Source organism: Hippocampus zosterae, chromosome 4 (genome assembly GCF_025434085.1).
Source record: "Hippocampus zosterae strain Florida chromosome 4, ASM2543408v3, whole genome shotgun sequence".
In the NCBI taxonomy this organism is placed as follows: domain Eukaryota; kingdom Metazoa; phylum Chordata; class Actinopteri; order Syngnathiformes; family Syngnathidae; genus Hippocampus; species Hippocampus zosterae.
Window position 1 is genome coordinate 12,157,588 of NC_067454.1, and position 61,071 is coordinate 12,218,658.

Sequence of the window (61,071 nt, forward strand, 5' to 3'; positions counted from 1 at the left end):
TAATTGGTTCGTATTTTTTCTGCAAAGTATCGCAATCAGCATTGTGCTAAAAAAAAAAAAAGGTCAGACCTTAGTCATGATCAATAACTTGATGTGACCTTCTCTTACACTTTCTATACATTTTGATGAATGACTTTCAGGGTCAAACACTCTACACCGGTGTTCTCTACTTATGTGATGCTCGGAGCGATGTAAAATAGTTGAAAGCCTTCCTACGTTTTGCCTTTTCAGACTTCATGATGTGTCCCCCCCCCCCCTCTCCATCTAATAGTATCATGTTGATGTACATAATGTGTGCAATGATAATAAATAATACATACACGAATCACGGGGCTTTTCTGATGGAGATCTTATGAACCCCTCCATTTTCTGTACCACTTATCCTATCCAGCTGACTTGAGCCGAATGACAACTCTTTGTACATGTGGAGACAGAAACTTCCATGTACACTGTGAATGAGTGGTGAACTTATCTTGCCTGCACTGAAGTTAGGTGAGTCAACCACCACATCGTCCTCGACTCTCTTTAACTGAGATTTTCCAAATTTCATTTTGCCATGCTTCAGATTTCAGGCCGCTATACTGTATATAGTTTCTTGCTTGTCAGCGGAATAGATTGCAAAAGAGTCGAGATGCATGAACAGGACTCATCTGACCGCAAGGCCTATGACCAAATTCGTAGTGCTTCCTCTTTAAGATTAAGTTGAGAAATTGTGATTTCTGTATTGATGACATTGGTGATAAAATGGCCACCTATGCAACATTTATCAACCATATAAATTCAACTAAATTAACTACAGTAAAAGTACAAGTAAAAGACTTCTGAGGAACACCAGACTGGTTAAAGTGTCCTTGCGATGTTTTCATCGTGTTGATGTGGGGGGGTGGGGGGGGACTCAACCTGTCACATAAAATGATGAGCGAGTGGGAGTAAAGGCTTTCAAAAAGTGACAAAAACATGACTATTACAACATCCGCCTGTCAGGCAACTGATAGCTATTTTTAAACTTTTTGAGTATTATGAAGGAAGATAACAGCAGCTGCAAGTGCTTTAGTGCTCTGAATGTCTGTATTTGGTCCAATGGGTCTCAGAAATGTGTCACTTTCCAGTTAACACTGAGCGTTAAGAGGAAAGCCATTTGTTGTTCATGCTTAACATATCAGCAGTTAATGGGTGTTATATGGGTGGCCGTTCAGTCCCCGTAAAAATGTGATATGAGTAAATGTGTGTGACTGATAAGAGATCAGGTGTCATTTTCTGAAGAAGAGTGATGATTGGACTTCCTGTGACTTGGTGTTGGTGTGTCAGATGAGACCGCGTGCCTGACTGACTGACGGAAAGGTAAGATTTATGGACAGGTGGACAGAAGGGGAAAGAATAATCCATTTTGCCTGTCTCTGTTGAGTTAATGCATTTTTTAGAACATCCAAGAACAGTGATTGTTGCCAAAGCACAAGTGCATGAAAGAATCACAGGTTAAAAGGGAAGCATTTGTAATTTTTTTGTGTGTGTGTTGTATTTGTTTTGCGCTTTTCGAACATGTCAACATATTCAGTGCATATTCTTGATGTCCACTTCCTCCTCCTTTACAGCATAGCCACAATCAGTCCACCTAAGCCTTAATTGAAACTAGTTAGCCAAATTCTGTCTTGTGGTATTTCCGTTCATGCAGTGAGATAAAGATGAGATTTTCTTGATTTGAGAAAGTAAAATTTCCCCTGAGGATCCTCAGGGGGCTCTTTTTTTAACACAAGAATACTTCAGGAAACCATGACGCAGTCGGAGGGCTGAACTCAATCTAGGGCGTGTGTGTATGTGACTGTGTGTGTGTCAGACATTTAAACTCCGTACGGCTTCAGGGGTGGAAATAAGTGTTTTTGTTCTCTTTTATTGGTGTGGCCTGAAACCTAGAATGGCTTGGACAATCTTCCTCGCGGCCTGCTGCCTCATCGCCTTACACGCAGAAGGTAATTTGGAAGTTCTCCTGATATTGATAGGACAGTGGCGGCTTTTATTTTTGACAGAAGATCTAAATTGATTGGCAGTTGGCTGTTCGAGGTCGGGGTCCTCTTGTGAGCATCTGTCGTTGGCATGTTAACATGAGCAATTGTCACTCAAACACACACACACACACACACAAAATATTTTTTTTGTTTTAAGTTTAATAGTGAACACGAATGCACTTTTTTTTTTTGCTTTGAAAAGTACAATAGTAGTCAATTTCTGTCTATAAAGGCACAATACAAAATGTACCCAATTAGATAATTTGAATCTGGGTTACAAAAAAAAGAAAAGCAGTGTTCCGGTAAACAGCCTTTGTAGCCCTAGAAGTAGGGCAATGCGCTTTTTGAGAGTGTAAAGATAAAAACTTGGGATAGAAGAAAAGTGGATTGGGCTTTTAAAAGAAACAAACCAAAAAAAAATTCCAAAATAATCTTGATCTTTGAATTTGATTCTCCCTTTATACGGGGTGGGCCATATTTTTGAATATGGAGGATGTTTTGAAAAGGTCAAATAAAACTTTTTAAAGTTATCAAACTAGTTCTTTTTCAGACAGACTAAAAAGATTTGACAGATGTATTATTTTTCCGATGTACAGAAATTCATATTCCACAATTTATACAGTGACATCGTATATTCATCAGATCGCTTTTTTTTAAGACAGCTCGCAAAATCCTTTTCATATATTAATGATGATTTCTATAATGTTTTCGTATTTGTGTTTAGTTATTTATATAGTTAACTCTAGAAAACATAAATCAATGAATATATAGCAATCTAAAAAGTTTGTACGGTAGGCTACCTGTGGTGTTTTTGTCAGGTTAGTGTTGCCTTGTCATGCCAAACACATAGTTCCCATATCATTTTTTTATTGGTCACTTTACACTTTTTGATTCATGTTCATTGTAATTCATGTCTGTTGTCTTCTTCATTATTAATTTTATTATATGGAACTGGAACTACCGCATACATTTACTAAACTTTGCTAAGCTGAATGTTTGTGAAGGCCTGCACTAAAAAGATAAATCGCTTTCCTGCTTCATTGTGGGTGATTTTTTTTACATAGCCCGACATGTGACATTGAACCCTCATTAGATACATGATCATGACATCATGTTATGTTTTTCATTTCAACTCTCAATGAACAAAAGGCATTCCTTCAAACACCAACAGCCACATTTTCCAGAGAATACAGACAGAAAGTTAGGTAATCTCACAGTTTTTACATGATTGTGATGCTTATTTTCCTGAATAAATAAACTGGCGCATTTGCTCAATTCTTATTGTACATACAAGACAAGCTCCAATGTTGAGAAAACACCATGTCGCCATGACTTCCTGTTGCAGAGTGATGTAATCTGAAAAACTCCACCTGTTGCATTAAATAAGTGAATTACAAAAATCTATATCTATATATATATGTACATATATTTTTAGGAGCGCCCAGAACTGCTGTGTATAAATTTGTCAAGTGTCGGCCTGAGGGCAACCATGCCAACTGCGTGACTCAACGAAGTCCACAGATGGAGTGGAGTCCAGACCTGCCGACCAAATTGCCTCCTTCTAGTGCACACTACCTGTAAGTATTTTCATAGAACTGCACTTCATCGCAGTGAGACTTTACTAATATTTTGTTAATCTACATGAGAGTGAAAAAAAAAATTCTGCATCATTGCAGAAGGAATTATTGAGGTTGATGTAGGCAGTGCATACGGGCTCTTCGAAGCCATACACATGAGACAGCTTGTGTTGGATCTCATTAGATTGTACATGTGCACTTCTAGTTGGGTGTCCGGTGAGCGCACATCTTGGACACTTGCAGAGTTGCGCTAGCTGTATCCTAGGTTAATGTTTACACAATGCAAAACGCCATAATGACTAGCATCGGAAGTTATAAACTTTTAAGCAACACAGTTCTGAATACAAACCGGACATCAAAACATGTAGACAGATAATACAGTTTAACTTCTTGAAACCTCTGTGAAAACTAATATTGCAGTTTACTGAGTCACTTAAATAGTTGTGAAAGTCTTCTTTTTGGCTGGCAACCGGTTCACGGTGTTTCATGGTGCATTTCTGCAAAATCCTGAGGTTTCGGTGTGTGTGAGGGTGTGTGTGTGCGCGTGCGTGTTTATTGGGTCTGCGTTCTTATTTCTCTCATTTCCTCTTTGGGTTCCTCTGAAATGACACAGATAGCATCAGTTTATCACCTCAAAGGAAACAATTACATGAATGAATACATCAAATCTTATTTCATCTACAACATAGCTGCTTTGGGGTTGAAATCAGTGAAAAGCGTACATTCTCAAAACTGTCATGGAAAATATATTTTCCAATTGTGGGCCTACAAGGTCTATTTAGACGTCAGCTATTGGATGAAGACGGTGACGTGTCTTATCGAGGTTTCAATAGATTTCAGTGGAATGTCCTATTTGTCATCCGGCGCCCCCGTATGATGGGGCCTTTTTCTCAACACAAAGCAGCAGAGCTCACGTTTGTCAGCTCGCCTTGAACAGGAAATCAAAGGGAAGTGTTGGCAGGAAGTGGATTGTGACGTACGGTGGCTTGCCGATTCTGGTCTATTGTTAAGTATGAGTGAGTGTGGCACATTCAAGCAAATGAAGTTTGATTAAATTGGAAACAGCCAGTAAAGAACAAGAGAGTGGATCGGCGGAGTGGCAGTTAAAAGTCCCATGCGTGAGGAATTATGAATATCAATTATAACCACTTACTGAATAAATAGTTGTCTTGAAAACAACTAGAACAAGGAACACAGAGCTCTTCCAAGGTTCAACAATCAATCATATGAGATATTTGCAGCCCCTGCATCTATAGTTTATCCCAACCGAGGAAAAATATATTATGTTGAACTTATATTGAACTTCTTTCTACTTGCTTATGTCTCGGAGCGTTACCGAAATAATCGAAACATGCTCCATTATGATTATGATGCTCCATTATGAGGAGGACATGTAAACTCCACACAGGAATGCCAAAGCCCGGAATCGAACCGGTGACCTCTGTACTTTGAGGCAGACGTACTAACCAGTCAATCGCTGGGGGGATATTTTGAGGCTGTCATAATGACAAATAATGGCTGAGAATTCCAATTCAATTATTGTTACTTCCGCATAGTTAATCAAGCACACTAAAAAGACCATAAACGTCTCTTATGTCTGACATTTGACATTGTTGATGGTCCCAGTGATGCACAGCCAGTGGAGCAAGAAGGTTCAGGAAGTATGAGCGAGTTCGACGATGTACAGCCTGAGGACGGTTCCGGTTATGAGGGTTCTGCTGGTTCATTCTGGATAGACTCTTCGTTTGACACGAATACCGAACAGGAGATGGGCTCCGGCGAGTCTTTGACAGACCAATATGGTGAGTTTCAAGTGCATGAATCTTCTCCATCTGTGCATTTGAATATAGCTGATTTCTGACTTGTCTACTTCTAGCTGGACGAACAACCTCAGAGGCCTTCAGAAAATTCCTTGACAGTTCTTGGCGGGGCCAAGACAAAGGAGCTGAGCGGGAGATGCAAGAGGAACACTTCCTGCAGTTGTAGAGTTGACAAGTTGCTCTTCTTTCCACACTGTAACCACAAACTAAAAATCTACTGCATTACCACCTGGCGACCACAATTTTATTGATGCTGCTCCTGGCTACAGCTGTGCTTTATGGGAGGGGGGGGGGGGGGGTATAATAAAAAAAAAATCTATATATAAATGGGATGTAATGTTGAAGTTAACATTTTTCATGAATTTATTCGACCTGTAACATACTAGTTCCAGTCCCAGACTGCAATCTCCTTTAAGGCCTGAGTCACTTTTACATTGACACCCAGAAAGAATTGCTGTGCAAGACTTAACATGAGACTCTTGCCCAACACAACAAATCCCCCCTGGAAATGATGGGAGGTGAGTAATATTCAAAGTATGTATTTTGTGCATCTGTGTTTTTAAACAAGATTAAATCCAAACAAGACTTTGTATCATTGAGAGTCCCCCACCCACCCCCCGCACTCTATTTTCTATACATTTTCAACATTGCTTATATATCTTCATAAGGCATAAAGCAAAAAAAAACATTTTTTTCTCAAAAGAATGAAAAAAAACTGAACCAAACACCATATTACATTTATTAATATTTTTAGAGGTAGACTGAATGATTTGTTTAATTAACAAGGATTTATCTGATTTAAGCAGAGATAGATGACACCATTGTGCCAAAATATGATCTAGGGCATTATTTTAAGAAGGTGACAATATCAAACCATCTGAAAAACGTCCAATATTCTGCATGTCACATAGTCCGCAGAAAGCGGCATCATTCCGATCCTCTACAGGCCATGGAAAGACCAAAGCAAAATTCACCTCTTTGTCTATGCATTCAAAAATACAATAAAGAACTTAATCCAGAGCATAATCCTGTTACTTAAATTATTTTTGGAACTATTTAATTATTTTCAAAACACAATTAATGTAAACATGCTATTAGCATAAATGCTATATTTCATGTATTTCCTAATTTTATGCTAAATTCTCACTCTATCTTACCCAAATGAGGAACTTCAGTACAATAAAACAATGACATTAAAAAGTTGCTTCAGATGAGCATTCATTAGTAGCTCAATATGTATAATATCAAGAGTTAGGAAAAAAAATGCAGCAATTTATTTCAAGAGCGTTACCACAAATTTCACAGATTTGGTGAAATAGTGCTTGGGCCAGATTGGGTCACCAACCTGTTTGAAACTCAGTTTTCACTACTTCTTGGTTAATGATTAATGTGATCTTCTGAAAGTTCTGAAATATAAAATAATTATCACAACATTTATTGGTAATGAATTAAGGTAGAAAGTACTTAATGTCAATGTGCAACACTTTATTTCTATTAATCACTGCAATTTCCATTTAAAAATGCTAACTACTCCAACATTCATAAGAAATCACAATGTTCCAATACTTGTGAGCTATTTTGTGGAATAAGTCCCATTTGTGTGGTCCTTGGAAGCTATCTATTGCCAGAGGACAACATGTTGGTGCTCCCTGGTCTAGAATAATAAATATAAAACACATATGTGCGTCTGTAAAATACAAAATACAGCGAGCGCTCAGAAGTTGACAGGACTGGCCGGTTCTGGTCAAGGATCACGTGAGCGTCACTACCCAGCTCAGAGCCAGCTGACCTGCGTCACGTGACCACCAGTCTCCAGCATGCGATGCCTGGTCCGCGCGCACGCGCACGAGATAGAATTTAGCGAGGCTAAGCTGTTAGCTTCAACTGCCTACTTGACGGCCGAGATGGTGAGTGGGAAGACGACCACTGGGACTTGGGGTTCTCACCATATAAAGGAAAAAATGGGGCGTCTTGTATCGATAAAAGTGCATAGTGGAAAACTGCTTCCGGTGTGGTTTATTTATTTATTTGCTTTTTCTTTTTTGTTTGAAACTGACAGGAGCTAGCAGCTTGGTCGAGTTAGCAAAGTACGAGGCCGCCCGTGGTTGATTCTTGCTTTGAAGTAAATCACGACTATTGGTTTACAAGTTAAGGGGGCTTGAATTGTTCACCACGTGTCACATATCGTAATGCTGTCTATAACTTGCGTCAAATGTCACAACGACAGATGGTTCACTGAATTGTAGACGCCGTTTACGCGGTACAAACTTAGATGAAGTGGGTTAATGTTCATCCTAAACCAATCCCTACTGACTTTGTTGGAGCGTTCTTTTTTGGGGTGTCATTTTTGTATTTTTCTACACTGCAAACTCATTAATGGATTGTTGTTAGCTGTAGGAATAACCACGCCCCCTCCAACTCCACCCAGACACTAGATTGTAGACTCCTGACATCCTGGTGACACATTGCATCGTTTTTGTGCATTAGGGTTGTTGCTGCTAGTGTGTTGGTATGTATTTTGGGGGGTTTGGACAGGATGTTGCAAGTTGATGGGAGAAGTGTAACTGTACACGCCCTGTGAGCTCATATGGTGTTAGCATTCAGAGACCTACTGTGAAATGCTATTCATCAGTTCAAGAGTATTTCATGTTTGTCGTGAGTGCATGTTGACTTTTAATTGTGGTTAAGTAAGTTCTTTTCAAATGTAACATTTATTTAAAGTTAGATGCAGTAGTTAAATTCACTGTAAAGTGAAAATCAATGAGTACTTAATTTGATACAGCACAGAGAAGAGAGTTGTTAACAACCTTGACTAATATGATTACAAAAATCGGTAAGTACACAAATGTGGGTTAAAACTCATAAAGCTCTTGCTTTGTTAGCTTTCAAGTTGGACTTAAAAATAAATAAACAACCAAATGAAAAAAAATCCCAAGTTCTCGAACTTTTGCTTTTTCTGCATGCCATGTGTGCACTTGCAGCCAACAATGAGGCTCTCAAAATTAGCAGGCTATCTGAAAGGAAGATGCGTTTTCAGAGTGCCAGCTAACGACATTTTGAAATGTCTCCAGATAACCTCAAATGAAAACAAAAGTGCTCATTTAAAAAAAAGGAAAGCTGGAATGCTGAAAAACAAATTATTTCTACAATTGAGTACGACACAGTTTTCAGCTACGTAGGTTGTTAGTTACATGTGTGAACATCCTACGAATAAACGAATGGGTATGAATGTACATATTTTCTGTTACAAAAATTATATTGTTATCAGCTTGTAAACCTCCAGCTCATATATCCTTGTCCCAACAGCTGAGTCAATTGTTTTGCCATTATTGTGTCACCGCTAACGTTGTGTGCCGCACTTGCAGAGTTTCCTGGGGGGTTTGTTTGGGCCTGTGTGTGAGATTGATGTGCTGCTCAACGATGCTGAGAGCCGGAAGATGGCTGAACTCAAGACAGAAGATGGAAAGATGGAGAAACATTATATGTTCTATGATGGAGAATCTGTGTCTGGCAAGGTAAACTGAACTGTCGCCTGACTTTTGATTATTATTTTATAAATTATCGATCACTATCTATACATCCAGTTACATCCTGAATGACTTAATTTATTGTCTTTTAAATCCTTCAATTATTCCTTGCATTATTGTAGTGAATGCAAACTGACTTATTTGAATTTGGCCACTGCCGAATTGCCATCCATGGCAAATGTCATATGTCTTATTTTCTTCATAAGTTAATGACAGTCAGTGTATTCGAGACATTAAATTAACTTGTAATCAGATGAAGGGTACAGGTATTTATTTCTTCACCTTTTTGCACACATAAATGTTGTCAGTAACAGTTTTGTCCCAACAGGCATAATTGAATCATATAAAACATGTTTGTCCCACAGGTGAATCTAAATGTGAAGCAGGGAGGAAAACGACTGGAGCATCAGGGCATCCGCATTGAGTTTGTTGGACAGATCGGTGAGCATGATATAGTAATTTACTTGGTCGCGCCGCTCACGCTTAAAAAACAATGGTAGGGTCTTGTCATATGACCAGAGAATGTGGCCTGTGTAAATAGATAAACAAATATATCGCTTTTGTCTTTCGACCTCCTAGTTCTCGATTCTTTACAAAACATCTAGGTCTGTAAATGAAAAGCATTTGATCGCTACTTGCTCGAGCTTGACGATATGACAATGTAAACTATATCGTCAGGACGATAGAAAAGTTTCTATCATGCCCCACTGCCCCATTGTCTCTCATGCTCTTTTAGGTGAATATTTACATTTCTTATGACGCAAACGGCCAATAATAAGACCATCAGAAGTTGCTTTATGTGATGGAGGCAGATTTCACCTGCTGTGCTTGTTCCGGACAGCCGCCTCCAGGTGGCAGACTGAGCAACATTCCAGAGAAATACTAATCATAGTAGTCATGTACTGTATATGGCAAACTTAGGGTGCAAAATTTAAATCGAACTACACAGAACTTGAAATAAGCGCCTTCACATAGCAATTTACGTATCTAAATTAGTATTTTGTGCCTCATCAAAACTAGGCATTGATGGATTTGCAAGTTTCCTGATAATTGAACAGTGGGGTCCCCTGGGCCGAACACGTGCTCCTCTTTTGATTTCAGAACTGTTCTCGGACAAAAGCAACACCCATGAGTTTGTGGATCTGGTGAAAGAGTTAGCATTGCCGGGAGAGCTCACGCAGAACCGAAGCTACGACTTTGAGTTCATGCAGGTGGAGAAGCCCTATGAGTCGTACACGGGCGCTAACGTCAGACTAAGGTCATGTCATGGCACCATTAAGAGAATTGTTTTTTTCCTCAGCTGTCATATAAAAGTCATCAAACAAAGCAGATGATTAATGGAGCTTTTCCTTTGCGTTCCTGTAGGTATTTTCTCAGGGTGACAATAGTTCGTCGACTGTCAGATCTAGTGAAGGAGTACGAGCTGATTGTTCACCAGCTGGCCACCTACCCAGACGTCAACAACTCTATTAAGATGGAAGTCGGCATCGAAGACTGCCTTCACATCGAGTTTGAATACAATAAATCCAAGTAAGACGAGCGCCACTGTAACCACTTTTAATATTTTTTATATTATATTATATATTATATTTATTAACCATTTTTTAATATCTCCATTCGAATGCGTTTTATTGCTAGGTACCACTTAAAGGATGTCATTGTCGGGAAGATTTACTTTTTGCTGGTCAGGATCAAGATCCAGCACATGGAGCTGCAGCTCATTAAGAAGGAGATAACAGGCATAGGTGAGCATTCAACGTTCATATGAAAGCAAAGCATTTTTTTTTTTGCGTGTTCCAGTTTCTTTGTTAATGAAAAGTCGAACAACAAAGTGACATGGAGACCTCCATGTCAATGCTGATATTCTTTCATTTTGCTATCTCCTGTCCAAGTGTGCATAATGTTCTTGTTTACCCTTGTATAGGACCCAGTACGACCACGGAGACGGATACAGTTGCAAAGTATGAGATCATGGATGGGGCACCAGTTAAAGGAGAATCGATTCCTATCAGACTCTTTCTGGCAGGTAACTTCACTTTTCCCTTTGCTCATTTCTTGATCCACGGGAGATGGAAGGGGGTGAAAAAAAAGCAAAATTCAACCTCCAGCCTCCATTATATGCCCAACAGCTGAAAATGTTGTTCAACATGACTTAATATTTTAATTAATATATAATCTGTTTGTAAACATAATTACAATTCAGATTGGAGAAGGAATACACGTCTGAGTGACTAGTGAGTATTGATTGAGCACGTGGAAAATTAATAATACTTTCCTTTGGATGATTTTTACACTTTAAAAAATAAGGTACGAAAACTAGATGGCAGAAAATTAAAATGTTTTGTCCACAAGAATATTTTCCTGATCATTGCCTTGACACTTAAAAGAAAAAGCTGGATGATGGAACATATACTGCAAGAAACAAGCATACAGATTTGCTTTTTAAAATGTTTGTTTATTTATTTTAATATGCGATGAATGGGGTCTGATGAGTTAATGTATTACAGATCCCGCAACCTGCCTTAGACACAGAAACGTGAGATGAGATATGAGGAGGGTACATGGCTACACATTATCCACACGAATCTCTGCTTTGCAAAGCAGATTTCTGCCTATTTGATTTCGACCATCTGAGCTGTCCCTATTTAGCCACCCTGAATCAACAGCGCCATCGTCTGGCTGCAATCACTTTTGTCTCCAATACGAGATACCAACATAGCCTTTGTAGTGAAGGCTACCAAGTGATTTCTCACATTTGCAGGAGTACGAAATGGATAGTGCGGTCTCATTGTCAGCCATGAGGGCACAGCTGTCGATGGCAAAAGAAAGAGGTAAACAGAAATTTAAAAAATGGATGTGACAGTCACCGTGTGGAGATGGACTTTGCGTTAGCTTGTCGTTGAGTGGAAAAAACGGAATACTGACCCGATATATTCCAGCCAACAGAGGCTTTTCATGTTAATATATTTTCACAACCCATAGTTATGTGGAGACATAAGAAAGATATTCCCTTTCCCAGGTTTTAGAAGTTGTATTTGATTGACAATTGACAGTTAGGTGTGCGTGGTTTCCGGATATTCAGGATTTGTCACCATTTTCAAGCTTTGTTTTATATTCTTGCTGATTTTTTCCCCCTCCCCCATTCAAACATTCCAATTTGACTGGGTAGTTATCAACACTCTTTTCTACATTCTCTCTCTCTACATATTTTATATGGGTCTTAATAATGTACACTATGAGCTTTTGCCTTTCATTTGACCAGGGTACGACTTGACAGCCACCATGCGGGACGTCAACAAGAAGTTCTCTGTACGTTACTTCCTGAATCTAGTGTTGGTGGATGAAGAAGATAGAAGATACTTTAAGCAGCAGGTAAATCATCTGCACACAGCTTTTTCATCTGTTCTCAGTTCTCGCTCATAGCAATGCATTTGTCCGCATCCTTAGGAGATCGTTTTGTGGAGGAAAGCCCCAGAGAAGATGAGAAAACGAAACTTCCTCCAGCGCTATGAGTCTCCTGATTCCCAAACTCAGCCTGTTGATGCGGAGCAGCCCGAGATGTGAGGGCGAGTGAGGCTATGAACTGAAAATACGCACACGCACGCACACACACACACACACACACAACCGGACTTCACTGCTGAGCAGTCAGACATGTGATAGCTGCCCCACTGTCTGCTTGAACCTGACATGAACACACACTCAATGACATCTCTGTCACCTCAGCGACACACATGAGCTGTCCTTCTGCTAGCATGCAGTACCATCACACTCTTATTTGGACGCACGAGCACATGTTCTGCCGAATGCCTGACAACACGCAGACATGACAAGGACAAAGAAGACAGCAACCGCTTACGCCTTCTTTGCTAACAGGATTTCATTCGCTTGCATCATCTGGTGTGGAACCAGCCACTACTACGCAATGCTGTTTTTCCAGTCTGATGGACACACACATATACTGTGCTTTATTACAATTTGTCACCCACCATGGACACTACGGCACTCTTGGTGAGCCATCTTGTAGGGTGACACTGTCACCAGTAAGCATATCTTGTAAAAAAGTTGCTCTTACTTTGGAACTGAGAATCAAATGCCCATCATTGGTTTTTAATTATGTAATTTGTTTCCAGTTTCATCAAGAATTTTCAGCTTGTAATCCTGAATGTTCTTTCTGATGACGCTACTTTATAGATACAATACATTTCAAGGTTTAAAGGTATTTCACGCGGTTTACACAGTTTTGGGTCGCTGTCAGGAATTACGTCAAGAGTTTTACGGCAGAGTATCCACTGATTCTAAGGTCTCTGAGTAATTTGTTGGACTTCTTTGGTCTGCATCTGCTCTCACCTAGACATACCTGGCAGTTTTTATTTGCGTGTGCGCCTAATGTTTTCGGTTAATACCATTCAATGTAATCTGCTCACGTCTGTTGTTGCAGTCCTCAAAATTCAGCACTGTATTTCACTGTGATACTTTCATTTAAACGGTTGTACGATGTCAGCAAACCCATTTGATGGGGAATTAGCACATAAGCTCGGTGTTGCACAAAGGTGCTAAATGTCCACTTTATCTGCAACCGTAAACTCAGTTGCCATTTATATACTGTATTGCATAATGATTTAATTGGAATTTTGTGTTTGTCGCATGTGCAAAGTCACGACTCCATGAGTTTCATAAACGTATTTGTCTCTCCACTCACCAGTTGAATATGGCTCTTATTCTCAACTTTTGGGAACCATTTATTTCAGATTTATTTTCTTGCTGCCATACTCCCATTTATTTATTTCTAATCAGGTGATATGTTTATCCTTTAAATACCTGCATAGATAAAGAAAACACCGTCCTCCCCTATTTGCATGGTGTCTTACAACAACAAACCACAAGAACAGTATGTGCGTATGTACAGAATTAATCCCTTAAAAACTGAAATAAATAAAGCAAATTTATATTGACAGTTACATGGTGTCATTTATTGTAGGTAAACAGAAAATTGTTAGTATCAAAAGTATACACTGATTATTTGGATCAATAATCCAATCCATGTAATTCTATTTGGAATCATGAGCTACATACGTTTTAAGAAACATAGGGTGACTGAAATATACACATTGAAAACACAAAAATTCACCCGCTTGAAAATAATATGGTGTTTTAAAATTCGTACTTGCTACACAACCAGCTCGTTTGCGTCAAGTCCCGCCTTCTTTTGGAGAGTCGTAATAGTAATCCGATTGGCTGTGCTGAAATATACATAAACTACTTTACGGGATGTGTCCAGATATGCCTGTTTATAAATCACTACTTATTTGTAATGTGTACAATATACAGCCATTTATTAATATGCACACATTCCAAATAAATATGGTGTAAACATTAAGTAATGTTTCTTAGAAAATATTACGGTAAATTCAATTAATTATCTGCTTTTGACACAGGCATATATGTGGACATATACGCGTAGACCGGTCCTGTCCCACGATGGTGCATAGTAGGAAGAGAAATGTGTCCTCTAGTCAAGTTACTGTTGTGTTTTCATTCTTTTAGACCTATGGCGTCAGGTATACGTCGTGTTTTTGTACTATAAACTAGAGGGGGAAAACGATGTCGATAAACCGATGTTTGCTTGTTTTTTCTCGGCTTCGGCGCCATGTTAATACTCGAACAGCCCACCTGGCTAGAAGTAGCTGTCATGCGTATTTGGGGTCTGTTTCGTCGCATAGAGAGCACCCGATGTGTGCCGTGGTTAGCAGCAGGAATTCTTCATCATCATCCAAACCTCCGGACACGTCGCTCTTTGTCCCTCTTACCCTGAAGACTGACCTGTCTGATGAAGGGAGTGTGGGAGCCGAGCTGACCCAGCCTCTGGATAAAAGTCAGTAAACCCAGGCTGAACTCGATTAATGCTGCTCTTGTCGCCCAGGAGTGGGCAAACTTTTGAACTCAAGTTCCACAATTAAGTTTTAAAATGACAATTGATGTAAAATAGTAACAACGTTTCCTAAAGTAGTCATTCATTCTCATGTGTTTATTTTAATTATCAATGCATTAATTCAACTTAAATGACTAATCATTTAATCAAATAAAATGTCTTAATGTACATTTTTTGTTTAACAAATATTTTTATTTTATTTTTTACAATAAATAGACCAATTATTTTGTAATAGAAGCCTGCATGATTTGTTTATACTATTTTTAAAAAGGGTCAAATAATTGTGCTTGTTTTCATTTATATCACTGATTATTAGTACAGTATTGCAGTTATATCTAGTTTTTATTTATTGTATTACAGTATTTACAATGGGCCAATAAACCAATATTTATTAAATGAATACAGAAAAAATATATTTTAATTAACCATATTTAGGGAAAAATAGGCAAAAAAGATTGTGTGACTCCTGTTAATATTAAGGCTCGGTGCGCCATACCTAGCTTTGGCATGGGGACTGTATTAGCCGTAGAATGCATTGCCTCAAATATTTAAAAAAGCATATTTATTCTCTGTGTTCTCCTTTTTAGATGAACTTTTGAAAATTGCGAACCGATTTTACAAGAGGAAAGAGATGCAGAAGCTGGCTGCAGATAACGGACTGGATGGTGAGAATAATAATTTAAAAAAGACCCATTTATCGGATTGGACTTCAGCTTTTCTGGCAAATTTCAAGTTGCATCCTCGATTGTTTCTTTGTCTAGTTGCCGCAGCAACAACCTCCCCACTTCGGGGACCACCTTTACATGGTGTCGGGCAAATCGGAAATTTCTCCCACCCCAGACCACTACTGTTGTTTGTGTGCACACTTTGCTGTCTGAAATGTGTCTCTGTGCTCATGCAGCAAGGCTCTTCCACCAGGCCTTTATCAACTTCAGGAAATATATCCTGGAGGTGACATCACTACCTGCCGATCTGCACATCATTCTCAGCGACATTTGCTGCGGAGCAGGTTTGTCCCAAAATGTGTACATCTCGGAAATGGAAGGAAGAAATGGGAAAAGTTCTACTGGGTTCATTATTTTTCCTTTTGAAATTAAGGTCACATCGATGACATCTACCCATACTTTATGCGACACGCCAAGCAGATCTTTCCCATGCTTGACTGTATGGACGACCTGAGGAAGATCTCTGACCTCAGAGTTCCTGCCAACTGGTAAACATACACCATACACACGGTGAAAAAAAAATATCAAAAGTTTCGCTATTTTTAATTGATCTTCTAAATTACCTTTTCCTCTCTTAAAATGCATTTCGCTGTATGTGTGTGTGCGCGCTCTTTAGGTATCCTGAGGCCCGTGCCATCCAGAGGAAGGTGATCTTCCACGCCGGCCCCACCAACAGCGGCAAAACCTACCACGCCATCCAACGCTACCTGGCTGCAAAGTCAGGGGTCTACTGTGGGCCCCTCAAACTTCTCGCCCACGAAATCTTTGAGAAAAGCAACCAGGCCGTACGTACTGTAACTTCCTCTGTCCCTCATATCCGTGTATTGTATGCCCGCTCTCTATGATTGTTAATGGTCTATTTTCAGGGTGTCCCATGCGACCTGGTGACCGGCGAGGAGAGGACGATTGTGGACACTGAAGGACGAGTGTCTGGTCATGTGGCCTGCACCATCGAGATGTGCAGTGTCACAACGCCATGTGAGTGTGTAACCTTTGTGTGCAGTACCACATGACACGCAGTTCTGGATGAACAGTTAATTGAATTGCTGGAGACCGCATCTGGGCTCATTTAAAATAGAATAGAATTGCTGGTCATTAAGACAACCATTTCCACTCAAAATGGGATTTGTATTTCCTAAACAAAATTCTCCTGACCATATCACGTAATCTAAAGTTGTGCTTTCTTATACCAATCTTTTATAGACGAAGTGGCTGTGATCGATGAAATTCAAATGATCAGAGATTCTTCACGGGGCTGGGCTTGGACCAGAGCTCTGCTGGGTTTGTCTCACTCGCAGGCACACATGAATAAAACCACACTAGAGAGCATGAATTCACATACACAAAAGCGCACACAAGCACAAAAAGAAAACATGCATGAAAACCTGACCCAGCTTGTGCATTCTGCATTCATTCACTTAACAAAATCTCAAAGGTACTCTCAGACACGTGAGGCACATGTGCACAAAAAAATACAAGCATTAAAAAACATGCACACAAAAAACACACACAAGCACAAAACTTACATTAGTAACCCTGGACTACCCTGCGTTTTATTTCAGTGAACAATATGTCAATGTTACTCAGGCACGCGCACAAAAATACCCTTACATGAAAACACAGCCTTGAAACCACCCTGTGCATAATTTAGTTCACAAAATATTAAAGATTACTCACATACGCACGCAAAAGCTCTCATGCGTGAAAACACCCACACACCCAATGTTATTATTGTGTTTTTACAATATTCTGTGCTACTGGAATTGTTTACCCCAAGCCCCCACATTTAGTTAAAAAGTGATGTGTGTCTGCGCGTGCGTGTCTATCACGCGTGCACAGGTCTCTGCGCGGAGGAGATTCATGTGTGTGGGGAACCTGCAGCCATTGACTTTGTCAGAGAACTGATGTACACCACCGGAGAGGAGGTGGAGGTTAGTTACATTATTCTCCATGGATGACGCGTGGCATGCATTCACTGGACATCTTCAAAAATCTAACAAGAGCCAATAAAAGGTGTATCAAAATTCAGGAAAAAAAATAATGTATGTCTTTGAACACATCTTTTGCGAACATATTTTGCATTAGTTTTCTTTGGACACAGCAGTTCTACCTAATCAAGTGTCTCTGACTCTGTCCAGGTCCACACCTACCAGCGTCTAACGCCATTCTCTATCCTGGACAGCGCTGTGGAGTCTCTGGACAACCTAAGAGCAGGGGACTGCATCGTGTGCTTCAGTAAAAATGACATCTACTCCATAAGCAGACAGATTGAAGCCAGAGGGCTGGAATGTGCTGTCATTTATGGAAGTTTACCGCCAGGTAATCACACCTGTGTGAGTGAGAGTTTGCTTTATCCCACAATGCGCAGACAAGAAAATGTTTTTCATGTAAAGTTAGAACACAGTTTTGCGAAGATTAAGCCCATTTTGTTTTCAGGTACCAAACTGTCCCAGGCCAAGAAGTTCAACGACCCCGATGACCCCTGCAAAATTTTGGTTGCAACAGATGCGATTGGGATGGGCCTTAATTTGTAAGTGCTAGCGTATACACACACACACACACACACACACACACACACACTTTTCTCAGTTTTTTAACCTTCTAAAATTGCTTAATGAAGAAGGATTTATTTGTTATGGATTTTTAAAATTGTTTATCTCGTCAAATAATTGATTGGCAAATTTATTAAAATAATGTAAACAATTCATTCATTCAACATTCATATTACGTGATTGATTGATTGATCAAATTTAGTTTATTGCAAATATCTATCAATTCTGTCAATATTTAATTTTAAAAAAAGATCTTTAACTCATATTACCCTCACCATCCGTGTTTTTGTTGGAAGTGAAGCCTGGTTTCATGGGCGTAGCCCATTGGAAATGAGACCCGGGGCCCAGTTATTGCACTGAATCAGGGAAAGTGCCGAGTGCAATAATGGATGGGCCCTTATGTCAACATTGGAAATAAAGCTTTATTGAGACGTGTATTCATCTGAAGAATATTCTCTCTGTTCATTTCTGCGCACAACTTAAAAATAAACCGCAGTTCTCAACGGCTCAATTGTTTTCTTCCCTTCAGGAGCATCAAACGCATTATCTTCAACAGTCTCGTGAAGCCTAACGTCAATGAAAAAGGGGAGAAGCAGATGGAGACCATCAGCACGTCACAGGCTCTCCAGATCGCTGGGCGAGCCGGAAGGTCTCTCATTTATTTATTTTTTGTTCTTTCTTTTTCTTTTTTCTTGTATGCATCTGTCAGATTATACCTACAGTACGTTTTCTGCATCGCCATCTCCTCCAGGTTCTCCTCCAAGTTCAAAGAGGGAGAGGTTACCACCATGTACAGAGATGATCTTCCAGTGCTTAAGAATATACTTAGTCACGCGGTGGAGCCCATAGAGGTGCTCAATGCTTCTGTTGTTGTATGCCGTCGAGAGAGATGATCAGTTGTTTTATTTTAGTCCTCGCAATAAAATGGCCATAAAATGTGTTTGTGTTTCTTCTTAGACTGCGGGTCTTCATCCCACTGCAGAGCAGATTGAGATGTTTGCTTATCATCTACCTGATGCGACTCTCTCTAACCTTATTGTGAGTAAGCCCAATTGGAGTATGTTTTTTTTTATGATCAGATTTTTTGGGGGGAAATTGTATCTTTTTTTTCTTCTTCTTTCCCCAGGACATTTTTGTGAGCCTCTCCCAGGTGGACGGCCTCTATTTTGTCTGTAACATTGACGACTTTAAATTCCTGGCTGACATGATTCAACACATCCCGCTCAACCTGAGGTCACGCTACGTTTTCTGCACGGCTCCCATCAACAAAAAGCAGCCTTTCGTGTGCACGTCTTTCTTAAAGGTTAGCGGGGACGATGGACTTCTGGTTTATGGGAATTTGCCGGTTTGAGGCTGACTACGGAAACGCAATCGCCTCGTAAAACAAAAATTTGTGATGCTCATGAACTCCTGAAACATGATATGTTCACCAAAATATATTCAATAACATGGTTACACACACATTCATTTTAATCCCCTAATGAGTTATTGTGAAACATCCTTAGCTCTGTCTGAATGCCAATATTTTATTTTTTTGAAGAGAGACAAAAAGAGACAAATATAATTTCAAAACTTGTCATCCAATGTCACACACTTGTTGGATGTGAATCGTGCATTCACTGCTCTCATTCTCCTTCCTGTTTCTCTTCTAGTTCGCCCGTCAATTCAGCCGAGACGAACCCTTGACCTTCGACTGGGTCTGCCGCCATGTCAACTGGCCTCTGGCCCCGCCCAAAAACATCAAAGACCTGGTTCACCTGGAGGCCGTTCACGACGTGTTGGATCTTTACCTCTGGTTAAGGTATTTTAGTGAATGACGGCGTTAAAATTTCAACGAATTATCAGCATCACTGACGTTTAAACTGCTTCAATCTGCTAGAAATCGTACGTGTACAAGAGCCACCTGGCTGCTGAGTTTTTCTTGTAGATGGAGTAATAAGGGGCAGCATGGCTCAAGTGGTAGAATGGTGGTTTCGATTATCAGCCCTTGCGGTGAGGTGTCCTGGAGCAAAATATTGAACCTCATTCTGTCATATAATATATACTGATATTTATTTTTAAAAATATTATCAGTAATAAATTTACCTCAAACTATTATCCCAAAACAGTTAAATAGCTTACAAATTTTTGAAAATCTAATGAAAATCGATTTGCTGAACTACTGGCCAGCCATTATACTAAATTATTTTATTAACCTTATGATTATACTGTTACATTACAGCAGGGGTGTCCAAACTTTTTGCCAAGGGGGCCAGATTTTATGTGGTAAAATGTCGGGGGGCCAACCTTGGCTGACATTCTTTACATTGAACAACAATATTGTTCAACAAATTTTAGTAAGCCAGTCTGTTTCATATTTCCATTTTTATTTTAATTTCAACAATCTTAAGAATTTCTTTTGGTTCATTTGAAACGGGTATATCACATGCAACTGCTTATTCACTTGAGTTTTTCTTAAACAGAAGTCTCCTGAGTGCAAATTGATTGATTTGAAACATAAAATGTATCACCATGACTTTTCAATAGTCACAAAACCTTTGACTCGAACAACAGGGAAATGAACAAGCAATACACATATCCACAACTGCAAGGATCATTTGAAATATGACATATCAGTCAATATAAACACGGAGTGATGTCTGGTTAACTCGTGAGTGATGCCCTCTAGTGTCTAAATGCTATTACTCATTTAGTGAATGCTATTACTCATTTAGCCACTAGAGGGAAGCAGTACTCTATGAAACATCACTCACCAGTCTACGAGACCTCAGTCAATGCAACACGTGTTCCATTGCGCCCAACCTGCGGGCCAGACGGCACTGATTTTATGACAGGGGCCGAGGGCCGGATGAAATTCGACCGCGGGCCGGATTTGGCCCGCGGGCCGGACTTTGGACATGCCTGCATTACAGTATTTGGCCACATTTACTTTATCAAGCAAACCTCCTGCCTTGCTTCTCGTCTAGTTACCGTTTCATGGACATGTTTCCCGATACGGCCTTCGTCCGAGAAATTCAACGGGAACTGGACATCACCATCCAAGAGGGAGTTCGCAATATCACGCGTCTCATCCGAGCCACAGACCCGGCTATCACCGGCCCGCTCCAGACTCAGAAAAATACCGGACAAACGAACACTACCAACAGCAACTCATCAGGAGGCAGAAAGAATCCGAGCACTCCCAGACGCTCGGGACAGGCCCTGGGCAGCTCACTCACTAACCGCTTGGTGCGAGATGGACTCTTGACCACAGAAATGCTGCAACAGTTGCAGAGGGAGTGGTCTAAAGGACAGAGGAAGGAGTCCACCAATCAGAGTTCACTGGATGCTAAAAATTACAGCAATGGCAACCAAGACAACAAGAAGAAAAAGAGGAAATGAACCATCATGTAGGACATAATGTCGTCTGGACTTCAAGATGGACACTTGACCTCAGACGTGCTGCAACAGACACAGGGGGAGTGGTTTAAAGGACAGAGGAAGGAATCCACATCTTGACATCTTGGATTTTAAAAAAAGTTCTCCGACCTGATAAAAACATATGTTAACCCTCTATTGGGTAAGAAACCTGTGAACCTCCGAAAATTATGCAATTATGGAATTATGATACAATATTTAGAAAAGTCATCAATGGTCTTGTTTTGTATGCAAATAAATGTATAGATTCCGAATTTTCAGTAGATGAGCCGTGATTGGTTGTTTCCTGAGGCCTGAGCAACTGTGATGTCATTTTCAGTCGACAGCAAGTGGCAAAATGGCCGCCCCCTGAGATGGACAAATCATATTCCACAAAAATAATATTTTTATTTATTAATATAATCAGAACCCTGTGTTTAGACTAGTGGGAGCGCACAGAACATATTTCAAAGGAAACTTTGGAGGTGACTTCCTCTTTAATTTTATAGAAGTGGTTGACAAGAAAATGGTAAAGTCATTCCTGCCCATCAGTTTTATTTTATTTTTTTGTTTTTTTGCTTTATGTGTAGCTGATCCACGACGAGTAATTTGTTTTGGCAATATCACTGTCGGAGAAATTCAGCCATTTGGGAATTCTGAATTCTAAATATCAACTTTCAAAATATTTGAAAAAAGTATCTTTGGAATTCAAACCAACCAGGTTCAAACCCTACCAGTGATATTAATGGTAATAATTCCTTACCTTAGCTTATACACAGGGCTAGTATTCCCATGATTTACTAATATCAAGAAGTGGTTTAGAGTTGAAACGGTGACCCAGTGTCCTGCTGTCGGCCATGTTGCAATCTGATTTTGGAAAGACTCCGTGCGACATGTGCTACAATACTGCATGCCGCCAGCAGACCGTGTTGTTTCTGCAATAACGCGAAAGCTATTGTTGCTGTCATGCAGCTTGACTGTGGGTCAACAATGGCAAACGGGCTTCAGAAAAGAACTGGATTGCCCATTTGTGCATACCAACTGCATTCGCAAAAGGTAACCATTACACGTATTTTCTGCTATCAAAGATTTTAACAAAAAAACCTAAATGCCAAGGAGGGAAAAAAAACCCCGACACCATATTATAGCAAACCCCAGATACAGTACTGTGCAAATATCCCTCATAGTAGCTGTGAGGAGCATAGGCGATGACTTCAGAGAAATTTGGCTGGTCACTTGGTAAGATTACGCCTTGACATAATGGTCATGGCAGTCATTTGACTCCACTGGGAAAAAAAAACAAAAACACTGTTGATGTAAAATATTAATGAAATGGTGGTTTTCACAGCGAAAAAAATGTGTGTGTAATGTATAATCATTGTCTAAAACACTAAAATAGATTTTTGTAATATAAAAAAGGAGACCAGAATAAAACATTGTAAAACTTTTACTTCCGTTAATGTGACCAAAAAAACTTTTCAAAAGGGGAGTAAAAAAAAAAAAGTTGCACAACTGTGCACACCCTCTAATAACCGGGATGTCGCTGTATTCAGAAATGCAGAATCACATTCAAACTCATGATAGTCGAAGTCAGCGCACACCTGCCACCATTTCGAGTGCCTCTGATGACTCCTAAATCAATTTCAGATGTTCTCGTAGGCTTTTTCTTACATTTTTAGGCCCTGCAGTGAAGCTTGAAGTTTTTGTGCTAAAACAGACTTATACTTGATACTGGTCATAAATTTAAACTTGATTATATTTTCAAACCAAACCTCAACCCATCCTTGTGTTGGCCATTCTTCAGTGACTAACCAGAGCAGACCTACATACATAATTCAGCAGAATCCACAAACACACCAGACAAAGTGCCTCAAGGTTATCACAATGAGGCTAAACAAAAAAATTCTAATCAATTTGTCATGCATGTTTTTTCTTAAGTACTCTGTTAAATGCTAGACATTTGAATTCTTGTGGAGAGTAAGCTCATATTCTGTCTGTTCTGTTTTGGTCCTGCTGCTTGATCTGACAGATTGGATCCATGCCCACTAGTCACGTGTCTGCTTGCGTGGTGTACACACGCAGACAAATCCAATCAAATTGAATGCTTTATGGAGTGCCTTGGATTAAAAGAGACCGATGTGAAAATCCTTGACTCAACTGATCAGATACGATACAAGAGCTTTGTCAAATCTGCACTCCGCAACACGGAGAATGAAAGACACCAACAGATTCGAAGAAGGCAGACAGAAGCACGGAGCGAGAAATTGCGTGCCGGATGGGTGGATGGGTTGTGGGGGGAGACAGCTGCTAATCTCTGAAGGATTAACCTGTCCCAATGAACAGTTTCCCTTTTATTAATTTATATAGGGTTTGTACTGATATATACTGTATATATTTTTAAATTACATGACATGCTATTCAGACAGGATCCTATTTTTTTTCCTAACGGTGCTAATTATCCTAAATTACAATTAAATTAAAAAAATACAATTTAACTTTTTTTTTTGATTCTTTGTCTTCTTGCTTGCTGGGCCCAAAAGTAAAAATAAAAAGGGAAGGTTAGCCTTAGATTTCAAGAAGGAAATTCAGAAAATGTAATGTCATTGAAGTACGGTACTTATGTTTATCCTGCATATCATTCTAAATCTGCAAAACATATCAGACATACTCATGTATAGGACACTATAAGACCCACTGTAAGTGCAAATATATTACATATATTACATATATTACAATTTAAAACTCCATTCGACCGCTGCACATTTGCATTTCGGCAACTGCATATTTAGATTCCTCTCCACGATTTTTTTTCTCAGTTTGGGGTTGCCAGTTGCCCATCCCGACTTAGATTTTATACTCACGATGGCACTGCCACTTGCAACGTTGTGTAATGCAACCTCAGACCGTTTGTAAAATCCTGCATCCTTTTTGTAATCCCTCAAGGGGACGTTCAATGATCATTAGTAAATATTATTTGCCAAAATACAACCCCAACCTTACATTTTGTGCCCTGTGGAAGCATGGGTTGACTGAGTGGAATTATAGTGATAGTTAGTTTTAAACACACACACACACACACACACACACACACACATGAAAGTGGGTTGGTAACATCAAAGACATGAAAGCTCTGAGCATTGAGACACATGGATGGTATCTTTGAAAAAAAAGGACAGCGCAGATCTACACACTCCATAAACCTCCGGCTGACGAACTATGAGCTGAAATTTCCTTTTATGCCCAAAACATGCTTTGTGGTAAAAACGTTTCACAATTTGCGGGAGTTGACGAACTGTGAGCTAGGATTTCATTCTTACTAAAAACAAGCTTTGGGGTGAACGTTTCACAATTTGCGGTAGGTTGATTTAGCTTTATTTATTTTTTGCAATGGCAGTTCAGCTCATTCACACAAGACAGAACGAGACCTGTGTTGTGACTGTATTTTACGGCATTGGCAACGAAATTCAACCATGTTAAAACAACATTTTGAAACACTCAGTTTCCACCTTATTTTGAGACTCTTGCCGGTGGGAAAGGCCATCTTAATAGTTTGACATTTGGAGGTCGTAAAAGTTTACACTTCATGAGTGTTATTTCAAGCGGCGATCTGCCAACTTTCTTTTTTTCTTCTTGAAAATGTCACCTTTTCAGTAGAAATGGAATGTAGCGTAACTCGGCTTGTTTTCTATGTTTCTAATTAGGTGCCCTCTTATTCAACTATTCCGCCTCCACTAACACTGTGTTTGCATCCTGTCCGTAGAGCAGCCAACCAGAGGCGAGCATTTCTCCTCTTCAATCATAAACAAAAACTTTAGCAAGATTCCGCAATAGATAGGAATTGTATGTAAGCGTCGCCGCCATATTGAACGTGTCAAAGTGGAGTGATTTGTTTGCTGCTTGGAAATACCGGTACCTGTATATGGACGCTCATAGCCGGATTTCATGGGTTTAAATGCGAACAATAACACCTATAGCAACAAAGAGGATTTAAAAAATATATGAATAACAGATAGAACCTTTGACAGTTTTTACATAGTTTGTTAATCTTTATTAATCAGTCAGGCCATATTTTCTATAAACTCTTACTGTGATAATAAATGCTGAAATATGGGTATTGCAGTTTTCAATGTACTGTACAGTACCTTGGAGTGTCCATTACAGGGCTACATCCATCCATTCTCCAAACTGCTGATAGATTTGAGTTTAACACATTATGATTACAAAATCATAATCATCAGACTATAATTTATATGTGTTGTTTCATATGCCTGTTTCCCATACGTAATAGTAGCGTGTGCGCGAGATTTAAAGGCGCATTTTATGGGTCGTCGCTTTCTGAAGTCTATTGACTTGCATCAGTTTCAAGTGAAGAGCTGACACATGAAATATGGCACAAGCACTGTCGTACCTCAGCAACGGTCCAACCTTCTCAGGGCGGTGATACAGATGTAAATATACCGTCTGCGTACAACTCCTATCCAATCCGGTGTCTGATGGTGGGCATGTCTTTCTTGCGATACACAGACTCCTGCCTCCAAAGTTGCTGGCTCACTGCTTCCTTACTTTCACTCACGTGCCGGGCGAGCAAGAAGTGACACACATGAGCCAGCTGATTACTTTGAAAGCTGCCACTACTCGATTGTCTATCTTTATTCGTCTCTTTCTCTATTTTACGAGGCCGGTAGTGTTGAATGAAGTAGACCTGTAAGTGGGTTTCTTCCCCGTCCCACGTTCCCTCTATCTCTGTTCGTCCGTGTGTGTGGCCGTGTGCGCGTGTGAGATAGAGAGGGAGAGCAAGATAGAAGAGAGAGAGGGTGAGAGAGAGAGAGAGAAGAGGAGAGGAGAGGAGAGGAGGATGATCGCAGCCCAACTACTAGCGTACTACTTCGCCGAACTTAAGGATGACCAGGTTAAAAAGGTGAGTGCTCCATTTTGTCTGACTTCACGTTTTGTGAGTGTCAATTACAGTTGTTCGTCTGACTGGGTTACCTAGCAGCTTGCATGCGGGACTGAGTGTGACTAGGAGTCTTGGACCTATGCTTCCTTGTTGGTTTTAAACGGTCTGATTAGGAGGAAGGAGTAAATAAACGATAAAAGGACAAATGAACACTAACCACAATATAATATCGGCTGATAACGGTTTGACCATGACCGCTAACAGTGACTGTCACCAGTAATGGGCTATTTTCTTTTTCGAGGGGACTTAAAAGCAGCGCACAATGCAGGCTGCTTGCTGAGATGGTCAAAATTAACATGTGCTAAATTTCTTTGGGAGAAGAAAAACTGTTTCTGACTGAGTGATAAAGGTTTGCAAGTGTTTATAAATTTAATGAATGAACAATTTTTGGTCAGTGTTCGTTCAAGGGCACAAACGGTCGCAAACACACTCACACACGCACACACACACACGCACACGCACGCACACTCTAGTATGATACACTTACTGATGATACAATGACTGGGAAAAGATTCAACATTTTTTTTTAAATCTTCACATGCACAAACACAGAACTGTTAGATCAAAATTAATAGCAGTTAGTGAACAGACATGAAAAACAAATGGATTCATTTCTAAAATTTAAACAGCTTTTATCACAGACCTTTGCAGGTCTGGGAATGTGCTGCAGTGAAATGTGTCCCAAATTAATGTTGTATACCAAGAGGCTGATTTGTGAAAATTATTTACCGTAGTTTTGTATGATATAAAGATTGACAGTGGCTCAAGATAGGATATTTGCAAAATGTTTTCCGTGCAAAGAGCAGAGGCTGACAAAACAGGTCAATTATTTTTTTCCTTAATTTTAAAACAAGACATGAGAGAAAAAAATGGAACTTTAGATTTTATGTGAACATTATTTTGTTCACCTCAGAGGGGCCAAATATTATATTGGGGCTTCCTCACCTGCGCCCCTTGGGAAATCCACAGCTTCACATTCTACCTAGCAACATAACCAATCAAGTCTGGTCACTCAGTATTGATTCATGTTAGGTTCTCCAGAGCAGTGTTATCCAACCAGGCAAAGCCCTGTTCCTATGGGTAATGGGTATGTGAGAACTTTGCAGTAGGTACATAAAAACATGCTATATTTTATATTAACTGCAATAAAATCACAACAGCTGTGTGTCAGCTTAAGTCTCACTAAAACTCAAATGGCTGATGAAAAGCTGTAGTGGGTCTGAACATTATTTTTCTTTAGTGTTTTATGTTAATTGTCTCTTTGAAGGGAACTTAAAGGAGCTCCCGATTTTTGTTTTTAAAAAAAAAGAACGAAGTCCTTGAGCGCAAACGTTAAGATAAGATAAGAAAAGAAAAGAAATCATTTATTATTCTCGTAATGGAGAAATTCCCAATTCACAGCAGCAAAGTTATGAAAGGAACAGGTAGAACAACAAAATATAGGAGCTGCTGCAAAGGCAGGTCAAGTCAAGTTGAGTGAAGAAAGAGTTGAGTAGGACACCATTAAGATAAGAATAATGTGTACATTTCACTTCTTCCCCACTGCGGAGCCCTCTTGTTTAGATTCCTGCATGGTTAAATGTGATTGAGCCTATTTTTGTGCACCTCGAGTCATTTTTCACTCTCTTACAGTCTTTTCCATCGTTTACAACTTCCCCACGCCCTAAAATGTTTCTTGATCTGATAATGTTGCCAGGCAAACCGGCACAGATCCCTACCTCTATGTTCCCCCTGTCAAAACATATATATTCACATTTTCCTCCCTACAACATGTGCTCCATGATTCACTCATAAAGCCGGGGGCCCCTTGAAAGTCGCTCACTGATGATGTCATCAGCTTCTCTTTCAGTCTCGGTGTCCTTTACCAATGGGGGAAAGTTTAGTTAGGTCTGTCACGCTGTGTGTGTGTGTGTGTGAGTGTGTGTTGTGTGTGTGAATGTGTGTGTGCGTGTGGTGTTATCGAACAACGACCTGCGGTATTCAAAACACATTAAGAGCGCATGGGATCTGATGCAATGCAGCGCATCATATGCCCTTCCTCCTCTTTCTGTTTCTCCCTCCCTCCCTCTCTCTCGTGTGTTCTCCCGGCCTCCCTGAAATAGGCCAGCTTTGAGCCACGTGACTATAAGCACCTCACAGAAGCCTTCGCACACTCTTACAAGACTCCAGCCAGGTGTGCTGTTGGTTTGCAGCTCCTGAGCTGAGGGATCGTTTTTGTGACGTTTCTGCTAAACACACTGGCCCAAAAATGCGTTTGCAAACATCCACACGTCATCATTGTGTAATACAAACTGTGTCTGCAGCTCTCAGTCGGCACCCGATGTTGTCTAGTGTGGGAAAAGTATTTTAGTTTGAGTTCATTTTTTTTCAGTTCCTAATTTTTCTTTCAAACAATACAAGAAAGACGTCAAAAAAAGCATACAAGATATTAAAGGTTACACCAAAAGGGGTAGGCTTATGCGAGAGCATTTTATCTCCATCCACTGCAGTGCCCTTGACCAAACATTGCATGTGTTTCACTGTGACTAAGGCACGATGCAAGGCTAGGGTAGAGCAGAGGACAGCAGCTTTCCTGCTGTCTGTGCTTGTGTACGCACATGGCCAAACACCACAGTGTCAGGTTTCAGAGGTTCCCCAAGCAGGCTTGTGACAAGGAGAGCAGTCAATTGTTGGCAGGTGTAGGGTGTGTAAGGAAGTTGTAAAGGGGAAGAAAGAGGAATGAAGTTTCCATCGAGAGTGTGACCATTTCCGGAATGTGAAGGAAAAACTCTAGGTGAAGTCGCAGAGAAAAAAGGTGTGTTGAGAGGGGCGAAAAAAAAGCACGCTATTCCAGCCTTACCACCCTCTCCCCCACCCCCACAAACACACATATACTCTGTGTGGGTGTGTGTAAACATTTTCGACTTTAAAAAAATTGAATCAAGATGGGATGGATTCATGGCAATGCCATTCATTTCAATGAGGAAAGATGGTACAGTGGTAACTTACAAGAACTTGTTATGAAAGCGCATAGTTCGATTTGCTCTCACATCAAATCTATTTTCGTCATTTATTTGAATTGAAATGCCATTAATCCCTTCCAGCCCCCACAAGCGGGTCACAGCTTTTTTTTTGAAGTTATGTATTTTAATGTGACATTTTGTAGCTTGAATCAAGATTCTCTCTATTTTTTTTAAGCAGCTTCCTTGAACAGCTCAGATAAGGCGCTACGTCATGATTTTCTGCTGTAGATGCAGCCATGTGACATCAGTGCTGCTGCAGCTAAACCTGTTGTGCCACTAACAGAAGTGAAAAATGGAAGAAAAAAAAAAACAGAGTTTTTCCCACCTATGATCAAGTTGTTCAACTAAGACGCGCATTGTTATTTATGCGGACTGCTTTCTCCAAAAAGAAAGAGGAAAATGCTGTTCGTGTAACAAGGTTATGCATAAAAAGCCAACAGCAGAATGAGAGAAAGGGCAGTGGAAGGTCTAAAGTTAACCACAGTTCATTCTGTGATGCTGTCAGCACTTTGTGGTTTTAATACCCCCCCCCCCCCCCCCCCCGCTAAAACTCACCTGAGCTCACTGTTTCTGATTCTGAGGGTTTTAACAAGTTGCAAAACAAAAAGTTGAATCATGTGTGATTTTTGAATAAGTAATCAGTGGTGGGTGTGAGGGTTGACCAGTGACAATTTAGAGCATGTGCGAATGAGCTTCCAAACCAGACTCCACATGTGGGGATGTTATAGGGAATGTAACACAGGCACACTATCATCAACACTTGACCCCATTAAGGAAAAAAACCAAACAATTCAAGCCATATCTCAATTTGCATAAAATATTGCTGGTCATATGTGATAATGTCAACCCAAATGTTAGCCGAATATTTCTTTGAATCCCTTGAAGCCGTAAGCATGATAAAACTTAAAAACCTTTTAAACAATTGAGTTACTGTTTGATTTAAATATCTGTACCTTATCAGTACTTTTTTTTTTTCATTCACAGAGACCAAATGTCTCCAATTCTGGCTTTCTGCTTAGTCAAATCAATTTCCTCTGACGTAGTAGACAACCACAATGACATTTTAATGATCTTGTTACACAAGGACGAACGAGCCTCCCAGGAAATGTGACATCAAGGCCAACGAATGAAAAACAAAAAAGCAATAACACTTGAATAATCTGACTTACTATGTGCGTTTTAAAAGTTATTTGAGGGGGATTGAACATTGCCGGAGTACTTCAATCCTCTGCAAAACAGAAGAAGAGAGCCACGAAGCAAGTCATAGTAAGACGTGAGCCCGTTCATTCCCTGTCGTGGCGCAACATTGGTTTGTTTAACATCCTTTTCAACACCACACAAGTGACACGGGCTGTGTGAGTGTGTTCAACACTGTGGGAAGCTTTCTGCCAGTAAAGAGATGTGGTACGGCAAAGCGCAGCTGTGTCGCAACTATGACGTATGTAAATTGGGGCAATGGCACATGTAGTCGCAGTACTGGTTTGATGTCATTCATTTCCTTTTTTGGGGGGGGGTGAGAGAACAGGGCAGTAGTAATCGAACAGTGTTTATTTCACAGCTGAGATCAATTTAGTGCGTGGGTGTGGAATTGCATAGACATTAGCAGATCTTTTGACATTCCAAAACGTTCTTTTGGAACGAGACACTGTCTGTTTCTGTTTCTGTGATGCAGTATTTGATTATGTAAATAACTACGGTTTTATCTTTCTCTACAAGTTTTATGTGATGTGACATTTTTCTTTTTAAAGTCCTCTGGGGCCATTACCAAATTTTAGAAAACTGTGATGCAATGAATGGACAAATGTTGATTCATTACGTACGTCATGACCAATTGTGTGTGGATTAAACGTTATATGGATTACTAGCTGGTTCGCCGCCCTCCGGGCGGCTCATCAGCTAATTCCTGCGGAAGGCTGGTAAGGTGGGCCTTTGGCCCACAAAAGTGTTGTTGCTTGGTTCAACTTTTTGTTCATCTTCATTGCTTATCGCGAAAATAAAGAGATGTTTAGCTCTACTAAATAACTAACAATTTCATTGCAATGCTTGTGGGTAGACAACATTTTTTCGCTAAGATGCCCGCGCGATCGTAGTGAGCCATTGCCTGAGCGGCGCAGTGGTGCCGCGCAGCGGCGCGGTGAAGTAGGTACGTTTTGAAAAGGGACAGACGGAAGGACATACCGCGTGCGGAACGACGCGCAATATATATATAGATTATAGCAGCCTGACTGAGACAGATGTTTTGAGAATTGCATGATGGCCCAGATCTGAGGCTCTTGTGTACCCTGATCTCAACATTTTAGAGCTCAATAGAATTCCTTTTAGTTGAATAAGGGCCAAAGATTTTTTAATGATGTTCCCCACATTGACTTTGTTTGAACCATTCATTCAATAAATAAAGGAAACAAATCTGGGTCGTTTATCATCAGCAAAAGTATCTTCAAATTTTCAGACATGATGACATGCGTCAAATTTAGTCTGAAGTTGACTTCTGATTGCGACTGAAATCTGGCAAACAACAGCCTTTTGTGACTCTTTCAAATCATTTTTTCCCGCGCCTTGGATAATAATTTGATTTTAATGAACCTTGGGTTTAAAAAAACTGAACTCCTTTTGTAACCTTCCTCACATTAACGTTTAATGGTCCGTTGTGTTTATTTATGCCATTGTTGTACAAAATGCCAGAAAGCGATACTTGAGTGATTTGAACAAACATTAACTTATAATGAAGTTAAAAAAAAAGTATTTGTACTTTGTCTCGTGAATGGTTTCCTTTGTGTGTATTGTCAGATTGACAAGTACCTGTACTCCATGCGCTTCTCCGATGAGACGCTACTGGACATCACGCAGCGCTTTCGCATGGAGATGGTCAAAGGATTGAGCCGCGACACCTACACCACGTCATCTCTAAAGATGTTGCCGACGTTTGTCCGCTCCATCCCCGACGGCTCCGGTCAGTGTTTCTGTGTCACCATGAGGCAAACTGTTCTCCTATCGTCCACAATTTCGTGCCATTCATTTCGAATTTGGAATTCTAATATGAATGCCCTCTTTTGTGCTGCCATCAGTCAGCTGAGCAAGCAAGCTAATCATTTTTCACACTACCCCTCACACTGGAAGTGTGACTCTTTTAAAAAAGTTCTCTACTGTATTTGTGGTTTTGAGTCTCTTCTCCATCATTCCAGAGTGGAAAGAGCAGACCGTTAAGCGCAGTGCATTTGACGCAAAATATTTGTTTAATTATGACAGATGCATTTTTTTATGGGTTGTAATCTAAAAGCCATACAGCAGTTGAAAATTAACCGCTGGCCCAACTCAACAAAGTTATTATTCAAATATTGCACCCTTTGTCGTTGTAAGCACTTTCACATTGACTCAGTCATTTCCTGGAATCATGTTGATTTAGCAATGAGGAACACTTTTGATTGCTATTGGACTTTTGACCCGAGTTACAATGAACTTTCAAGATACATTTCAACGGAAGTGGACAGTTGAAGAATATCTTGGTCAGAACACTGCAGCATGTAGAATGCGGCAGCGTTCATATGAACACTGCATATCGCGCTCAACTCTTATCATGTATGTCCAAGACAAGAGGTGTCCTGGGTAGTCGAGCAAAATTATAGTATAAACTAAAAATAAACTAAAGTAGCTAATTTGGTGCCACACTGCAAAATGAAAGGACACAATTTACCCTATTCTGTACCAAGTGGGGTGCAAATCTTTGTGCTGGATCACATTTTTAAAACGGACCGACTGACGATGAAGTAAAATTTCCCCTCAGAGAAAATTTGAAGCTGTTATTTTCCATGACTACCACCATGTCCCTTCTGCTCGTTCGTTCTTTACTCATCCCCTTTTTCTTCAGTGACAACTTTACTCTTGTTTCCTACAGAGAAAGGAGACTTCATCGCGTTGGATTTGGGAGGAAGTGCCTTCAGGATCCTTCGCGTCAAAGTCAGTCATGAGAAGAAGCAGACGGTTCAGATGGAGAGCCAGAGCTACGACACACCTGAGGACATCATGCACGGGAGCGGCACTAGGGTGTGTTCGCGCACGCCCCCACACACACGCACACGCACACACACACACAAAGGCATCTTCGTTCTCACCTCCATCTCTGCCTTGTTCCAGCTATTCGACCATGTGGCAGAGTGTCTGGGTGACTTCATGGAAAAGCATAACATTAAAGACAAGAAGCTGCCAGTTGGCTTCACCTTCTCCTTCCCTTGCCAGCAAACCAAACTTGATGAGGTAAAACTCAGTTTTAAACACCCGACGACAATTTCCTCTTGGCTCATCATCGAGCCATCTTATTTCTCAATGTCCCTGTGCCAATCGTGCTTCGAAAGCAATGATGGGAAACTAGCAACTGCAGCCCATGACCACACCCTGAGGGGACCCTTGATGAAAAAAAAAAAAGAGTAAATAAATAAATGTTTATTTATTGTTTTCTTTTTTTTGTATTTACACACCCCACGATTACTTTATTCCATGAAAAATGCTGGGCGAGGGGTGGCATGGCATTTGCTGGTTTTACAAAATGACAAAAAAAAAATCAAAATTCGCCAATTTGTGAATCCAAGTTGTAATATCACCAGTCACCACTAGATGGCTGACGTGTCATAGTTGATCTTACACTGGGTCTTATACTTCTCTATTCTCCAATGTGAGTATAATATTTTTGGACGAAATGTTGGTGTTGCATCTTGAGTAACAGACAGCCCTGCTTTGTCTGTCTGCAGAGCACTCTGATAACATGGACGAAGCGCTTCAAGGCGAGCGGAGTCGAGGGCTTGGATGTTGTCCAGCTGCTCAACAAATCCATCAAAAAACGAGGCGTAAGTCATGTCTTCATCTCTGTTTAAGTTTTACTTAGAGCAGGTAATAAGTCAGGGTCGCCATGACTGAAATCTTTTCTCTTCCTTCCAGGACTATGAAGCGGACATCATGGCTGTGGTGAACGATACCGTGGGAACTATGATGACGTGCGGCTTCGACGACCAACGCTGTGAAGTCGGAATTATTATCGGTATTCCATTTACAGTGTGTCCAAAGGAGAGCTAAATTCATCCAAGAATTATTATACGAATAATTATATTTCCTTTAGGAACCGGCACCAACGCGTGCTACATGGAGGAGCTGCGTCACATCGACCTGGTGGAAGGTGACGAAGGCAGGATGTGTGTGAACACTGAGTGGGGAGCCTTTGGAGACGATGGCTGGTTGGAGGACATCCGGACAGAGTTTGACCGAGAGATTGACCGTGGCTCTCTGAACCCCGGCAAACAGCTGTATGTTCCTTTGGCTCACTCATGCTGCTACTTGATACATTCTTGTGTACGCTTTTTTAAAAAAAATCCATTTACAAGGAGACATTGTTATATAAATATGTCACAGTAAAACAGTATCCTGTCACGACCAAAGGAAGTGAAAATTGAAGAGAAAATCCTGTCTTGGATGATGACTCATTGAAGAAAATACAGGATGATCCAAAATTTCAATATCTGAGTAACTACATGTCCGAAACCAAGGCAGAGAAACTAAATAGACTTTGTCAAAAATGAAAAAGATGTATCTATTGAAATGCAAGCAAGTCATAATATTCAAATGTTTGCAGATTTTATCATTGGCGCTGCTTCACAAATGTTGGAGTTCAGCTCCTGCCGAAGTTGAATCTGGCACAGGCAACCTTGCTCATTGAATTTATTTTTGCCAAGTCCAACTCTTCTTTTCCTTGCTAGTCGTTCTTCACCATGAAAATAAATAATTAAATAAACAAAATTGACAAAGATGTCTTGGTACGATGAAGTCTCCAAATTCAGGGACAACTACTGTTATTATCAAGTGCAACTTGTGTAATCATCAGTTTGATAACTCAAATGTAATTGGGCTGCAGGTTTGAGAAGATGGTTAGTGGACTGTACATGGGCGAGATGGTTCGCCTAATTCTGGTCAAGATGGCCAGGGACGGTCTGCTGTTTGAAGGAAGGATCACCGCTGAGCTTCTTACTAAAGGGAAGATTGAGACCAAGCACGTGTCCGCTATTGAGAAGTAAGTTTCATTCAAAACGGCAAACTTGATGTGCATCGTGATTCAATCGGTCATTGCTGTGCCATAGCAGGCCACAAAGTCAAGTCAAATAAATGTTTATAGCCTTTAATGAAAAAAATGATGAATAAGGACATGAGCAAAAGCGAGGAGAAGCGGCAGGAAAACAGGCCAAAAATTCCGATCTCAAGAAATTAGTTGCATACCAAGTGTTGTCTAACTAAATACGCAAGTGTAGAAACTTGAAATTTAAACACTTCTACCTGGCTAGCTGTTATAATTCAGCTGCAAATATTTCTGTAAACTTTGGACAAGGGTGTCCAAAGGAATATAATTTGCAATTTAATAAAATGGCATGGCACATTTCAAAATCTTTTTTGTTTCTTTGAAAGAGGGAAGGTGTTTTTTCAAACTGACATCTTCTGCTTGCTTTATAATCAAACCTGAAATGTTGCAAACTCCCGTCTTGTAGTTTTCTCTCAATAATTCCCATGACAAGGTTCCAACTTGAAAAATTCCCGAAACACTTCTTCCCTTGCATTGAGCTGAAAAAGTTTGCGGCGCCCTACTTTATTGGATTACAGCACAGTGTCACTCTTTCTGTCTCTGTCTTGTTTAGGAGTAAGGAGGGATTAACCAAGGCCAAAGAGATTTTAATCAGACTTGGTGTGGAGCCCTCGGATGAAGACTGCATTGCCGTTCAACATGTGGGTATTGTTTCCAAAATAGATGTTGAAAGTCTTCTTTGTGGAATGGAGGCTGGCCTAATTCTGGTGCAATTTCATCCTCTATTCTTGGCTTCTTTGCACAGTCAATAACATGTACCGTATATATGGTAGGTTAATTGGAGACCATAGCTGTGAAAGTCAGATTTAATGGTTGTGACATTATGCGATAGACATTTGATTGACGGATGTTAAGTGCAGGGTGAACCTCGCCCACTAATCGCACCAGATCATCTGGGATAGATTCCAGTTTTGCATTATTCCTTAGTGAGTGGTTTGGGAAAAAAAAGCATGCGTGGATCTTTTAATGTGTTTCTCTTCCCTCATCCGCTCCATTTAGGTTTGCACCATTGTCTCTTTCCGCTCTGCCAACCTGATAGCGGCAGTGCTTGCGGGCATCCTCAAGAGGATCAAGGAGAACAAAGGGGTGGCCCGACTGCGCACCACTGTTGGCATTGACGGATCTCTTTACAAGATGCACCCACAGTGAGTTGTGGAAACAAGCGTTTATTTGAACTCCGATCACCATCCATTTTATGGAGACGGTATAAATGTTGCAGAACATCTCTGTCTGGTCACAATTGACCCAAGGTATTTGTAGCTGTCTAAAGTTTGCACCCCCTGGCCTTTTATGAATGTTCTGATATTGGGTCCCTATTTATGTTCATAATCTACTGAAACACCATAATAATAAAATTATGTTTGAATTCCAACAATGACAAACCTCTCTGACACATCTGCCTCAGGTATGCCCGTCGTCTTCATAAGGCGGTCCGTCGACTGGTCCCCGACTCTGACGTGCGGTTTCTCCTGTCAGAGAGCGGTAGCGGTAAAGGAGCCGCCATGGTGACGGCGGTGGCCTACAGACTCGCTGAGCAATCGAGGCAAATCGCACAAACTCTGTCAGAGTTCCGCCTGACGACCGATCAGCTGCTGGAGGTGAGGAGGGCCGGATACGAGTTATTTGCTTAGGCATGTGAGCGTATTGCTCAGTTTTACTAATGATGTTGTATGTTTGTCTAGGTAAAGCAGCGAATGAGGACTGAGATCCAAAATGGCCTTTCGAAGGCTACGCAGGAGTCTGCCACCGTGAAAATGTTGCCAACGTTTGTGTGCAGTACTCCCGATGGCACAGGTTAGACACTGACTCATTTTCTTGTGAGGACTCTGTAGGTATGCTGTATAAATGTGTCATATGAATACTTTACATGTTTTTGGACGGCTAACTATTGCGCTCACAGATAATAGAAAAAAATGTGGATTTGGTCCACCATTTAAGGATGAAAACAGATTTCAAAGGTAGTAGGCACAACTCTTAATATAATGAAGCAGTCTGATGTTATTAATAAATGTCACTTTTGTCCTTTTAGTGTTAATAAGGGATCTGGAAAGAAGGGATTTTTCAAGTTATTAGTCTCAATGCAGTGCAGTTTGGCATTTGACACTTTTACTTGAGATAACAGCAAAGGTCAAGCCTGAGAAAAGCAGCAGCAAAAAGAGAAGGCGCTATCATTAGTCTAAGGAGCTGTGCCATGTCCTGATGTACTCCCACACACGTTGTGACCTGACTTTCATATAAACAAGTCTGCACTGAGAAGGTCTTAGTCTGGCAAGAACAGCTTCCTCACCCCATAATCCGTCATTGATACGGTATACTGCAAGTTCCTGCTTTGAAAACATGGGCGTTCTCATTATTAACATAAAATATAACCTGATTTACCATAATTTCACAACCATATGGCGCACCGTATTGTATGATCGGACGCAGGGGTAAAACATTATGCTAGCTTAGAAAATATGGTAACTTGCATGCATGCTAGCGTATTTCGTATGTTTTTAAAAAGGCAGCAGGAACAAAACTGAGTTCAGTTGTACTTTATTGAAGAATTTAACAATGTACTCATGTTATTTCTTGATCAGTCCTCCTCCTCAAATCAAGTCCGAATCTTCTGTATCTGAAATGAACAGCTGGAAAAATTCTCCCATCATACACGCCAGGTTCTCTCGTATCATTATCAGAGTCACTCGCTGCGGGGCTCCTCAGAAATGATGCCGGCGGAGCGGCAAAAGAAAGGATTAAAATCTCCAAGAAAGCGTCTTTATTTCATGTAACGCAGAAGATTAAACTTTTTACTGCAGTCGGAGCGGAAGGCTATCTTTTACTTGTAATCCGCCGGATGTTGCTGCGCCACTTTTTTCCTTGGCCGGATGGTTTGATGGCGCTGTTTCATAAATACAGTACCAAGCACCATGGATGAGTTGATCTTGAATTCTGCAAATGCATTTTGATCTTGCATTGAACTGATTATTTTGTCAACACGTCTTTCTGTCTGACTGCAGAAAATGGTGATTTCCTGGCCTTGGATTTAGGAGGAACCAACTTCAGGGTACTGATGGTCAAAATTCGTTCTGGGAAGAAAAGAACAGTGGAGATGCACAACAAGATTTACGCCATTCCTCTGGAAGTGATGCAGGGAACAGGAGAGGAGGTGATCTTCACATCTGATTGAAAAGATCATGCAGTTCATGCCGTCAAAATAGGCGACAGCATATAACCTTGACAAAATGGATGTGAAGGGTGTGGGAAGTTAGTGGTAAGCTCATAAGCAGCACTGGAGCTGTTTTAATGTAGACTGGCTAGTATGGTGTTTAGGATTAATGGTGACCTCACTGTTTTTTGTCAAGATAATCCGGTCTGTTACCTTTTGACCCATGCTTCACTTAAAAAAAAAACCGTTGACCGACAAAACAACACATTTATCGCCACACTCTCACATAATGTTACATGGGTGTCATGCTTTTCATCTTTCAGCTGTTTGATCACATTGTGCATTGTATAAGTGACTTCCTGGACTACATGGGGATGAAAAATGCTCGTCTTCCTCTGGGCTTCACCTTCTCATTCCCCTGCCTTCAGACCAGCCTGGATGCCGTGAGTAGCTTTGTGTCTGTAGTTTTCTCAACATGTGGCCTTTTCTGAGCCTGTGTGTGTGTGTGTCTACAAAGGGAGTTCTGGTGACGTGGACCAAAGGGTTCAAGGCAACAGACTGTGAAGGAGAAGATGTGGTGGGGCTTTTGAGAGAGGCCATTAAAAGACGAGAGGTAGGAAAACAGTTTGGTGGGACCTCTTACATCAAATGCAATCGATTCCATGACACTCTTAATACGAATAATAATTAGTAGTTTTAAGAAATATTAGAAATAGAAATGACCTGTACAGTCTTTAGCCATTATAACAGCGATCTTAAATGTACAGAGAATGACTCTATTGATTTGACTTTAATTGTTTCCGCTCCTTTGAATGAAATAAACTTGCGTCACTGTAACTCTTTGTTTCTTTGAAAGGAATTCGACTTGGATGTTGTGGCTATAGTCAATGACACCGTGGGCACCATGATGACCTGTGCGTACGAGGAACCCACCTGTGAGATTGGGCTCATCGCTGGTCAGTTTACATTTTATGAAGGGAACTTCAAAGAGATGATCCAAATACAGTAATAGAATAATATAATGACTTGACGTCTGCATGTAGGTACCGGCAGTAATGCCTGTTACATGGAGGAGATGAGGAACATTGAGATGATAGACTCCAATACAGGGCGAATGTGTGTCAACATGGAGTGGGGTGCCTTCGGTGATAACGGATGCCTAGATGACATCAGGACCGAGTACGACCGTGCTGTGGATGATTTCTCTCTCAATCCGGGAAAACAGAGGTACATATACTCGGCTTTTATGGGCTGGACTTCGATTGATCGACGGGGCATCGAGAATTTATTTACAGCACTTCACTTTTTTGTCACAAGTACTTTCCACTTACACTAAATGTGCATTTATACATGATTTACCGTGTGTGTGTGTGTGTGTGTGTGTGTGTGTGTGTGTGTATGTGTGTGCGCAACAGATACGAGAAAATGTGCAGTGGTATGTACCTTGGCGAAATAGTGCGGAACATCTTAATAGACTTGACCAAGAGGGGCTTCCTCTTCAGAGGGCAGATTTCTGAGACACTGAAGACCAGAGGCATTTTTGAAACCAAGTTCCTCTCTCAGATTGAGAGGTAAGAAACCACCTCAATCTACACTTTTTTAATTTGGCCAGATACTCAGCAAGATGCTTGCTTACCGCAATATGTTCTCACTCGGAGTGGGTGTGTGAGTTAGTCAATCAATCAATCATTAGGTGGAATTGGAATTATGTGGACTTGATTGTTAATTATTAATGTATGAAGCAGTTGATGCGAACTTGAATTACTGTATTTAATTACAACCAGGGCCCGGTAGTCCAGTGGTTAGCACGTCGGCTTCACAGTGCAGAGGTACCGGGTTCGATTCCAGCTCCGGCCTCCCTGTGTGGAGTTTGCATGTTCTCCCCGGGCCTGCGTGGGTTTTCTCCGGGTGCTCCGGTTTCCTCCCACATTCCAAAAATATGCATGGCAGGCTGATTGAACACTCTAAATTGTCCCTAGGTGTGAGTGTGAGCGTGGATGGTTGTTCGTCTATGTGTGCCCTGCGATTGGCTGGCAACCGATTCAGGGTGTCCCCCGCCTACTGCCCGGAGACGGCTGGGTTGGGCTCCAGCACCCCCCGCGACCCTAGTGAGGATCAAGCGGTACGGAAGAATGAATGAATGAATGAATTACAACCAGAAGAGAGGCTATTGATTCAGCATCAACTACAGGTACATCTCAATATACTAGGAAGTCATGGAAAGCTTTTAAGTAACACTTGTATGTTGTTCAACTAAAAAACAAACAAACCCAAAAACAAACAAAAAAAAGAGAGTGAAATTTTAGAATACCGGTATTTTATTTTTTTTAGTTTTGGTGATTATTGCTTCCAGCTGATGAAAGCCTTAAAGTCATTGTCTCAAGTAACAGGAATATTACATGAGAATCAATCAAATGCTTGAGAAATAAAAAATTAGGTGGACAAATTCATCGATATTTTCATATTTCCCTTGTGCTCAAAACAAGACCTCACAACAGAAAATCCCTTAGAAAATCATATTGGGAAAATAACCATTGCTTTAATTTGTTATCGCTGTAGATGAATTTTGTTAAATGTCCATCCCTAGTTGAGTATTGTTCAACTTGATTAAAATGATTTTTTTCATCCTGGTGACTCTTGATGTGTGTGTCTTTCTCCAGTGACAGATTGGCGTTACTTCAAGTGAGATCCATCTTGCAACACCTTGGCCTGGACAGCACCTGTGATGACGGTATCATTGTCAAAGAGGTACGGTTTTGCCAGATTGCTCGATACAACGAATAAATTTCCCCAGTGTGGGACAAATAAAGGATATCTTATAAAAATATATTCCTAGCGACTTGGTGTGAAGCTAATGTGCACGTTCACTGTTTGTCATTTAAAACAAATACGTTTAACAATCATACTGTCATTTTCTTCTTTTGAAGCTAATAATGTACTGTTACGGTCCATGATATATATATCAATATATATATATTTTTGTGTGTGTTGAGGTTTCTTTTCATGTGGGCAGTAGCTCTCCCGTGCTCTTTGCTGATTGGTGGTCCTTATTCAGCCGACCAATAATTGCAGTGGAGAGTGACCCAATTAGCAACTAGTTTCAAGTGTGCCACCACCTGCAAAGATTAACCAGACTTTTTAGAGGGATTCCGTTGTTTTCAGCTGGGGGGGTTCGTGAGTCTTGTATTGTTTATCAGCCCCAAACCCTCGTGTGTCCTCGGTAGCAATGGGAAAAGTGAAGCCTTGTGAACTAATGAGACATTGTCTCTTGCATATCCGCCAAGCTTTCATCACTCGATGTTGCGTTCCTATTAGCTCTTTAAGGACCCCTGCTGCACACTTAGCAGTACTGCAGTTTGTATTTGAAACAAAAGCTTGTAATATTGCTTCGCTCCAAATTATGACCGTGTATAGATGTTTGTCTCAACTATTCCTAATACTCTGTACACACTACGCTGCACCTAAACTGCATGGCTGAATTTCAAATATTTTTCTATGGACAATTGAATTAACTGTGTGACTGACCATAAGAACTTTCACTCTCTGGGTCTATAAATGAATGAATAGATGACGACCTGAATTACAAATTAACTCAATTAATAGCTAATTCAAGAATAATAACTTGCAACGGAATAAATTCACACTGTTTTGTGACGCGTCATCAGCGAATGCAAGAACTCGTACCTGGTCACATGACCTTTTCCGCTTGGCACACACAGATCCAAATGAGACCGAGCCATGGTAGCGCACCACATTTTGCTCCTCCCCAATCCTTCCAAACCTATGTTAGACCCTTCCTCTTTTGTCGTAGAGTAATAGGGTCATAAAGGCATTAACTACTCCTTGTCAACTATGACTACAAATGAAATATTCTAACTTCGGCTGGTCTAGAGTTTTCTGCTTTCAAAATTCTGTACAGTTATTGTTTTAATTAAAAATATTATATTAATTGGTATATTGTAAAGCCCTCACATTTCCCCCTATGTTTGACCCAAGGTATCCCCAGGGCTCACTCTTGAGTTGAGTTTAATTTAACATTGTACTGCTTCTAAGGGTCATTCCATGGGCTCAGGGCTGCAACCCCGGGGCTCAATTTTAATCCGAAAGTATTTTGAATTTAGAAAGGATTTTAACATTGTGCTCCTCCCATTTGAACTTTCACACCCTGACTAGTTTCAGCAGAATCTTATCAAAACAAACTATTTTGAACCTTATTGTATCTGTGCTAGGGCTGTTGAATAAAATACAGTTGGTGCACATTTGTTAGGAAATATTGAAACTTACGAAAGATTTGCACAACTGTGAGTAAAAAAGCTTTGTGTGTGACTATCTGTAAATTTGACATGTGGAAATGCATGTCTTTAAAGGTTTTTTGAACTGATGAGATTCAGAATAGCGTTGTGCTGCCAAGTGTTGCAATGAAGATTTTTTTTTCAGGTTTGTGGAGCAGTGTCACGTCGAGCCGCTCAGCTCTGTGGGGCAGGAATGGCCGCCGTTGTTGATAAAATCAGGGAAAACCGTGGCTTGGAATATTTGAACATCACTGTTGGGGTGGATGGGACTCTCTACAAACTCCATCCTCAGTGAGTTACATGATTGCAATTTTGTTTTACCAAAAATGATTCTCTGCGAGTGCCTCATTAATCCAGGTTGGAAAAGGGCATCCTTCTCATTTCCATAACAAATTATCCAGCAAACCTGATAAATGGACAGTAAAGATACTAAAATGTTTTTTTTAATTGTTGCAGGTGAAGTAAGCAGTCACTTGACATCAACTCAACTAATTATCGAATTCTCTTTTCTGCACAGCTTTTCCCGGATTATGCACAAAACCGTCAAAGAACTGGCCCCTCACTGCCATGTCAACTTCCTGCTGTCAGAGGACGGCAGCGGCAAAGGGGCAGCGCTCATCACAGCTGTGGGCGTCCGGTTGAGACAAGAGGTCAACAGTTAATAACTGTCACAGTCCAGTGTCTTCCCTTGACTGGCCCCTTGCTGCTCTGCCCCCTCCTCTGTCCCACACTCCAGGAGATGCTGTAGTGCGTCCATGTGGAAAACAATTTAGTGGCACAATTGATATATTACCTGTAGAACATGTTGAAAGTTTGAAGATTATAGCTCATTCAATTGCTTTAAAACACACCCCTACAACTTTGCTTCGTGGTGTATAATGGTGCCACCCTCTGGATTTTTCTAGTAATTGCAAAGTGTCGATCGTAATACAGTACTGGACAATGGTCTCACTGCAGTCAGTTTCGTGTCGCATTAATGTTCTTCCGTGATAATAAGTAGCTGCACGTTTATGAAATCTTATTCCGTACCAAAGTTAGATGAATGTGTCTGCACAAAATACACAAATATATATGAAGGGAGGCACAGCGGTTGACTGGTTCACATGTCTGCCTCACAGTATAGACGTCGTGGGTTCAAAACCGGTCGGTGTGTGGCGTTTACATGTCCGCCACGGTTTCATCCCACATTCCAAAAGCATGCATAGCAGGTTAATTGTCGCAACTCCAAATTGTCCCTCTGTGTGATTGTGAGTGTGAATAGTTGCGTCTGTGTGCCCCTGAGATTGACTGGCAACTAGTTCAGGGTGTACCCCGCCTACTGCTCTAAGACAGCTGGGATAGGCTCCAGCACACCCGCGAAACTCGTGAGGATAAGCGGATCAAATAATGGATGGATGATATGTGAAAGGGAATTTTGTTGGTGCTTTAAAGCTTTTATGATATCATTCCGGTATTCAATATATTTGACATGTGCTGTTATTTATTTTATTTGTATATCTGGAGATGATTATGGTAAACATTGCAATAATGATGCACAAGTACACATCCAAAGAGAAAGCTGTTGTTCTAATCAGCTCAGTCATGTAAACGTGAATATTGAACATGGAACATCCAATCTATGCTCGGGTGACGCATACTTACTGAACGTGCTTGTGCTCCTCTTCTTTTGTGTTCCATTTTCTTGTAATCTACTGTAAATTATATCCAAAGAACAATTGTCCTTGTTCACAATCCTGGGGTGCTGATGTCTAGGCGCTGCAAATCCATCAATTCGTTCGCAACAGGAACGAAAGTGCTTGAGGTGTTATGGGTGCCAGTTGCAGCACCACTAGCCCAAATCTGTGGGAAGGACATTACACTTGCTGAAACTTTAAGATCATTTGAAACATTCTGATGAGGAGGATTTTAAATATTCTTACTTCTTGTCTGATAAATGCTCTTTAAATCTCAGGAGGAAGATATTTAAGTGATCAATTATGTTTTGTTTTTTGCTTTACAAAAAGTGAATGCTAATGCATGGGTTGGAAATCCTCTTTGAGTTCCTGGTGTCCATCAGGGCTCCATCCTCGGTGCATAACTATTTGGAACTTGAAGTATAAGGATGTTTGCGAATCCAATTTGCCCTTCTGTTGCAGGGCTGGGCAACTTAAATGCTGGAGGGGGCCACACTATTTCATCAGTCCTACTGTTTGTCCCAATAAGAACAGCTCTTGACCCTTTTAGCGTTATAGTTGGGGTTTTGGGAGAATATTGTAACAGTGACAAAGACACATACCAGGGTCCCTGAAATATATACCATTTTAGAATAGACAAATTGAAGCTGCTACAGTGTTGTACATAAGAAATAAATCACACTTATGTGGGCAAGAGAATATAATAACTCTCACGAATGGCAAAGTAAAGCCTGATTTGCCTCAATGATCACTCCATAATTGTCAATATTGATCACAAACACTTGAATTGTTTAGCTGTATCTGTTCAACACTGTCAGTCATTCAATAAAGTCAAAGCAATGTCAGAATTACTGATGCCTTGGTCTGTCAAAACTGCCATTCGCGTTGCGTTTGCGAACCAAAATAAAATCCACGTACGGTTTCCTGGAAAATATTCTCACATTTATTAAATACTTAAAATATGTTCAGGTCTTGAACAACTGATGCTGTTTTTGCAGACAACAAACCAATTGTTCACATTGTGACGTTGCTTTTAGTAAATAGCATCGAGAAAGTTTCCACTGAGTTTTTACCATTGATTAGTTACCTCACAAAACTATGACATTTATATTCCATTAATACATTCATCTTTTTTTTTTCCCTAAGCAGAGCGCAAAGAAGAAAATGTGTGAGGAAAGACAATATGTTGAAGCAAAAGGGAAAGTCTTGTAAGCGCAGACAAAGCGGTATTTGAAGATTTAATGTATTCTGCCAATAGCTACTGCAGTGGACACTAATGAAGCACAAGGGCATTTCCAGGCGGCTCTCAATTCAAATAGCATGATTTTTAATCATATGGATGATAATTACTCCACAATGTGAAAATAATTACAAATTATCTCACTTGAACATGAACTGAAATTATTCATTAACAGCAAATGATGTATCGCCGCACATCTATGTAACTCAGTGTGCTATGGTGACGGGCAGAACAATCCAAATGCTCTTCTACCAAATGGGGAAGGTACCTATTTGACATGGTTTTTTTTTAAATTATTATTTTGTTATGTACTATGTATTTTTATAATATCCCATCATGGTATAACATGCACTTAGCTTCTTTGTGAGACCATGGCTAGGCCTGTTCCGAGTGGGACTTGGCACTTTTGCCATTTTCTGCAATATGAATTAATTGTAGATTAAAGATACTGTAATTACAATTTCATTTCGATGATTCATTAATCTAGTTTAAAATATCTTTAATTGACTTCATTTAACCTTATAGGTACCTATTACGATATCTATCTACTCATCCTTTTTCAGGTATCCATATGGAACTTCCAGTGATCAGTATGAGAGCGCAATAACACCAACTTTAGCATACTTAAACAGTTCAAATTCAGCAGCAGTATGCACTGAAATACTACAGGTAAGGTGAAAGAAAATGAGACGGCCCTCAAAGTTGGCCAGCAGCAGCAGCAGCAGCAGTTGCTAAATACAATTCAAAAACATCACTGCAACATGCATGTCCTCTGTTTTCACAGGAAAGCATGATGGCGGCCTCTCTTGTATCTGTGAGACCTAACACAACTTCTCGGGCCCATCCATGCCCACGTACTCTTTGTTCCACGGTTAATAACAGCCGCGATGACTCGCCATCGTCCTTGTAAGCAACCTTTCTTTTCAATTTGCATTGCCTGCGTTGATTGCATGGATGGGGGAGCGTGCGTTGGTTTTGCGTAGGCTCTGTGTCATGGTCACTCTGAAGGTGTGTGTGTGCTGCAGTTCCATCTTATCCTCCTCTGACATTTTGATGAAGGGACACCAAGAAAAGGCATGACGGAAGCCAGCACGGAACCTGCAACATAGGAAAAACTTTAGAAACGATCCGATTGGGATGCATTTGAGAAGTCCCCCTGAAGTAGGAATGCAAATGTGAGCTTCACCTTTGGTTTAGACAGCAGTAAATGATGGGATTGTACATGGTCGAGCTCATTGCAAACCAAAATATGGAGAGGTAAACCTTTCAAGGAAGAGAAAGAGAATATAAAACCACTAATTGCGCATTCATCACATTTGCTCACTCCTGCTAACAATAAAGCAAAGCATTAATTTTCACTGAACAATTTTACCTTTGAGGGCACGCACACACACACACACACACACACACACACATACTTGAATAGTACATAACATTGGCCACGGATCAGTGCATCAACATACTGTATGTAGGGTGGAAACTGCTAACCTGTTGTATGTACTGTTGCTTGTAAATGTCTTTGTTGATTGATCCCAGTATGAAGTAGATATGGTAGGGCAACCAGCAGAGAGCAAAGGTCACCACTACAACAACCATCATCTTTACTACCTGAGAGACAAAGGCTTTGTATGTCAACCCAGTGGAGACATTTTCTTTTTGGTAGTGGAATAAATGGCAGTAATAAAGTGGAACAAGCTGACCTTTCTCTTTGCAGTGATCTGGCTGTGGTAATGGTCCGACGCTTCTCCTGGGATTTTGCTCCCCCACAGTGTTTGGCCCACCAAACTGTAGGTCACCAGCATCACCAGCAAGGGGAGCAAGTAGATCAGCAAAATCACAGCAAACTGGTAGCTGAAAAGGTAAGCGTTCGCATTTTTGTCAGTAGAATTCCAGAACAGATTAAAATTACATTCACATTTTAATACAAGAAGACTACAACTTGTATGCTACTGGCCCACTCCTCCAGCATGCGACTTGATTTTTTTGGCGTGGGGGGCCAATTGTCATTTACTGCCTCATTCCTACCCCAGAAACAAACTTATTTGTTTCTTTAGCTAACAGTTCGATCTGTAGTGGAGAATTGTCCTTCTAAGAACATCACAACACGTCGCACCTGAGTTGGTGCGTTCCTCCATAGTTATCCGGCCAGTCAACCATGCAAACAGTTCTGGGGTAGTAAAATCTGGTCACGCTGTAATAACACTGCGGGAACGCCAGCAAGACAGCCACGATCCAAATGACTGCGATCACGACCTTGGTGGAGGTGGAGGAGAGGCGAGGCTTCAAAGGGTGGATGATGGCCATGTATCTAAAGCAAAGAAAGGTTAATGCATTCATATGCGTTCTGAAAACACATTACCCTCAGGCAAATCGTACATCACAACTGCAGCTCATTTACGATTTTACTTTGTGCGCATGTGCGACCTAAAGCTTCAGTCATTTCTATCTGTGGGCCTTTAGATTTCACCGGCTTTTTGGGGAGTTCTAAAATGTATTTAGCAATCTTTAAGGATTTTGAGGCGATTAATAGATGGTTCTTTGACAACACATTTGAATGACTTTGATGAACATGGAACTCTCGTTGCATCACGACAGTCCCTTAATCCGATCTGATGAACGAATCCACTGGTGTCAAACTCAAAGCCCGGGGGCCATTTTTGACCCGCTACATCATTTTATGTGTGCCGCAAAAGAAAATTATCTCCACCGGCTTCATGCTTCTTGCTAAATTACCAAAATTACAATTTGTCTCCCATTTTTTTGAAATGTTGAGATATTTCCAACATGTTTTGTTCCCAATCCCCTTTTTAAAATAAATGTCATATTTGAACAAATTTTACTGATGCTTGAATTCAAAAATATTTATTCACCTGTTTTGTTGTGTACTGTATATGTCAGGGGTGCCCATTAGGTAGATCTGAGACAGGTCCCAAGTAGATCCGAGGAGTGTGGAGGAGAAAAAAAAAACCCAACCATTTGTGTGTCTTTGTACATGTTAGTAATATATATTTTTTGTGTTCATGTACGCTGCACCCTAATCATCCTATCAGTCTCATTTTCACACACAAAAAGAACAAAATTAAAAAATAAAATAAATCAGGAAAATCTTGAATTGATGGTGGCGCGTGAGTACGGCACCGGAAGTTGTTTGCGCTCAGCAGTCTGCAATTGCAGCTTGTAATCAGAGCTGTTGCGCTCTGTCTTTTATCGTCATTATTCTCATTCAGAGTTTGCTTCGTGTACAATTCACCGAGGGCACGAGCAAAGAATAGGAATCTCGGAGGGCCCAGGGAAGCACTTTAAAACTGTACGTATGAGCTACGATAGTTAACAGGCTGCAAAAGTGCATCGCATGCCTCAGTTTCAGGCTGTTTCTCATCATGGCGTGCGCGTGTATGTGTGTGTGTGTGTGTGTGTGCACGTGTGCGCACGTGCCGGTAAGGGTAGATCCCGGGAGGTTAGTTGATCGAAAAGTAGATCTTCGGTCCAAAAAGTTTGGGCACCCCTGGTATATGTCATATGAGGCGATCATGTTTTATGATTGGTTGCGACCCTCAAACATTAAGAATGTTGGATTTATTATTGTTTAGTAATCATACATTCACGTATTATTCGGTTGATTCTCGTGTCGTCATTTTATGCTCGCAATGAAGAATGCTTCTGCCTGTCAGTATAGTTTGATTTTGCTTGCAAAGAAGAACGCTTATGCTTGCAATCATTAGTTGGCTTTGCCTGCAATGAAGAACGCTTATGCTTTCAATAAAGATTTATCCTTTATTATTTACTCACATCTATAATCATTATATGTTCTTCATTATGTGCTCACTTTTGCTTGCTGTACTGTGTGAGAAGTTAGGGTCGCAACCACCTTTCCGAGGACGTGGCTGGGAAGAGATAACTGTTAAGACTAAACAGCGAGCAAGGCTGAACCGTGAATGGAGACATCAACACCAGCTGCAACGGGATGTTTATGTCTATTTGCACACATGTACGTAAATTGCACTCACATACACACACATAGTCAAACAAGTTCAGTGTGTGTTCAACAGCCCCCACCCTTTAGGTTGGACACACCTATGTAGTAGCTTTTCCCAATAAATGAGGAGGTGAAGGGGGAGATCGTTAGGGTTCCGTGTGGAGAACTGAAACCGAACGCTTCTCCTCGTTCCCTCCTGGTACCAGAATCGAGTCTCCTGTCTCCTCCTTTTGGTTATTCTTGAGTGTCAATTTGGACCAACCTGACATTTTTGGGGGCTCGTCCGGGATCGCAACATACCTGACGCCTCCAGACGCTGAGTCGACGGCCAGGAAGACCGTGGCCACGGCAAAGACACCCTTTCTGGGACTGGGTTTCGGCTCCTCGTCTGGGGGCTGAGGGTTGAAGCGAATCCCAGAGGAGAGAGGACTACTCTTGGTAAGTAGGGCGGCGGTGTCCTGTACGTACTTAAACTCCGCATCGACACTCGAGGAGTGTTTGCGCGCCGGGTTTGTAAAGAGGGAGGTCGGGGTCTTTAAACCTGTTTTCAATTGAAACACTCTCAGGGCAGGTGTTGTAGTTTGGTTCGAACGCTTGGTTCGAGACCCTGTGTGAGCCTGAGAGGGGTTTGTTGAGAAGGAACTCTTTCAACGGTGATTGAGTGTTTGCGCGCCGGCAAAAAGACGAGGTCTTTTTAAGCCGCAAAGCCCTGAGCCATACTAGTCCCTATCAGGCATACAGACCGTGCAAGTCTCTAAACTGATGAGGGCGACGGTGTCCTGCACGTGCTTAAACTCCGTGTGTAAATAATGTGTGTTAAACCCCGGGTATAAATAAGATAAGATATCCTTTATTCGTCCCACAGTGGGGACATTTATAATAATAATGTCTATATAGTGCGTTACCTCTGGTCAAGGTAATAGGATAAAACCAAATTAAATGCGCATAAATGTATGACTGTGTAACTGTGTGAGTGGAGGTTCGCTACCTCATCTGAACAGGACATTTGTTGTGGCAACTGTCTGAGGAAGCAGAGGCAAGAATTTCCCGCCACCGTGGTGGTAGAAGGTTGGAAATTACCTCAGTCGGAGAAATTGCCACCCTGTTCAAGGGAATAGTCAGCCTAGTTACCCTAGGTAAATCGCTGACTCTAAACAAAAAATTCTCAAATTCTCAAAGTTCCACCCCCTAATTCGCAAATGGGGGTTCATAATAGTAAGACCGTGGAGAGAGGTGATCCCAAAAAGAAGTTAACATGTAAGGACTGGAGATTCGTAGAGAGCCAATGTCCTTAGAAGATAAAACATTTAGATACGTGGATAGAAAAATACACCACCGTTATATCCGACTCTTCCGACATCTCCTCCTTTTCCACCATCCTCTGCAACCTCTTACAGAGGGGGCCATCCGATGGCCACCAGGGGAAAAGGAGATTTGGGAGTGGAATTTTCAAAAAATTGGAGTAGTGTTTTTTCCCCTGCTGCGACGAAGGTTGACTCATCCGGGAGTGAGGTACGAGACGCTTTTCCCATGATTGAAGTTGCAAATCCAGACATAAAAGATGAGTCGCCTGTCATTCTTGTTTATAGAACATGGACACAAGAAGATGTAAAAAAAGCCGTAGACGGCATTACATCACATAAAATTGACGTGGTACAATTTGTCCAGGAAATGGAGGATCTGCGAAAATCATATCATCTAAATGGAGCTGAGGAGCAACAAGTTTGGATGGCGGCTTGTTTGACAGTAAATTGATGGTGTATACTGTATCGATATTTGGATGCAGGGAAGTATTCTCGCGGATGACAAAATTAAAAGTTTGGATGTGCTTAACTTGGTTGTGAGCGGTAGTAAGGTGAATATTTTGGTTTGTCTGTAGGGTTGTGTCTGCGAATATGTGTTGGATTAGTCTTTGCGTGTGGGTGTGTAGATATGCGTGACTCTTGGCGCGACTCATGGAGTCTTGTTTGTTTTGTTTTCTGGCTTTTGCAGTGTAGAAGGTTTGTATGGCATCTATTATAATTACCGGTACTTGTAATTGAAACTGTTTTTATTATAATTCCTAACACCACTTCAGCTTCATAATTTCAACCGGCGCTACATGAAGTATGTGTAAATCAGGTAAAGAAATAAAATGGTTGAGTATGGGTGTGGTGACACAGAGAGTTTTGGATACTTATAGTGGGTGACAGGCAAGTGAAAATATTGATGGTGAGACGTAAGGTGATGATGGAAGTTGAGTATGTTGAGAATAAAGAAAGGCACGGGCAGGTGAGGTTTGACACAGTGATGCTACGAATGAGGAGGTCACCGTGTGTTTAGGTTGAAAAGGGCCGGAAGGTCACGAGATGCTTAGATGGTTGTTTGTAAGTCGTAAACAGTGGACGTGTGTGGGACGTTGTTAACTTTCTGGGAGGAGTTAGAATGTGTAAGTATACAGTGAAGGCCTTGATCTGGATGATTTGTGAATGTTAATGTCTGTGGGTTTCAGTTATCTTATTTGTTTTATAAATGCTTCTGTTATGCTGCTAATTGCCAGGATGTTCCGATTATGTTCCAATGTTTTTTTAGATTACGTTCATAAGATGCACATTTCTCTTGAAACCTGAGAAGAGCCATCACGGCTCCTGATGTGGGAGGAATGGTCTTGTCTCATGAATTTGAAAAATTCTGTTACAACTTTGCTATCCGTGGATTGTGTTGTGCCTTCCGTCATTATGAAATTTAATGACTAGAGTTGAAGCTATCGTCGAACATACAAATTCTTGTTGGTTTGAGTCATAAAAAAAACCCGTCAGATTTTACGACACATCTCATTTGTGCATACACAGGCTGGATTTCTAATTTCGTATGTCACAAGAACAAAATCTTCCAGCTTTAATCAGCACGTTTCAGGGTCACGTGTGAATAATTTACAATTGGCTTCGTTAACTTAGTATGACTGCACGTTTTAAGGTCAGTGGCATTTTTGAGTATCACGCACCCTAGGTGGTGTTTACCAAAGACAGTTGTGGCATAGATAAGCCTTTTGGCAGCAGTGTATGGTGTGAACTCTGCATGCTGGAAGAGTGCTAGAAAAAAAACAAAAACAAAGGGATGAGCTGTTGCACACGAGCATGACGTTTTTTTGTTGCATGGTTGGCATTTATTTTGTGTGTCTATGTTGTTATGTCGATCCCCTTTAACGCTGGAAAAATGCACAGTGCTTAACCGTGCTGCTTTGTTGTGGCTTCCTGATGGGTGTTTGTTTGTTTGTTTGTTTGTTTGTTTGTTTGTTGGAATGTGAACAGGTAATAGTGATTTGAGAGGTTGTAGGAGGATGTACAACAAACTCATCTCATCTTAGCTCCCGTTTTTGTGTGTGTTGATTTGTTTCATATTAATATTGAGATGACCTGCATGACTGCCTGATTGGAAACTCTAAATTGTCCCTAGGTGTGAGCATGGGCTTGGGTGTTTGTGCTTGTGTCTGTGTGCCCTGTAATTGGTTGTCGACCGGTTCGGGTTGTCCCCCTCCTACTGCCCGGAGATGGCTGGAATAAGCTCCACTCACCCCCGCGAACCTCGTGAGGATAAAAGCGGATCGGACATTGAATGACTGAATGTATTGCTTCATATAGTGATGGGTCGTTTTTTTGGGTACATCTCGGTTTAACGGGTGAAGGGAGGAATCTAGATATAAACAAGCGCGTTTTGCGGGCTATATTTAGGTAGGTTTGTGCGACTTTCAGTTTGTGCACAAACTGTTTGAGCATATACGGGAGCATATTTATGCGTCGCTTTTCAAAATTGGTGCCCCGTTACATTACGGCATCTCATCAGTTTATTGGCTTAAAACTGATTTGTATAGTTATTTTGAGGTTTGCGGTTGTTATATAACACGTGAAGTATTGTTAATTCAGTGTGACGTATGTTGTTCGTTTTTGTATCATGTTGTGATATTTACGCGGCTCACACGGCAGCGATTTATTTTTTTAGGGGGGACTTGCTGGCTAGCAGCAACGTGATAACGTTTTGGGTTCAGTTCACTTCTGTTTTATATGCGGCAACAAATTGGGCAGTGAACCCAAACTTCTTATTTGTGTCATGGATTATCTCACGCATTGGCAGGGGGAATGGTGTCTCTGGTTCGGAAACATGATACAACCTATGGTTTTAACCAATGTTGGAATACGGTACATTTTGAACTACATCTCCATTTCAGATAATGTAGAGGGTTTTCGTTGAATTAATGAGGGGGTTTGGTTGAGGCTTTTCCAAAATGGGTCGAAAATTGATAAAATGGAATGCATGTTTCACATTTTATTTGAGACACTATTGCTCCTGCCATCCACAATCTGCAGGATTGGTAGCAAGTCTGAAAGTATATGGTTAAAATTCAATTAAAGAAATTGAATTGAAATTGAATTGACTTATATGTTAATATTACGAGAATGGTGTTTTCTTCTTTGTTCGAAATATTGTTTGGGAGACTAAATATATTATTCATAATTTCTACAAAATTGTGAACTAGGAAATTAAGCTGATTCGGTTGACAATATGTGAGAATGTTTTGAATGAAAAAAAAAATGAATTGAGATTGCCGTAGGACGATTGTGCTTTTTCACAGCAGGTTCCAGCAGACATGGCTCTGATTCGAAACATGAAAAACAAACATTGTGTTTCTTTGAAGTGTTGATGACCACACCGTTTGATGGACATTGTGAAAAGGTCATCTCGACAGAAACATCCACTGAGGAAGGTGAGCGAAGTCCGGTGACGCGATGGGCACAGTATTTTAGTTACTGGGAACATCAAACGACCGGCGGAAGAAGTTTCAAGACACCTTTGCACTCATTTAGGGTGTGTTTCTGTCGACATGCTAGAATATCAGTGGTGGTATGTCATTTCCTGTTATATGATCACACTAACACATGGTCGACTGTTCTCCTTTTTTATATTTGTGTATTGGTATTTGTGCTCTCCTTTAGCACATGTGAATGGGGATGTATTTTTAAATAATAACCTACATTTTGCAAATAGATCTAGACCAGGGGTGTCAAACTCATCTTTGAGGCCGCTTTGGGGTTACACCTTCCTTCGATGGGCCGGTACGACGGAGAAATTTGATTAAATGGTTATATTTTATTAATTGTACAACTCAACTCAACTGTGTTTATAGAGCGACTTGAATCAACCATCGCTGTATACAAAGATATGTACATGGAGTGGATATATCAGAAATACAATGATGAAATTATTTGCTAACAACTACACATGGATGAATTGTGCCAATTCTGAAGCCAGTCATATTTTGTTCGATTATTGTTTGGTTGAGTGTTTTAACAGGTAACAAAATTATCACAAAATCTCGACATTATTCATATAGAATTTGGGCATTTCGGTACAGATTTTAGCAGGGTTTATGGCAGTTGATGCGCGTCAATTGCTTTCACGGGCCACATAAGTACATGGGGTTTCGACTTTGACACCTGTGATCTAGATGATCTGGGGAAGGGAAATGAAGAAACACATTGCGGCACAAATTGTTGTATACTTTTTTGTTTTGGTGGCAAAAGTATTTTATTTATAATCGATATAGTCGATCTCATTATGAAAATAAAAAATAAAAATTGAGAAGTGAACACACCATGAGTGGTAGAAAAGAGCACAACTTTTTTATTTGGATTTGTTTTGGAGATTGAAGTGATTTGTGTACTGTGCTCCTCTGGTGATGTTGCTCGGCTGAAATTGAATTTATAACCGTTTTTTGATTAATTTCTAGTTCAAATGGTGCATTGATTTGGTCGTAATGGTTCAGATATGGATTTTAAATACATTTCTTAGGTGATTTTATGCGTTTACGATCTTTTCTTTGGTGGTAAAAGGAAAAAGGAAAACGACCCGACGGTGATGTAGTTATTCTCTGCAGAATGTTGAGCTATTTTTCATTCTTTTGTTATTTTATTTTTACTTTATGTTACTGCGGATACGGTGTGATGAAGTAGTGTACTTCTAATGATTTTGAAGGCAAATTATGGTTATCGCAGGCGAGTGTTTTTCATTTTCTGGTGTCTGCGCATTGGTATCACTGCTTTTGCCAGTAACTGTGTTTCCATCAACAGCGGAGGATATACAGGGGGCTGCGTTATCGTCGATGACGGAGAGTAGCCTTCTCCGGTTCCGGCGTGACGCCTCCTGGAGGGATGGCGATCCCACCTATATAGACGCAATTGGGGTTCCTCGTGGCGTGCCAGATGAGTATAAGTTGGTTAACCAGATTGCTGCCGGTTGGGAATCCATTTTCATTTGGGTTACCCCTAATAAGAATGTTGACAGGATCAACTACCTCCACTACAACGTCCAGAGGCTCGGAAATTTTACTGAAGAAGCCGTCTTGGCTATAAAAGAGCAATTGGCGGCCACCTCCCTGATGGCGTTTCAGAACCGCATCGCGGTTGATATGCTCTTGGCAGAGACCAATGGAGTATGTGCGATGTTTGGTGACCAGTGTTGTACGTTCATACCTAACAACACCGCGCCTGATGGCGCCCTCGCCAAGGCCATTGGAGGCCTCCGCACCCTGACTCGCCAAATAAGGGCCCATTCCGGCGTGAATACGTCCTTCTGGGCGGAGTGGTGGCATAAGGCCTTTGGAGAGTACAAGGATTTGGTGTTTTATGTACTAATCTCTTTTGCTCTTTTTGCAGCTGTCTTGACGTTGTGTGGATGCTGTTGCATTCCCTGTATCAGAGTGCTGCTTATCCGGCTTATTACTACGGCTGTCTCGCCCACGACGTCTAAAGTGAATGAGATGTATCCTCTGTTGTTGTTTGATGGCAGTGATTCTGGTGTTGATTATGCCTCTTCGGATGATGACGTGATTTCGCTTCGGCATCAGGGGGTCATAGATGGTTTTTAGTCGTTTTGCTCCCTGCCCCTGGGTGTAACTATGTTTGCGCGTGCGGCATTGACTCCACTGAATAAAGACCGTCGGGAAGGTTCTGTGTGATGATACGTGCAAATGTAGGATGAACAGGGGGGAATGTTGGATTTATTATTGTTTAGTAATCATACATTCACGTATTATTCGGTTGATTCTCGTGTCGTCATTTTATGCTCGCAATGAAGAATGCTTCTGCCTGTCAGTATAGTTTGATTTTGCTTGCAAAGAAGAACGCTTATGCTTGCAATCATTAGTTGGCTTTGCCTGCAATGAAGAACGCTTATGCTTTCAATAAAGATTTATCCTTTATTATTTACTCACATCTATAATCATTATATGTTCTTCATTATGTGCTCACTTTTGCTTGCTGTACTGTGTGAGAAGTTAGGGTCGCAACCACCTTTCCGAGGACGTGGCTGGGAAGAGATAACTGTTAAGACTAAACAGCGAGCAAGGCTGAACCGTGAATGGAGACATCAACACCAGCTGCAACGGGATGTTTATGTCTATTTGCACACATGTACGTAAATTGCACTCACATACACACACATAGTCAAACAAGTTCAGTGTGTGTTCAACAGCCCCCACCCTTTAGGTTGGACACACCTATGTAGTAGCTTTTCCCAATAAATGAGGAGGTGAAGGGGGAGATCGTTAGGGTTCCGTGTGGAGAACTGAAACCGAACGCTTCTCCTCGTTCCCTCCTGGTACCAGAATCGAGTCTCCTGTCTCCTCCTTTTGGTTATTCTTGAGTGTCAATTTGGACCAACCTGACAATTTGGTTTCGTAGTCATAATGGCCCACCGAAGGAAACCACAACTCCGATGTGGCCCCAACAAAAATGAGATGACACCCCTGAACTAAAAGATTGAGATGCTGAAATGCTGCAGCCTTAGTCTGCCATCAGTTGTTGGGATCACTGAGGTTTCACTTCTTCTGCCTTATCAACCATTGAGCTCTTTGAAGGATGAAGAGCAGCCTGTGGCCCTCCTTTGACATATTTTACTTTTAGTTCTTTGAGGTGCCCATCCATCCAGCTCAAGAAGTAAATCTCAAGGGGAGTGGGGGGGGGTGCTTTAGCCACTAGCTAACCTCGGAAAGAAGGGTTTCCATGGTCACCTGTGGGTTGGACCAGACCCACGTTTATCTTTGAAGAAATATTTGAAAGGCCCATCTTATTTAACATCTATTGAAAATCCGATTTTATTCCGTCATTCACACAAATGATGATGGATGTAATTTGGAGGCATCCATTCTTTTAAATTAATTAGCACATTGACTTGACAATGGAGTCATTGTGTGCATTAGTCAGAGACAATGATCAGATTCATGTTTTCTCTGCAATTCTGGTTATATAACAGCTTGGGTCATTATGTTGTGCTAATATATTTGGGCTGGGAGAAGCTATGTGATTATGTCATCATTATTCTATGAATGTCTTTCTAGTCTACTCAAATGACAAATACAAAAAAGCAACAACGCATTTCTACGACTTATTCAAAGTGCACACCGACACTATTTATTAAACAAATCAAATCGTGACTCATTCAGTTGAATCATTTAGCAGCTCAAGAGTGGGTGTCTTGCAATGAATATACAATATGTATTAGAGGAGAATTCTCATATCTGAACAATTTTATATACTGTATATATATATACAGTATATAAAATTATATATATACTAGCTGGTTCGCCGCCCTCCGGGCGGCTCATCAGCGAGTTCCTGGGGAAGGCTGGTAAGGTGGGCCTTCGGCCCACAAAAGTGTTGTTGCTTGGTTCAACTTTTTGTTCATCTTCATTGCTTATCGCGAAAATAAAGAGATGTTTAGCTCTACTAAATAACTAACAATTTCATTGCAATCCTTGTGGGTAGACAACATTTTTTCGCTAAGATGCCCGCGCGATCGTAGTGAGCCACTGCCTGAGTGGCGCAGTGGCGGCGCGGTGAAGTAGGTATGTTTTGAAAAGGGACAGACGGAAGGACAGACCGCGTGCGGGACGACGCGCAATATATATATAGATACTGTATATACTTTATGAGTCATGACTGAAAGCACAGAAGTATAATTCCATTCATCAACTCATCGGATAAAAAAATTATTTTGTGTTAAAGTGTAACTAAAACAATTTTTTCCACATTACTGTTTATTTACCAATTGTTGTTTGTTTCAGAGTGTTTAGCGGTTAAAAAATAACTAAACAACATTTAATTTATATCACAACCGTGGGATTGATGTAATCACTGACATTTTAGAAACTAATTGCATTGCACTGATTCGGTTATTGTTTTCCGAAGTAACAGTAGTTGTTTGCGTCTTATTTTGAATGAAGACAAAAAAGGTAATTGGTCTGTTTTTATGAATTCATTAATTTCATAAATTTAATTAATTAAATACAATTTAATTTCGACACCTCGAGCTGACACCTTACTTATCTACTTGTCTTTGATTGGATATTGGTGGATGGTGCAGGTGTAAATGAAATGGAAATGCAAATTGTTTTTTGGCTTCGTGCGAGCAAATATACACATACAATATATACAAAAACATGCACTATGCTAACAACAGGCAGTTGCCAATAGTACTAACCCAAATAAAATAAAAATAGTCATAGTAAAATTGTGGGGGAAAAAAAGACTCAACTATTTCCGCAATCCACTGTTTGAATCGCCTATTTTTTGTCTCACCAAAGCTGTCTTGGCATGACTGCTTGCTTGTGCAGTTCTGCCTGCATCACTTACTGCTGTGCACTCTCTCACAGCCAAAATTCAGAGCAAAATAACTTAATCTTCACGTCGTAAAGCCTTGATGGAGCCAAAACAAACAAAGAATGTCACAAAGAGTATATATTATATACTGAAATAAAAACGATCTCTTAATGTGCTCATAAATGGACTCACTCAGTGTAAAATCTGGGCAAACATAAAGCTATTATTCCATTGTACAAATACAAAAGATTAATTGTGTAGTCTGCCAAGTCGCTGATGGTGAAGTGGTACACACGCCGGACTTGAGTGTGGGCAGCGTGGGATTGGTTCCCCCTCATTGACAATGTGAATGTGGGTGTGAATGGTTGTTTGTCTCTATATGTGCCCTGCGACTGACTGGTGACCTGTTCGGGGTGTAGTCTGCCTTCTGCCCAAAGTCAGCTGGGATAGGCTCCGGCAGCTCCCCGTGACCCTGTTCAGGACAAGCGGTGTTGAAAATGGAGGAATGTATACTCTGCCATCTACTGGAAGAATATGTAATTGCTCTGCATGTCACAATATGACACTGGTGTAGAAAGACACATTATTTATGAATTTAAATTTAAAATAATTTTCATACCAATTAAGTGAAATTTCCTGGGGCCCATATTATGATCTCTCTCCTTGCCTGTGAGATACAATACCTGCTTGTGTGACCATGGCAGGGTGCTTGTAGTGGTTTTTTTTTCAGTTTTCCAAAACCTTCCCTTACCTGTCAACTGCGATGGCAGCCATTGAGTAAATGGATGAAAACATGGCGGTGATGGGAAAGAAGTTCTGGAATCGACAGTAGCCCAGGCCAAAGTACCAATCGTTGTGCAGTGCGTAGACAAAATTGAACAGAGTGTTGAAAGTTGCCATTGAAACATCGGAGAAAGCCAAGTTGACGATGAAGTAGTTAGTCACAGTCCTCATCCGCCTATGAGCCAGAATGATCCAGATAACCGTCACATTTCCGGTGACAGAAACCAGGATGATGAGCGAGTATGCCAAAGCCCACATAGCCACCTGAGAAAAATGGTCAGAAGAGATTTGATTTCACACAAAATACTTTTCATGATATCCACCGAAATTCCTTGCCCTAAGATTGGTTTGAAGCAAGAGCTGCCATGTACCTGCCAGTCAGGCTGTTGAAATTGATTCCCTGTGGTCTCATTAACGTCCTCCAAAGAGTCTCTGGTAACAAGCATTGGTAGCAAAGTGGCCCTCAGGTCCCGTTCAATACGCAGAATTGAATTGTCACTGTCCATGTTTGTGTCCCTCATCACCTGTTGACATAGGAACACGAATGAAATCTATTTTTGTTGTCTTTCCATCTATATCTTCTATATCCACACAAACAATTTGATGCTGATCTCAACGGGAATGTGTGGCCTTGGTGGAGGTCTACATTTTGATGGACGGATAGACAGACAGGCACTGATGCAGATGGAAGATTTTTTTTTATTGAATTGAAATTTGGTGC

General features: G+C 40.8%; 5 protein-coding genes across 8 annotated transcripts in view; 4 read left to right on the forward strand and 1 right to left on the reverse strand.

The window, feature by feature from the left end:
* The first annotated feature begins 1,795 nt into the window (after nucleotides 1-1,795).
* On the forward strand, nucleotides 1,796-5,985 carry srgn (serglycin). The gene is made up of 4 exons (XM_052064429.1): nucleotides 1,796-1,967; nucleotides 3,439-3,580; nucleotides 5,207-5,382; nucleotides 5,457-5,985. The coding sequence occupies exons 1-4, from the start codon at nucleotides 1,913-1,915 to the stop codon at nucleotides 5,564-5,566; spliced, it is 483 nt and encodes a 160-aa protein (XP_051920389.1). The 5' UTR covers nucleotides 1,796-1,912; the 3' UTR covers nucleotides 5,567-5,985.
* Nucleotides 5,986-7,134: 1,149 nt separating this feature from the next.
* On the forward strand, nucleotides 7,135-13,888 carry vps26a (VPS26, retromer complex component A). 2 transcript variants are annotated; one of them, XR_007962271.1, is made up of 9 exons: nucleotides 7,135-7,307; nucleotides 8,766-8,915; nucleotides 9,293-9,368; nucleotides 10,029-10,185; nucleotides 10,293-10,457; nucleotides 10,566-10,672; nucleotides 10,852-10,953; nucleotides 11,689-11,758; nucleotides 12,190-12,299. XR_007962271.1 is itself a non-coding variant. In XM_052064428.1 (9 exons), exons 1-9 carry the CDS (start codon nucleotides 7,218-7,220, stop codon nucleotides 12,489-12,491), a joined length of 1,074 nt encoding a protein of 357 aa, XP_051920388.1. In that variant the 5' UTR covers nucleotides 7,138-7,217; the 3' UTR covers nucleotides 12,492-13,888. The 2 variants fall into 2 exon arrangements, 1 of the variants encoding a protein (XP_051920388.1); XM_052064428.1 differs by lacking the exon at nucleotides 11,689-11,758 and adding an exon at nucleotides 12,375-13,888 and having other exon boundaries at nucleotides 7,138-7,307.
* Nucleotides 13,889-14,384: 496 nt separating this feature from the next.
* Nucleotides 14,385-21,816, forward strand: supv3l1 (SUV3-like helicase). Its single transcript, XM_052063432.1, has 16 exons — nucleotides 14,385-14,802; nucleotides 15,447-15,524; nucleotides 15,761-15,868; nucleotides 15,958-16,072; nucleotides 16,201-16,369; nucleotides 16,451-16,562; nucleotides 16,788-16,865; nucleotides 17,424-17,515; nucleotides 17,723-17,903; nucleotides 18,021-18,114; nucleotides 18,666-18,785; nucleotides 18,888-18,987; nucleotides 19,094-19,174; nucleotides 19,263-19,439; nucleotides 19,789-19,937; nucleotides 21,103-21,816. The coding sequence occupies exons 1-16, from the start codon at nucleotides 14,532-14,534 to the stop codon at nucleotides 21,515-21,517; spliced, it is 2,340 nt and encodes a 779-aa protein (XP_051919392.1). The 5' UTR covers nucleotides 14,385-14,531; the 3' UTR covers nucleotides 21,518-21,816.
* Nucleotides 21,817-26,076: 4,260 nt separating this feature from the next.
* LOC127598873 (hexokinase-1-like) lies at nucleotides 26,077-45,570 on the forward strand. Of its 3 annotated transcripts, none has more exons than XM_052062410.1 (21): nucleotides 26,078-26,450; nucleotides 32,279-32,441; nucleotides 33,384-33,532; nucleotides 33,623-33,742; nucleotides 34,234-34,329; nucleotides 34,421-34,520; nucleotides 34,599-34,782; nucleotides 35,388-35,543; nucleotides 36,160-36,247; nucleotides 36,606-36,751; nucleotides 37,012-37,204; nucleotides 37,289-37,400; nucleotides 38,606-38,754; nucleotides 39,078-39,197; nucleotides 39,272-39,367; nucleotides 39,611-39,710; nucleotides 39,798-39,981; nucleotides 40,170-40,325; nucleotides 41,415-41,502; nucleotides 43,192-43,337; nucleotides 43,564-45,570. In XM_052062410.1, exons 1-21 carry the CDS (start codon nucleotides 26,388-26,390, stop codon nucleotides 43,706-43,708), a joined length of 2,754 nt encoding a protein of 917 aa, XP_051918370.1. In that variant the 5' UTR covers nucleotides 26,078-26,387; the 3' UTR covers nucleotides 43,709-45,570. The 3 variants fall into 3 exon arrangements, with proteins under 3 accessions (XP_051918369.1, XP_051918370.1, XP_051918371.1); XM_052062411.1 differs by lacking the exon at nucleotides 26,078-26,450 and adding an exon at nucleotides 29,176-29,283; XM_052062409.1 differs by having other exon boundaries at nucleotides 26,077-26,450; nucleotides 33,384-33,742.
* A 1,261-nt stretch (nucleotides 45,571-46,831) lies between these two features.
* The window catches only part of tacr2 (tachykinin receptor 2), a 17,097-nt gene continuing 2,857 nt past the window's right edge, over nucleotides 46,832-61,071 (reverse strand). The window contains exons 2-8 of the mRNA XM_052062412.1: nucleotides 60,722-60,874; nucleotides 60,319-60,614; nucleotides 48,073-48,267; nucleotides 47,660-47,810; nucleotides 47,448-47,567; nucleotides 47,146-47,222; nucleotides 46,832-47,057 (exon numbers count right to left, since the gene is read on the reverse strand). Of these exons, the coding sequence (XP_051918372.1) occupies nucleotides 46,883-47,057; nucleotides 47,146-47,222; nucleotides 47,448-47,567; nucleotides 47,660-47,810; nucleotides 48,073-48,267; nucleotides 60,319-60,614; nucleotides 60,722-60,874 (1,167 nt within the window). The 3' untranslated portion in view covers nucleotides 46,832-46,882. The remainder of the gene's footprint in view (nucleotides 47,058-47,145; nucleotides 47,223-47,447; nucleotides 47,568-47,659; nucleotides 47,811-48,072; nucleotides 48,268-60,318; nucleotides 60,615-60,721; nucleotides 60,875-61,071) is intronic.

Coding starts and splice junctions, on each gene's coding strand:
- srgn (XM_052064429.1), top strand. CDS start 1,913: ATGGCTTGGACAATCTTCCTCGCGGCCTGCTGCCTCATCGCCTTACAC. Junction 3,581..5,206: donor CCTTCTAGTGCACACTACCT/GTAAGTATTTTC, acceptor TGATGGTCCCAG/TGATGCACAGCCAGTGGAGC. Junction 5,383..5,456: donor GTCTTTGACAGACCAATATG/GTGAGTTTCAAG, acceptor GTCTACTTCTAG/CTGGACGAACAACCTCAGAG.
- vps26a (XM_052064428.1), top strand. CDS start 7,218: ATGCGATGCCTGGTCCGCGCGCACGCGCACGAGATAGAATTTAGCGAG. Junction 9,369..10,028: donor TGAGTTTGTTGGACAGATCG/GTGAGCATGATA, acceptor TTTTGATTTCAG/AACTGTTCTCGGACAAAAGC. Junction 10,673..10,851: donor GAAGGAGATAACAGGCATAG/GTGAGCATTCAA, acceptor ACCCTTGTATAG/GACCCAGTACGACCACGGAG.
- supv3l1 (XM_052063432.1), top strand. CDS start 14,532: ATGTCGATAAACCGATGTTTGCTTGTTTTTTCTCGGCTTCGGCGCCAT. Junction 16,370..16,450: donor TTGAGAAAAGCAACCAGGCC/GTACGTACTGTA, acceptor GTCTATTTTCAG/GGTGTCCCATGCGACCTGGT. Junction 19,938..21,102: donor GATCTTTACCTCTGGTTAAG/GTATTTTAGTGA, acceptor CTTCTCGTCTAG/TTACCGTTTCATGGACATGT.
- LOC127598873 (XM_052062409.1), top strand. CDS start 26,388: ATGATCGCAGCCCAACTACTAGCGTACTACTTCGCCGAACTTAAGGAT. Junction 37,205..37,288: donor CGACCGATCAGCTGCTGGAG/GTGAGGAGGGCC, acceptor ATGTTTGTCTAG/GTAAAGCAGCGAATGAGGAC. Junction 40,326..41,414: donor TTCCTCTCTCAGATTGAGAG/GTAAGAAACCAC, acceptor GTCTTTCTCCAG/TGACAGATTGGCGTTACTTC.